Here is a 67,257-nt window from a genome sequence, read left to right on the forward strand (position 1 = left end):
TATAATAAAACTTTCGATTTTCCGAAATGGACATTGTTATTATTTTTTAAAAAAGTTTTTTCAAGGTCAACCACTCCGCATCTTTGCTACTGTAGTTTTGTATGTAGTTACATACACAATTATAGTCCATTTAAGCCAAGACTACAAGCCAAAATGACAAAGAGATATCTATGAGATTCAATTAAGACATTTAATCGGCCAATTGTTAGGGGTCAATATTTTAACGAAAAAGGGGTTGATATGTTCTGATAAGTTCTAACAAAAAAGTATCAAATTTTAACACTTTTACTTAATGTATTCCAAACAAATTGGAAATTAGGCAGCACAAAACAACATTAATTTTTTAATAAACCAAAAAATTTATCCGTATTTCTTACACCTAACAAGTATTATTATTATGGCACTACTGATAATGCCTTGAATGAACCTTTTGCAGTATTTTGCCTTATTGATAAGTAACTTTGACTATAATAAGCATTTCAAATGTACAAATATTAAAGAAGCTTCATGTTTCAGATAATGTTGGTACAATGCTTTACATATCCGAAAACCGAATATTATTGGTGACCGAATTTTTCCGTTTTTTTTTATACCTTTGCAAAAAGGGTATATTAATTTTGGTCAGAAGTGTGCAACGCATAGAACGAAGCATCTCCGACCATACAAAGTATATATATTCTTGATCAGCACGACGAGACGAGTTCAAATAACCATGTCCGCCCATCCGTCTGGATCAACGCAAACTCCTCCTAGACCGTAAGAGCTACAGAGCTGAAATTTTGCACGTAGGCTTGTATATACTGCAGGGGTTGTATATCTCGGATTCAGCCGGATCGGACCACTATATCATATAGCTCCCATACAAACCCCAAAGTCACGAACAGTGACTTTTCTCAATAACTTCGTTATTTTCTATGTTATTATCGTGAAACTTAATATTAGAGAGTTTATTACGCTTATAAACGACTGTGCCAAATTTGATCAAGATCGGATGACTATATCATATAGCACCCATAGGAACGATCGGTGGAAAACAGTGACTTTGATCAATACCTTCGTTATTTCCTATGATTGTAGGCCATTCTTTCGCAAACATAAGCCTTTTTATGTATAATTTACCATATTTAGTTTTTTTATTTTATTTAATTTTTATAAAGTTACGTGGGTTAGATGTTGAAAAAAGAAAAACCGAATATTAATGTGATCCACTGTAGATCAAATACATACAAATGTAAAAGTAAAAGAACTAATAAAGATCACATCTTATTAATCTTATTTCTTCATCAACTTAAAATTGTTAACCTTTAAAATGAAAATAAATTAAGCATTATTAATTACAATATATATTGAAGTGTTTTTCTTGCAATTTACTTAATTGATTTCCACTTTGGCACTAAGTACGAGATTTTCCACCTGACAACTTACCAGGGCCAGGGCTGTCATGGCTCTCCCAGCATCTCACACAATCCCAAATCACTTTTTTCGCCAACGCTGATTCAAACCCCGAAAAAAATTGTCATGACCAAATGCATACATATATGTATGTACATATAGAGTAAATGCAACAAATCCATGGCATAATATGGATGTGAAAGCTATGGAGCTTTTACATTTCGGCCAATGGGGATTATGTGCTCAACAATTGCTGGGACACTGAATACATTGTGGATTCGGGTGTGGGGTGAGGATGGGGGGATGGGGTATCACATGGGCAAACATCACCGCTGTCTACTGTTGATTAAATAAAAGGAAAATGCGAACTAGAGGGAGAGAAATTCGAAATAAAAACTAAACAAGGAAAAAGCAAAAAAAAAACCGTTAACAATTTTCACATTGATGCCCAGGAGAATGTAAAAAACGGAAAAAACTGGATGGTAAAAAATCCACAACAAAACAAAATAAAAAAAGGAAACGAAAACAAGTCCAGAAAAAAATGTATATATATATTCAGATAGCTAGCAAAAGGACGAGGAAGTGCAGCGTATAAATAATTCAGGCCGAAATGTCAAACAACATCGTCTCAGGATGATTTCTGCGGAAGTCCTCTGCCAGCCAGCCTTCCACCGCCAAGTTGTCCTGCCCGTTCTTATTCCCGATCCCGATCCCATTGTCGCATTCGTCCTCGATGTCTGGCACTTCGATGCGATGTGCACAACTTTGCAGCATGAATAAGTAGTAAGCCATTGTCTGGTGCTAGAGGAGCGCATTGGATGTCGTCTTTGTTAAAAAGTTGTTGACGTTGATGCTCCACTCCACTCTACTCTACTCCACTCACAACGTGTTAAAAAAGGTGAACAACATTTGTAGACTCTCTACTACTCCCCAGCATCAGATCTAACTCTGACAATTCCGACTCCATCTCCGGTCTCAGGCAATTGAAGTGTCATCTGTCTTTGTGACTTTTGCAGTTTGCTCACGTCACAATTATTTGCAGCCAAGTGAAATTTATACACCGCACACACACACACACACACAGTAAAACACATGTATCTACATACTGTGTGCGAAAAACTTTGCACAAACAAAAATTAATACCCCAAATCGAATTTGCTGAACCTGCCTGTGGCCACAAGCAACCTACCACCAAACCAAGGTAGTACACAAACTGAGTCACCCACCCAACCCACTCTCTCATCATAAGCAAGGGCAAAACATGTAATTGTAATTGCAAAAGGACAACCAACCCCTCACTTTGGGGAAGTTTCATTGTGTTTCATTACTTGATGGCAGTTTATTAAAAAATTTGTGAACTTAATGCCCAAGCGGAGGCCCAAGCCCAGTCCCAGCTGCTGGGGATTTTCAGAATTTAATAAAAACGTCAGCCAGAACAGGACCTGGCCCCTGTAGAGAAGAAATCACAACACTTGACGCACAGACCAACCACCTCCCAGGGATTAGAGATGGCAGCGATTGGGGAGAAAAGTTCTCATAGGAAATACTAGTGAATGTCATTAAGCAAATTTATGCAAGGTAAGTTTAACTCATTTTATTTGATCAGATTCCTCTCCTGCAGAAATATAAGTTATTAAACAAAGTGAACATTTTTAAATACAAATGGGCTCATAGTCAAAAATATTTCATATTTAAGTTCTTATATGGAACATACAAAAATAACCCACACACATTGGCAGAAATTTCTCATTCTAGCTTTAAACTGCTTTCATCCCTAGTCTATGATTTTTTTTGTTGGGCTTTAATTTTCCTAAGACAATCTACCATCTCTACGCTTGTAATTGCAGTCACAATGAATGGACTGTTGTTGGCAGGGGTTGGATTACCCCCCCTTCGTGACCGGAACGCCTGGCGCCAGGACGCAATGGAAGTAGGTTTTTTGTTTCTTTCGCCAACACTACGTCACTCGCATTCCCCCTGGCCCTTCACCTTGCCCATTGCCAATTGCCGTTGTGCAACACAGGGGTGACTTCCGTTTGCCACTTGCTATCCTCTCCCCTTGAATATTGTATATTGGCTTTTCTTGCGCCGAGTTTTTCTCGTTCTTTTCAGTTTTGTGGCTCTGTTGTCTCGTTTTCCCTTCCATTTCCAATTGCAACTGTTGCTTCTGTGTTGGCTTGTTTGCCTCTGTATCTTCTTCTTCTCTCTCTCGAAGGACTTTTGTCTCTTATTCTGGGTTTTTTTGTTTTTCAAATGTGCCGCATCATTAATTTTGTTGTACTGTTATTTGCTTGCATGCCACTTCTATCCCTGCCACATTGAATGTAACTCATATCACGCCTTATGGAGAACAATAAATTTTGATAATGTGTCAATTTATGAATGGCGACCGCTTGTCCATTTGACCCAAATGAAATGAGATGAGAGGAGGCAACGTATATGTGTGCAGGATAGAATTCCTTGTTCTTCTCATTGTGAAGGATTTTGAAGCTGTCAGCATCTATTGATTGTTTTATTGATGGTCATGGGGATTGACTTGGCGAATAATCGCCCCAGTCTTTATGGTTTGACAACTGTGGGCAGGGGCAGGAAATCCATATTAGGATGAAAAGATAAATAGTTTCTGATAGATGAAATTATTCAATCAATTCAATATGCAAATTTTTGATTTTTGTCACAGTCGTAGTCAAAGAATCAAACAAAACCAAGATTGTTATTTAATTAGGCAAATTATTTATTATGATTATTATTATAATTATTATTGTTGTTGTTGTTGTTTGGCATTAATTTATTATTCAGCCGGCAAATGTTTGTCCAATTAAACCAAAGCCTGGTTCATCTGGCTAATTAATGAGAATCGAGAGAGCAATGTGGTAAATCTTGCCATATGTAAATATGTTCGTATATATGTACATATATACTTGGTATATAGAACTAATTAGTAAATGATTTTGGTTACCATTCCATAGGCAAACGCAAATCATGTCTAATCCAAATTGAAATGTAACCAATTGAACCTAAAGTAAGGGAAAATTTGCACACTCCATGGCAGTTTTTCCTTCATTTAAGTGAGAATGGAGGAAAAACTATGTAACTATGTATACATAGGTACATGTACATGTACATGTATATGTATTGCAGATAATACGATGGGAATCTTGTCTGTGGTAAATAATTTATGTATGATGTTTATTTTATATATTTTGTGACGCCTCACCTCCCTCTCTGTCAATATCGTGTATTTCCCTCATCGGGCTTCTCTCTTCTTTCCTCATCACATATTGTATGTATAGGCATTTCGCATTGTATTCATTTATTTGTAATTAGGGATTAAGTAAGATTACAACCATCAATATCAATTATTTGAGCACCCCTCCTCCACTGCCACACCCACCTCCTCCTTGACACCCACGAGTCATTTCCATGTATTAGTTAGCTGTACATTTGTTCATTAGAATTTATATGCCTAAAAGAAACACACGCAAAAACCAAACAACAATAACAGATAGAGAGCGAGAGCGTGAGATAGAAAAAAAGTACTGAAACAATACATTAAATAAATTAATGTTGATTTAATGGAATGCATATTCATTAGGCCAGGCCACTAACAGTATTTCTGTGTGGGGTATTTAGTTAATTGCAATTAAACTCATACTCACACCAATACAAATGGCCATGGAGAGAGCAAGTTATTATTGTTTCGAAGCCTTTAAATGATGATTGGCAAAATACATAGCTATGGAAACACATAAACATTACACACAAATATACATATGTATTTAATACATAATTGTTTTTAGGCAAAAATCGTAAATTAAGTAAATTTGTATATATAAATCCGCTTATGGCCTATGTAGATATGTAAGTACTTGAAAGGTTTTTTTCGCCAGGTAACTTCTACTTATAATTCGTTTCACTCTGAATTGATAAATAAAATAATGTTTAATTAAATAATAATTACATAAGGTACAACTAGAAACATTAACTATAACTGAGGGCCACAATCGATCTAATTAAAAAAAATATTACTATTAAATTAAGAGCAATCGAAAGGATGTTCTGTTCTTACATCACATTTTATGCATATTTGTTTATCAATGGGTCTTAAAATGGTGTAAATGATTCGCATTGCCTTAAAATAGATAAAAGTTGTTCATTTTTGTTTAAAGAAACTGAAAATTATGACCCACACGAAATTGTTCTTCTTTTCGTTTCGAAAGTTGTATTTCAAACATTAGTTTGTAAATATATGGCCAAATTGTTTTTTAAGTCAAATTAATTTGTGGTTCAAATCTATTTCAATTATAGTTAAGGTTTGCGGAAATATCTAATCGATTAACTTACACGCTTAAGATACCTTAGGGTATTACCAAGTCAGCATTTTATACATTCTTTGATCATATATTACTTTTTTCAGAACCTCTTTCTGATTGAAACAGTCACAAGTATTTTCGTTTTTTGCTCATAATTAAATCATTTCTATGAAGAAAATGCAACTCTTCTTAATGACTTGACCATAATCCCATTTTTAAACAATTTCGATACCTTTTTGAGTTATCATGTTCGATTTATTAGCCCTTATATTTACTTTTTAAAGAGTTTTCTATTAAAGGACTTATAATCAAGAAGGTTTCGTGTTCAAATCACGTCGGGGTCACCAAAATGAAAGACGTTAGTAATTCTTGAATTAAGTTAATCTTTTTTTGTTTATACATATATGTATGTATAAATAGGCACTAGCACATAAACCAGTGACTCAAAGTTGTCGCAACCAACACATAAATTGGGTGGACTTCGGAGTGAGACTACAAAGGTAGAGATGGCGGCCAATGACACAGTGATGCACACCCGATGTAACTACAATTGGTATCTGATATCTGATCTTACTAAGAATAAAGCATTTCTTTTATAGTAAAAATAGAGAGTTCGACATAGTGTTAGGTCAGCAAAAAACGTCTTTATTGATAATCGCTAACCATAGCAGCTTAATTACTAGGTCTTACTTGTTAACTGCTGACCATATCAGATCTACTTATGTATGACTGATGAGCCATCGGTATCTATAATCGGGTTACATATTGATCTTGACATACATTTCCATTTGTTCTATGATTGTCTTAATAGTATCTTATTTTATATAATTTAAACACCAACATGTGGTTCAAAAAACTTTGATCAATCCAAGACTTTAGTTAGGAAAAAAAAATAATTTCTTCTTCAAACACACGGTCATAGACACAAACCAAATTTTCAATAAATTGTTTCAAAATCAAGAAAACAAAAAAAATTAAATTTAAAGTAAAATAATGACATCTAAAGACCATTTTTTGAGAGTGTTTGAAAGTCGCCATTTAAAAATGAAATAATGATGACTGCTTTTCTTTCTCGATTACAATTTATAATATGTTACTATAACAAAATGATTAATCAAATTCAATTTGGCTTTGCCAAAGTCTTTTCACAAAATCCAATTATTTTCATTCTATTCAAGTTTGCTATTTCAATTTGGCAAGTGCACGGACTTACTCAGTCGTCTGTGTTTCCCTCGTTTCTCCTCCACCTCCAGCACATGCCATATGACATTGAAATATTACAATAACACATACATGTCTGTGAGTACATACATACAAATGTGTGTACATTGTATCGATTTTTTTTCTGCGCTTTCCTTCCAACAATAACCCAGGCAAAAAGTCAAATTTTCTGTGAATGCTTTTGTCACAAATGACTTTGCCGTTTTAATTGATTGCCGGCAATAAACCGAATGGGCGCCTATACAGACGAATATGCGAATGTGTTGCGTGTGTGTGTGTGAGTGAGTGAGAGTATGCGTATGACTTTTCCATCTCCATGTCCTCCTCATATCCTTTTGCAATCCGCAGCTGTCGCAAAAAGTTTAAATGGCAAGCGTCAAACGGGGATGAGTTGAAGGAAATTGGTGGAACGCCCTTTTCCGTCTGTTAGAAACAAAGCAACACACAAAAAAAGAAAGCCGAGAAAATTCTTTGTTTTATTCTTAGAATTTTCTACGACAATTTCAACTTTTATATTTGCCTATGTGGGGCATTGGTGTTGGTGGTGCTTCGGTGGGGTGAGGATAAGATGGGATGGGATGGGATGGCTACGGTTTGTTCCCCATAAAATTCTCAATTACATTTATGATTTCTTGCCAAGATTTGCCTGAGCATACAATACCATAATATGTATATCGCATACATATGCATACATACAAATATCTATCTTTGTATATGTATGTATATAAATATCTTTGTGTGTTTGTGTGTGCGCACTTATATGTATTCATTTTTATGCCGCTTTTATTGCATTATTTTCAGCATCGTTCCGTGCATGGTGTTTATTTTGGAATGCTAGAAATGTTGGAAATGGAGCCATTTTTTTTTTTTTTTTGTTCTGTGTTTTTGTGAACTGAACGTGACTGAAACGCAATTTCCGTAGCTTAGTTTAATTTGCTCAATATTGGTCTAGAAATGTGGGGGGGGGTGGGTTGAAGAAAAGATTGGGGGATTGAGTAACATAAAGAAATTCGATTTCTCGATACGATTTTTGTTTTGTGTATGGGAAAAGTTTTCAATATTCTTATTTGATTTTGAATGTCATTGGACATTTGGACCACTCTATACATGTATGTATAGTGACATGACCATGTCCTGTTCGATGTTCTTCTATTTGGATCCCATCTCTCTCTCTCTCTGTCTCTCTTATTTTGTTCTTTTTTTTCTCTCCCTGTTGTGTCTTAATCCCTTTAATGGACTATTAAGCGTTTTTACGGCCAGAACAGGCCTCTGCTGTCTGCTTTATGGTGCTTGGAGTTTATGGTAATCTCATCATTTGATGTTGCAGCACGTTCCTCAAAGTCCTTCAGTTCTGCCAGTTTTATGCTTTCGCATATTTGCATTGTGTGTGTGTGAGAGGACAGTGAGAGACAGCTGTGCCTTCCTGAGTGTGTTATAGCTTGTGAAAGTACAGATAGATGTAAAAGTTGTCTATTTTTCTATTGGAGATGGAACATGCAAAAGTTCATTCTCAAAATTCATCAAAATTGCTGAAATTACGATTGTTAATTTGATCCTGCAAGCATTTCATTCTCCGTTTTCATTTTTTTATTAACTTTTTTTGTTTAATTTTGATGACTAAATCTATTTGAGTCGAAGTTGATGTCGTTGTGCTTAATATGCTTGGCTAGACACAGTTTTCAGTGTATGACTTTGTCTATAAATTCTATAACTTCTTAGCTTTGACTTAACTTACCGTATCTTACCACTGTTTCAACTAATTCTAAATTAATAGTACCAACTTTTAAAGGAATATGTTCCTCAGTAATTGTACCACAACTTGACCTTGCAATCGGTACAACTTTAAATCGATTATTATTTGAGAATTGTCAACAGTTTTCTGCTATTCCGACTCACATCTCTAGTTTGTGATTGACATTTCTGTGAAGTTGTTGGCAGCGGTGTGTAATAAATTGATTGTGCCAGCATGGGGGCATATTCCTTCTACGATCTAAAACTTGCCACACTCTTTTGCCTTTTGAAATTGATACCCCTAATGGCTAGGCCCAATCCAATGCTCGTTCCCTTCTCTGCTCGCTGCCCCCAAACCTATCGTGCCTTCTGTGTGTATGTGTCTCGTTTTGATTGACATGTGAATAGGGAAAGCCGCAGCCACTTTCAGTTAGCCGCCCAATTAGGAAAGCTTTTTGCCTTTTGTGGCATACACAGGCCAAATACAAAGCCCAAGTACAAAGCCCCAGACACTACCGGCACTAGAAGGTAGCAGGTGGACATGGACATGCACATGGACATGGTCGTGGTCGTGGTCTTGGACATGGACTATAGATGTGGCGTGTCAGTCACGCAGTTTTTTCTTCTCTTTTTTTTTTTTTTTCGTTTTTAGAACGCTCATCGAGTCTCTTTAATTTTTTTCCTTTTTTTTTTGGCTGGGCGTGGTGGGCGTTTGTGACTTTGTTGCGTGATTACCTTAATTGATGGGCATTTCCGTTGAACAAATGAAGCCACTCAATTAACACCCTTCAGGGACGAGATGAGGCCAGACCATGCCAGGCGAATAAAAGCCACACCACGACATCATGTCAGAGAGTCAGAAGCACAAATTGCACACCTCCAAACTCATCCACACACTCATTCATTACGGAAAACGTTACTGAAATCCGAGATCTAAGTGTTTTTTCCCCCATTATTTTTCACAGTCGTTTTGTCTTTAAAAGCGCTGAAATGTAGGCAACACAATTTGAAACTTTTCATTTGGGTTGATTAGCGAGGGGGAGAAGGGATGGGAGCGGGCTATGTTTCTTGTATAGAGTATATATGTATGTATGGCAATATAAAAACTTACCTTTTGAACTCACTAGGCTTTGTCGAAAACTTGTAGAGGACTTTTTAAATTGGTTAATAATAAGCAAGCACAGGCAGAGGGCAACAAAATAATGAAAAAGTGTAAAACTTTCTATAAGAAAAAACCAAAATATGAAGAACTTTTCGACAAACTGCTTTCAATTTCTCTCTTACTTTATTGTTTGATGTTAACAAAATGATTAAAAGTTTTTAACAATTTCTTTGAGCCATCACCTTTCAGGTGTAAAAAGTTGTAAGTTTTTCCTTTAATAATTTTTATAATGAATTTCAGATTGTGAGCAAAAAGTACAAAATCACCACGTCAAAAGGCCTACAAACGGATTACACAAAATCCAATAAAGTAGAAAATGAAGATAACTGCAGATGTCGCCAGGCAAGAAGACAAAATCGTAATTCGAGTCAAGAAGTTGAGAAATCACAACAGAGTGAAATTGTTTTGGATGCCAGCCAATCGCATTTCCCCCTGACCATAACTACAAACAGACCGAGCCAGACCCAGACGAAGGCAGACCATATTCTGTGAGATAATTTCCTGTCATTATTTTGTGGTCTTCCGCAGTTGAACTCGTAACTCGAACTCGCCTCAAAGGTTTATATCTGGCGCACACAGAGATTGTGAGAACTGAACTTCGGCAATGTGTAGTAGCCAGAGATTCATTCAGTCAGTCAGGCAGTCATTCAGTCAGTTGGCAAAAGGAAAAATTGACTGCATTGCCCACGGGTCAACAAATAAATTGGTTGGCGAGCGCCGGCCTCGCAATGTCCTGTGTCCTGTATGTCCTGCCAGCCTGCCTGCCATGTTGATTTTGAGGTCATCGCTGATATTGCGGATGCGAATCGTTTTTGATTGCATTGGTTGCAAGTTGAAACTGAAATTGCAATGCAGTTGTTCTGACATATGAAGGTAGGCACCATCCCTTTGCCCCAAACACCTCTTCTGCCACCAAACAACATACTCTTCGGCGTATTAATTGTGGTTTTGGTTGGCGAAAATTGCCATTTTAAGTGCGGCTTGGCATCATTTCCATTGGCAGATTGAGGGCCGCATACAAAACTGAAAAAAGACTCTGCGTCAAATATTTATTACAAATGCCCATACACACTCTCAAACACACACACACACACACACATTTGCAAGCCTACAATCGTGTATGTATATATTTCTGTATATGTATGTATGTATGTCGCTTCGAAGACAGACAGAACAGACAGCGGCGATTTGTGCTTTTTTTTTGCCCAATGCACCTGCAGAATGCTAAATAAATCAACCAGAAATCCAGATATGAGAAAGTCGTTACTGAGGATACTCTAGGATCATATGCTGATAGTTTGAAGAGGATAAAAATTGAAAACTTTGTGTTAACTTAAAGTTGTGCCCTTGTGCAACAGGTCCTACTAAGAAACATTCTATCCTCTTTTATGGCTTTATTTGTAGTTTGGCCTTATGTGATGAACATGCCAAATAAAAATATTACATTAGATCCTCAATTTATATTAAAACAAAAAATGCCTAGCATTCAGTCAATTTCTTTGTCTTAATAGATTAAAATACTAAAACTTTAAGTCCAAAACTATTTGTACGGAAGAATAATCCATTTTCTAAGTGTTGATATTTCTCAAATCCGGGCAATACAGTACAAAATGAAGAATATGAAGCGGAATATAATCCCACATGTCATACTTAGAATTTCATTTCGTGTTTTTTCATATCTGCAACTTTTATTTACCAAACAAATTTATACAAATTTGGTAGGTCATAAAATACATGTACCCCAAGGAGCAATTTGAAGCCAAAAACAGTTGCAATATAAAAGTGGGAATACTGTTATTTTTTGTTTGTATTCACTACTAACTCACTAACATACACTTACACACACCCACACACATCTACACACATGGAGCACACACACTGACATCCTGAAAATATTTCACGAATTGAGCTGTCATGCAAATGTGGCGTTTCTGTTTTTGAAGTTGACAGCCCTCGAAAATTGTGCTGCAAACATCACATCGAGATTGAGGCATTGACATGGGGTTTGGCTTGACTTGGCTCCGCTTTGCTCGGCCCGACTCGGATTGGGGTTTTTGTGTATTTGTGGGAAGTTGCATTGTCAGTTCCATCAATCATAGGCCTTGCTGCACAGACACGCATAGGTCCTTAAACGTGAAATAGATCACAAAGCAGAGGAGGAAGAGAAACTTTTTTTTGGTCTAACTTATGGTGTGACGAAAATTTCTGCGTCCTTGCACAAATTGCTTTTCGATCGATCATTTTAATTAGACCTAGGCGATTTGTTTCCCATTTTGGAAACAATTTGCATAAATGCCTAGCAACTTCACTCTCCTAATGTCACTTATGAGTGGACTTTTTATATTTTGTAACCATATGCTATGTTGCCGACACAATTAATCGATCTGAATTGTCCAGCCACTTTGGACAAGTATCGAAACTGAAGCGAAAGTGAAACAGCTATTCTTTAAGGATGACACACCCATATATTCAGACACACACACACCAGCACGGCAAATTTTCACACTTAATACGCTAATAACTCAAATGCCCAAGTCAAACAACAACAACAAAAACACTTGGAAAAAAAAAACTTCAAAAGAAATGGCAAAAGTTTTATTGAAAGTGCCACACAATTTGTTTGTATATTTAAATTATCATACAATTTTCCAAAGTTTTTCACTGAAAATGAACGCGGCTGGCCTCTCACCCCACCCCAGACGCCCGCTCTGCCATTACGGAGAGGCCACTCGGGCTTTTGACTTTTGGCATTTTGATAGTGGTTTGAGGCATGGCAAAGATGGTGGAGAAATGACTCGGCTCCTGCCTCCTGGCATTTGAATTACATTTGTGTAATTTTGCGGAAAAAACTTTTTTTATTTGCTAATTTTGTTAAAATTAGAAAAGAAAATGAAAGAGAATTGTAAATGGCATTATAATATGGCAAAGCTCTAAAAGAAGATTTCTCGAGAGTCACGTTCAAAATGTGTTCTTGTGTGGCCACAAAAAATAATTACCTACACATGTAATTTGCAATTCTTTTTCAAGTTTTTAGTTATGCAAAATCCGGCGAAATGGCAGAAATGTGAAATGGAAATAAAAGTTTAATTGGTAAAATGAGTAAGTACTTAGCCAGATCCTTATAGCACAGCAAATACGACGTTTCCAACCCCGTAAAGTATATAAATGTACATATATATATTCTTGATCAGCACGAGTAGCTTAGTCGATGAATTTATTTAGTTAATTTAAATGCTATTCGAATGCTTAAGACGAAGTATGAAAATCATTCGGATCGGACCTCTCTATTACTAAGTAATAAACGAAAACATTTTAATCCATTTTTGAAACAAAAACATTACTAACATTGACCAATTCAAAAAATTTTGCTAATTTCTTATTAATGATACTGTAAAAGCTAAAGCCAACAAATGTTATACGTTTTATGATTCAATTAGGTAAAAAATCTATATTTAACAGTATTATCACTCTCATTACATAGCGTTAATTAACAATAACTTTTTACAATTGCTTTTCGACAAATTAGGAGTGCAATCTCGGCTGCACGAACCAAAAAAAGGATGCTACATAATCCGTTAATAAAATATATAGTTATACAATATTCAAACGCATCTCAGTTCTTATGCACCACTCGAGTGATGGCCAATTCAACATTCGTTCATATTAATGTTTAATACATAGACATTTTAGTAAGTCTAATAGTAAAGTATTTCATTTTTTATTTACATACTCACACTGACTCTCATTGGAGCTACACAAATACTGTAAATGCGTAATGGCATTAAGCAACATAATAATTATAAATGTAAAAAACTGATCGCGATCACATATTATATTCGAATTCCAAATATAATTTCGAATGGGTTGCGTCTTCTGTTGCAACAAAAGACAAGCATACTGAAAGTAAATCACCAGACATAATATATGTAAAAAAGATTCATGTTTTGCCATTTACCTTCATGCTTATATATCGATCGAATGTCTGCATTATAACTTCGTCTCGGAACATGTGCTTCAACTCAATTAGAAAAAATTGATCTACCAATTCAATTTCAATCTGCTTACCTCGATCATTCCAAATGGAAATGAGAAATGTGGCCACAAAGCCAAATAGACAGGTGCACAATTTATGGCCTAATAAAAACCACAAACGAAATTCTACACTCAATTCTGATCGATATAAGCAGTGTGCTATAGAGGCGCTCTCAGAAGAGGGCGGCAGAACTCTTTAGCCATATCTCAGACACTTTTCCATGAAGCTGAACCATTTGATTGTGGAGATTAAAGCAAGCCAACAATTTGATAGCTCTCTTACTGGTTGGTACACCTTCTGGAGAGATGCTCATCACATACGACTGTAGAAACATCAGCAAAGAGCGTTGCCAACTCAACACGTGTAACAGATATAAAAAGTACGAAATGAATATCAATTCAAATAGTACAATATTCATGGTGGGAAATTGAACGTAAATATAGATTTCAGGATTTGTCAAATCTGCGTACTGAGTCCAAATATGAATAGAAATAATAACTGATTTGATGAAGAAAATTATAACTAAATCCATATCCAAAGTAAAATGCTTTGATCCAAATATTCGTTTCATTCGACTTTGGATTCGGAGTACTTCGTTCACTCTCGAAATACAAAGCAAACTGTATGGTCGACTATGTGCTAGATGGAGCAGACGGAGTGTGACCACAGCAGCCATAGCTAGACTGACTATGGCATTCATAATATTATAGACGTTACTTTCCAATTCAGAAGAAACATCACCAATAAGTATAAAGAGACTTAACTGACTGAACATTGTTACATAGTAAGGGCACTCAATTGCGAGCCATAAAAGTTTAAAAACTGTTGTACAAAATGCCCAAGACAAGGATATGTGATGTCTTTTTATCAATCCAAGTTCTTCAACGTAGTGGAATGCACCCAAATCCAGAAGGACACAGAACTTATATACCACTTGAGATGTCAATTTGATAAACAGTTCTGAAAACTATTTTTTAAAGCGTTTAATACATTGACGACCACTCGACATTGTTATGAAGAACTGAAACATAAAGTTATTCCAACTTTCGAAGAAGCAATGAAGAATCAATGAATATGTGTACATTGTATATGTACCAATTATATTATAAATTGATATGTTATGAAAATGAATTAGTAGACAAATTCTTTCTATAACGTGCCGAACGGCAATCCTTTCACTTTTAGGAGTTTGTTATTGGTATCAATAATTTAGTGCGATTAAACTAAGTGCAAATATATTCCTAATGGAATTGAATTCGTGAATGAATATTGTATTTTCCATACTTAATGTCACGACGATGATGTCAGAGTATATACATAACTCAATAATCTATTGTTTCATATGAAAACATAATGTTAACAAGAATACAAAAACCAAAAAAAAATTGTGAATTGTTTAATATATTTATGGCAAATACTCGTATTCATGGAGATCTAAACGATGCCAATATAGTAACTATCTCTGACTCTTCTTTTAATATTTCAAAATCGGTATTTATAACAGATACAGAATAGCAACACATAATTAAAGAATGCTGAGTGCATTGCACCCCCATCAAAGCGACTCATTAACCAAAGTTGTTGGCAAATAAAACCCGAAAACTTCAATCTGGTCATGGCAAATACAAATACAAGTTTTATTTGCTCAATAAATTGAACATACACATGCAACGAAAAGAGGTATGTATGTATGTACATATATGTATGTCCATCCATGTATGTATATGCACATAGTAATTTCTAAATCTAAAATAAACATCATTCCATCTGTTCCATGGCCATCGACATCTACTCACATCTCATCTGGAAAAAGCCAAAATCAAATGTGCAGCTGCCTAATATTAAATGTACACAAACGGAAGAGTTAATCCTTATCGACAATTTGACATCAGCAATTTTCGATGCTTTTGCTTTCAAATAACGGAAACCATTAAGTTGTCACATGCAAGCGACATGAAAAAAAATATAAATGTATGTACATATGTATGTATGTATGTCTATGCTATATGCTGTATGTGTGAATTTGTTAGTGAAAAAAGGAGAGAGATGGACATGTCAGTGGCACATCATTGAATGGGTGGGTCGCCGTTCAGTTGGTTGGCTTGCTGAATTGGTGGATTGGTGGGTGAATCGACAGCTGAAGCTGAAGCAAGCCACAAGTGGTCATTCAGACAAATGGGCAAAATGGCGCGGGGCCTCATGAATAATTCAGATTTTAAATTGCATTTATGCAAATGCCAGGCGGATGCTTTTGCAGATTTTCGCCACGAGGAGTTTTGTTTTGACCCACTTCTACACCTCCATCTTGCTCTTGTCATCTACCCTCCCACCATTGCTATTATTCCCATAGCCCTGAGTTATCCCCAAAATCCCCCGCCGTTGCAACGTAATTCTCCGAAAGCTGCAAAGTTTCTGTTATTTTTTTCCCCCTCGTTGCTAATGCACAATTTGTATGCGTCAACACTTTTGTCCCAGAAATGATTTTTTATCACACAGTAAAAAAAAAGAAGGAAAATGAAAGGAAAATGGTAGGAAAGTCTATTGATAAGCGAGCCAACGTTTAAATGGAGGCCAAGTGAATCAGTGACCTGCAAGACATAAAATCTTTATCTATCCTATCCTATGCCTGGCATTCCTGGGCCACCTGTTTTGTCTCCCGACTCCCCATCTTTCTATCCCTCTCTCTCAGTATCCTCTTACTCAACTCTTTGGCAATTTGTGTGCATCGCCAAACTGCAGATGTTTTTTGCCCTCCTCACCTCAGTCCACATTTTCTCGAGTCTCGCTCCAGAAACTTGCAGATTTATTGCCCAGAAACTTTTATTGCCTGAAGGAATCCATGTATACTATACACTTATATATATATGTATATATATTTATATATGTATATGTGTATGTGCACACCCATTGGTTAGGCCAGGCCCAGATAAAGATGCAATCTGGAACTTGTTTGGCGAGAAAACACTTTGCCATCTGTGCAAAAGTCTATCCTTCTCCCTCTTTCTCTCTCTCTCTATCTGTCTATTCTTGCCCTTAAACTATGTCTTCGTAATTGATGCCATCTGTTTAGGCTTAATTTTTGAATTGTAACTATTTGTCATGGTGCAAATGGTTCCCTAATGGCAAAATTACATAGCATGAACGCAAAAAAAGAGTCAGAATAGATGCTTAAAATGATTATGATTGGGCAAGAAACTACTATAACTGAAGCCATATACGCACATAGGTCTCATTCTCAGGATATTTTTTATTCAAAAGACTTCAATATAAAACAAACTTGATAATAGTCCAAGTTTAAAGTTTTAGCTCGTACAAGTCTCAAAACTTAAAAAGAGCTTAAGTTTGAGTTTACGAAAAGGTGGAAATGGCCTTGAGAGTCCCACTTGAATACATTTCCACTACATATGTATGTGTATGTGCTTGAATTCTTTTTTTGTGGTCTCCTAAAAGGGAAATCAATCAAGTGGAAATAATAGACCCTTCGACAACAACTTGGTCCTAACTAAATGATGCTAATCGGATTTGAAAATGAGTCAGTCGGAGAGCATCATCGAGTAGTATCAGAAGCCACAACAACTGTATCCTTGAATTCCCCCATCGCCACAATCGAGTCTTTACATTTTCCGTCAATGGGTGCAAAGAAAAGGCGGAGTTGGCCGACAGACCAAAAGTGGGTTTGGCCAACACACACCCACACACATTCATATACACACATTCAAAAGAGGGTTCTGGTATTGGTATTGGTTTTGGTGGCTTCATCATTAAATACAAAATAAATTCAATGTGATGCGACTCGATTTGATATTCATTTATGCGCCTCAAAGATAAGCACTAAATAAATAAATCCGCAACCCAAAAAAAAAAAAAAGAAATGTGATGAGAAGAAAGAAAAGCAGTCTGGCAGTTGGGGTTTCCCTCCCTTCTCTGTGCCGAGAAAATGTAAATAAATGACTGGGAAAATATGGTCCGAGATATCGGTCGAAGGCGCCGATTCGTATGGAAATGAAATGACAGCGGACAAAAACTGTAAATCGCTCACAGGCTGCTTTAAATTACAACTGTCAATCGAATTGTATTTGAAGAGGCTACAAGCAGCGTTTCCGGCCAAAACCAGTCAGCTAGAGATGAAAGCGTGAGTCACGTGCAACAGTTATTAAAAAGAAGCATTTAACATTAGGAAAACGAGATTCATATGAAACCAAACTGGCCACCGTGAAGACATTCAAAGCGTTATTGACAAGACTAAAAACCCATTTCAGTAAATAAAACCATTTTGTATCTATCATTAATGGAAGCTTTAAAAATAGTAAATTTGGCCACATACCCTAAAATATTTAGCTAAACGTATTTAGATTTAAAACACACAGAAATAGTTTTTAAATAAAATCATAACCTGTTATTAACTCTTCGGCCAAACTCTTAAAATACGATTCTTTGATTCTCAATTGTGACAACAGAGCTAAAATATTGACTGATAAATAAATTATGAATGGTTAATTGTAACAAGTTAATATCTAAAACTTGGATTAAAATTCGTTCTGAGATTTTGTGTACCGTCATTGAGGCATTAAACATGAGTTGATTGGTTTTGTTAAACATATGTATTAACCAAACATTTTTCGTTGTGATTGAATTTAGGCCTTTTCGACCATTGATAAACATTCGTTAACGGCATTGTTCATTTTGTCGATACGAAGGACCGAACCCTTGATCCAATCGAGTCCTTAGGATAAGGTACTGAAATTCTTTACTTATTCAAGTATTCCAAGAGTATTTCTTATATCTTTTGAAATACACCGATTCATTATAAAGATTTGAGGAAAGAATGGCCTACTTATTCAAATTATATAAATGTGGAGAAATTTGTAAAGCTAGAACCTTAGGAGATTCAACATCCCTGCAAAGCACCAGGCGAAAATATCAACCACAACTCGTCATGGCTGAACTTTTGCATATTTTTGATAAAGATCAAAGTTCAATTCTTTAAAGTAGCCTAATAATCATGCAAATTCTAATTTATGTTCAAAAGATCCACGCGTATTCCCCAGTTCTCAGTTTGAAGTAAATCAAGTTGTTTCATGGTTTCATCATTGGGTATTGCCAGTTAATAGCCGCTTCCCTTCTCAATAACTGGTTTTCTGTTTGTTTACGCACATATGTTGCCCAAATGAAAATCAAAACATCATGAAATTGTTTTTCCAACATCATTTTGGTAGGAAAAATTTCCATTTTTCTGCAAACCTGATGTGTACACACTTCCACACACACACACACACACACAAAATACGTACATATACACAAATATTTCCTGACGTTTACAGAAGGGATATGAACAACATCCGGCGCTTTTTTGTGGGGGTTACAAAAGAGAATGGAGAGGCTACCATAATTTCTAACAACATTTTACTACTCATTGCATTTGACCAAACAAGCCAACCGACCTTCTTTACTCCGCAGCTCCCACTCAACCCCGACCCCAAACCAACATCTGCAGGCCAACCTCAGTCCAGTCAACCGATTTGGTTATTACAAACTCATATCTTGTGTTCTTGATGTTGTTGTTGCTGTTGGAGCATAACCAAACTGACCGCAGGCCAGGACAGATGTAGTAGCTCGGGGGGCAGGTTGGGTTTTTTGGTCTTCCAACCAATTTCGGACGCTGTTCTAAAAATGTTGAAAAATTTGCATTTTATATTAACGGAAACAGTTGTTGCCTTTGAGCACACATGTGCCTCACTTAGTTGCCCTTCACCTTCATCCCTGGATCTGAATCCCGAATCCAGGGGGCACCTTCATCCGTTTCTAGTCAGTTGGTTTCCTGGCACAATTCTAAAACAAATTTGACGCGTTTATGCATGTAAATTAAACAAATTTGATTTTAAATATCTTCTGGCCAAAAAGGCAAAAGCATCCAAGCAGCAAACAAATTGGAACATGATGACCATTCCTCCTCCAACCATATAAGCTCGTAACCCGGGAACACCAACAACAACAACAACGAATTATGGCCGAGATGGAGCAGAGAAAGATGGAAAGATGAATTTATAAGAGCTCATTTGAACATATTTTATGCGGTTTTTGAACTTGATGTTTATAAATGTTAAGCATATTGAAATACTGGCAAGAGGGTCACATACTAGTCCGCCAATCTTCATTCATTTCGTTTTAAACTCGCAACTGATTATCCCTTTTGACTATTTTTAAAAATTAAAGACATATTTAAGCAAGTCATATTATCTAAAACTTTAATCAGTTTTGTCACTAATAATAAGTAAATTGTTAACTTTAAGCCAAAATATATACATGATGTGAAAAACTTTTACCAGCCGCACGTGTTTCAACATTGAGGCAAAGGATTATGGCTAGTGGGTTGAATATTTCGGTTAGGGGGCTGCAAAAGTACGTTCAATTTCAACAAAATCCAAAGAACATTTCAATTTTTTTTTTTTTTTTTTTTTCATTTAACACTAAAGTCAAACACACTCGAACTCGACACTTTTGTTGGGCCAACTTTGGGCCACTTAAAAGTCCATTAATGGCATTAAATGGACAACATTGTGCCAAGAGTTTTTAAGCACATTGTGTGTCCTCACATAGTTATTTTTATACCCTCGATCGGGGTAGACATGAAAGGGAATAAAAATGCACTAAATTAAACTAAAAAGCAAAAGCTGGAAGAAAGCAGCTTTGAGTATGATTATAGAGTATCTAGAAATCGATTCCAATCTCGCACATATGTGTATGAAATATTGTTGACTAAAGGAAAAGCCTTTTTCAGATTGGTAGATTAAATTTTCTTTGGTTTTGCTAAATCGAATTTAAGTCTCAAATTCGGCTAGACTACACATATAGTGCAATTTTGACAGGGCTCTCTCTTCGTCCTGATGTCAAGGGACTTTTGCATGACAGGCAACACCAAAACCTGACAATAGCCGGCGCATTTCAATAGCTACAAAAAGAGGCTGGTTCTGGCTCTGGCTCTGGCTCTGGCCTGTACCCCACCATTGTATGTATGTACATAGTTGTCGCCGTTCCAAGTCTCGGTTGTTCAATTTCGCTCGGTTAGCTTTGAATTTACCAGGTTTGGCTGAATATCGGGGGGATAAAACGCACGAATGCCCCGCGAAAACAAAAATGACAATGGCAGGCAACAAATTTTTTGGATTCCCAGCAGCACTCCAGTTTCCGGTTACCATTTTTTTTTTTTTTTTTTTTTAGTTTGTTGGTTGTTTTCCTTGGCCTTTTTTTGTTCGGTTGCTCTCTTGTTGACAGAAGTTTTGCACATGCAGCGCCATTGTAAATGTGACTTCATTTAAGATTAAAGCAAACAATAAAATGAAAACTAACCAGCTAACGGGATAACGTGTATTCCGATAACCTTTAATTTATGGTTAACAACGAATAATCAAAGTGTTTTTAAGTTAAACCGATATATTAAATTCGCAAAGTGTATGAACCATGCCCAAGAAAGTGTTTCCGATCGCCGACACTGCATATACACTAATACAAATAAGTAAATCAATTTCTTATTGACTCATTAATTTTTATGTTATCAACAGATTGCACCACATTTTGTGTAACAATTTTTCTATATATTTTGTTTACTTTTACTTTTCTATATTTTCAAAATGAGTGTCATTAGAACTACATAAATATTGTAAATATGTAATGGCATCAAACAGCAAAAGAATAAAAAACGAAAAAAACTGATGGCGACATATTATATTCGAATTCCAAATAAAAATTCGAATGGGTTGTGCCTTCTGTTGGAACAAAAGACAAGCATACTGTAAATAGATCACAATATATAGAATATATGTAGAAAAGATTTATAATTTGCCACTTACTTTCACGTTTACAAATCGAGTGAAGCGTTGTCCTATAACTTTGTCGCGTCATAAGTGGTTCAGTTCGAAAAGAAAAAAACTATCAACCAAATCATCCTCCATCTGTTTAAACCGACCATTACAAATGGAAATAAGTAATGTGGCTACAAAACCATATAGGCAGGAACTCAATTCTTTGCTTAAGACGATCCAGAAGCGCCATTCTGCATTAAATTCCGAGTGATAATATATGCAGTATGCCAAATGGGCGCACATATGGGCAGTTGTATACATGTAGGTGAAGAGCCATGTTTTAGACACTTTACCATGAAGTTGGCCATTTTGATTGTAGATATCAAAACTAGCTATCAATTGTCTAGCTCTTGTACTGGTTGGTACACCTTTTTGGGAAACGCATTTCCCATGTAACAGATATAAAAAGTATGAGATAAAAATCATCTCAAATATCACAACATTCATGGTTGGAAATCTTACAAATATTACTTTCATTTTTCTAGGGGTATACTGACCCTAAATATAAAGCAGAGTGAACACTAATTTAAAAACGAAAATGACGACTAAGTCGATGTCATATGTGGTATGCTTAGACCCAAGTATTCTCCTTATTCTACGTTGGATTCGTAGCACTCCGTTTACACTCAAAATGCACAGTGAATTGTATGATTGACTATGTGCCAACTGGAGTAGTCGCAGTATGACCACGAAGGAAAACAACAGGTTGGTAAATAGATAAAACACATAATAGGCTTTATCTCCGAGTTCAATCGCTCTACCGAGATCGGTTATAAACAAGTTGAGCATTGCAAAAAATAGCCAAAAATAAGGACAGTCCAGGGCGAACAAATATAACTTGATAATTGTTGGAACGACTTCCCATTTCCAGAATGTTCGATGACTTCTCAGTAGTCCAAGTTTTCGATTGTACCGAAACGATGCCAAACACAGAAGACAACAAAAATTATACACGATTTGAGACATCAACTGAATAAATAGTCCAAGAATCTTTTGCCTGCAATGTTTTGTAGGTAGACGACCGAACAGCATGTCGATTATCGCTGAACAGAGTGATTGTTGTGTATACGCAGTGGTGACCCTTCGCATAACCAATTAGTTAAATGCGAATTGATATTAATGAATGTAAGTTATGCGATCATATACAGCACTTTACGATATAATGGACATACCTAAAAAACTATTTCAGCATTTATCATATTTTTATTTTCTTATATTGGTGAAAATATGTCGTCACACTGAGTGCCATTAGAACCACCCAGAAATTGTATGTACGAGTATGAAATGGCATCAATCAATAAAAGACTAAGAAAGTTAAGGAACTGACCGCGATCACATATTATATTCGAATTCCATATATAATTTCGAATGGGTTGTGCCTTCTGTTGCAACAAAAAACAAGCATACTGTAAATAAATGGAAAAATATATTAATTTCCTGAATCATAAGTGTAGTAACTCACCTTTCCGCTTATAAATCGGGCGAATCTTTGCATTATAGCTTCGTCTCGATACATGTGCTTCAACTCAATTAGAAAGAACTGATCAAGTATATCAATTTCAATCTGTTTAAATCGATCATTACAAATGGAAATGACAAATATGGCCACAAAACCATTTAGGCAGGCACTCAATTTATGGATTAATAAAAACAAGAAGCGATATTTTACACCCACTTTGGGGCTATTATATAAGCAGTATGCTGTATGGGCGCTCATGTGTGCAGATGAATACATGTAGGTAAAAAGTATGGTAGAACTCTTGAGCCATGTTTTAGAGACTTTACCATGAAGCTGGCCAATTTGATTGTAGAAATTGAAGCATGATCCCAATTTTTTAGCTTTCTTTACGGTTGGCGCTCCTCTTATCGAAACATGTTCTCTATAGGACTCCAGATATATGAACAAACACCGTTGCCAGCTTAACGTGTGCAACTGATATAAAAAGTACGATATGAAAATCGTTTCGAAGACCACAATATTCATGGTTGGAAATTCGACAAATAATATTAGCGTTTCAGGGGTATACCGAGCCCATATATAAAGCAAAGTGAACAATAATTTAAAAACGAAAATTACGACTAAATCCATGTCATATGTCAAATGCTTAGAACCAAATATTGTCCTCATGCGTCGTTGGATTCGTAGCAAACCGTTCACACTCGAAATGCACAGCAAATTGTATGATCGACTATGTGCCAACTGAAGTAGTCGGAGTGTCACCACTAAGGAAATCCATAGGTAGCTATGCGAACAAAACATATAGTAAGCTTGATTTCTAAATACATTTTTTCTATCAGTCAAAAGCAACTTGAGCACTACAAAAAAACACCAAAAGAGGACCTTTTGACAGTCCACTGCGAAAATAAATAGTTTAGTAATGACTGAACAGAATTCCCATAGCCAAGATGTGTAATCACTTAGTATTCCAAGTTCTCGGTTGTACCGAAACGATCCCAAATGTGAAATACAACAAAAATAGTACACGATTTTGGACACCAACTGAATAAATAGTCTAAGAAACTTTCGCCTGCAATGTTTTAGGTCTAGACGAACGAACGACATGTCGATATGTGTGGATTCGAATGAATATTGTGTATACGCAGTGGTGAACCTACATTTTAATAAATTAGCCAAATGCGAAGTGACATCAGTGAAAGTAATTTTTTGCTTGTGAACAGTATGATCCAAATTAATAGGCACACTCCCTCTTTCTACTGCATCAATTGGCGTACCTACAATATATGTACATATATATGTACACAAACAATATACATCCATATATTCAAATGGGAATAGTTCTTAAATTTGAAAAGTATGTTCTTTGTGTCCTCTATCCAAACACTTAAGTGGAAAAGTAGGAAATTTATAAAATTAAACAAAATGGAGGTAATAACTGAAACGGAAAATTGAAAAACATCAACATTTTATGATTTTTTTGTCAGCTATTATGAAAAGTTCGTGGTATGAAATTATTCATTAAATTTGTTAAACTTTGGATGACTGCATTACATAAAAATAATAATAAAATGAGGATCATTTCAAATTAAAGGACCCCTTTTTTAAATCCTTATTACTCTAAAAATAGTAGTTCAGATGTTTTTTCGATGTATCGTTTAAAAATGGTTACTAACAGTTTTGGCTACAGAATAACGTGGAGAAATTGCAGATTTCCAGTAAATTCGAGCCTGTTTAAAGCGCAGTAAACTTGGCCTTAATAGATGAACGGAATGAATGAGCTGCAGATGTAAAAGCAGACCCAGAGCCTTCATCGAACAGAATCTGATGTAGGTACACTCTGATGTGAATCTCAATTTTAGTGGAAAGGGCATAAAAGGCATTTGAATGGATCTGGATGACTGGGTGGTTTTTGGTACTGGAATGACATCCGCATTGCATTTGCATTTCGCAGAGCTCTCAATCAAAATGTCGGGAACAAAGTGCTGGATACTGTGTGATGGCACTGCTGGGAAAAGTTGAGTTTGCCTTGTTGGCCATGTGCAAACTGGCATGGAGTAGGAGTGCTTGAGCACTGGTTTGGGAGTAGCTTTAGATGGACACAATTAGTAGCAAGAGCACGTCTATCAATCAAATCTTGATAAGGAGCAAATTCAATTTTGACAAATCACAAATAGGCTTTTGTAAACTGAAATTAATGACGATTCGCCCTCTGCCCTGCCATTTGGGGCGAAAGTTGGCCTCCGACCAAGCGAACCCTTGATGTAATTAAAACATACATACTATATTCTGGTCGTAAAGGGGCAAATGGATGATGTCCCCTGGCCCCCTAAGAGAATTTCAGTTTCTATTTAAACTTGGCCATTTAATTACATTGGAAATGTCATGTTTGCTTACGGCAGCTTCAAAGCTGCATCAAAAGCCAAAATTTAACTATATATTTGGCATCACAGGGTAAATACTATAACACATATACTTGCATATAAACATGCATCTAATCTATAGCCGAAATCTGCAACTAAAGCTTTAAATTTGCAATAAATTCAATGTTGAAAATACATACAACGAAAACCATTGTGGCTTATGCAAAAATCATCAGCCATATAAATTACATATACACCCACAAGTGTGCGTGTGTGTGTCTGCATATTACGAATGAAAATATTTACAAAAATTTCTTTTTGATTTATTTAAGTGGAACTAATTGTGGGCGTTGAACTGCAAAAAAAAAAAACCGAGAAAAATCCATAAAGAAAAAACCTATAAAAATTCCACCGAACAAATTCAAATTTATGCATATTGTCAAATTGAATTCTTCTACTGTAACACGACAATAAGCGAAAATTATTTAATTAAACTATCATCAGCACATAAAGGAGATGACTATTGTGGCCACTAAAGTGGAGCAGGTCCAACCCACATAATATTGTGGTCGTATACCTAAAAGTTAATATTAGATAGATGCTTAAACAGGGCCAATATAATGAAAGGAAGACAAGCAAACCTTAAAATTTAATTCGCCATTCGCAAATTCAGACAACTTGCAAAAAGTATTGAACTTTAAATATTTTGTATATCACTTTTTACCAAGTATTTTCTTTTAACTTTAGTAATGTCTATGACATGAACATTTTCTACTATTGTTTAAATTTGAGAGTGCTGATCGCAAAACTGAAAAAATAGATGATTACTCTTCAAATGAGATATATGTACAGTAGAATCCGGCTATAACGAAGCTCTAGGGACCGACGAACTTCGTCGTTGTATCCGAAATACGTACTATCCGGAGGCCCTTTCATATACATATGTATGTATTGGGACCAATTAGTCATTGAACTTTAGTCGCCATAACCGGACGGAAGTTATAAGGGGAGTCGTTATAACCGGATTCTACTGTACTATGTAAATATAAGAACATATATACCAGACTAATTCTGATAAATAATACCAATATTCATCTTTTTGTTCATAGAAAAACATTTAATTATCAATTTAAGTGATAAGCATTTACATTGACTTATTCTTTTAATTATTGAGGATATAGCTTACAACATAAATTTACTGCTCATATCCTATTTTTCGAGTCGACGGCAGAATGACTAACTGGCGGACTGCCTAACTGGCCAAAGAAAAAAAAGAGAAAAGCAAACGTATCGTGTCCATGAAGAATTTATTTCACTTGCCCAGTCAACATTTACTTGCAAAAAGTCACATGGGGATCCAAGCACGAACAGTAAACCAACAGCCAACCAACCATTCAACCCACAATGAACACTGAACAACGAACAATAGACATTCGCGTGTTTGCGTGCAATTTGTTGTCGTAAAACAAAGAAAACGTAGCAAATTTAACACCTACCACGGAAAGAGTCACATGGAAAGTTAAACCAGCGAAGGGAAATTGGAATAGGATATGAGAATGAAATTAAAAGGTTGAATCTTAATGAATTAAGAGAGCAGGATAAAGATACATGTAATAAATACGTATACTGGTAAAATGCCAATGAGCAAATACATTCATGATTTATGTTTAGTTCCCATAAGTCATAAAGACCTTTAGTCTTTGAGATTCAATTAAATAAAAATTAGTCCGGAATGTGCAAGATTTGTTCAATTTTTAAAGAAAAATTAAGAAACTCAAAGTATGTAATTTTTACATCTTTTTACGTTTGACTTTTACATTTTTTATTAACCCAATAATTGTTGAAATTGTTTTTTGAAAGAAGAAATTGATTAGTCGTTGTAAGCTCTCCATATTTTTCATCTTTCTTTTTTGTAAATACTTGTGTTAGTTAAAGAATATTTTTTGTAGAATTGGAAGTGTGATTTGTACCTACAGCAGTCCTCCGTAAATGAGTTGTCATTTGGGCAACTGAACAACGAGTATCCGGGTTCGAATCCCACGGTAGTGTATATATGTAATTTTCGTCTAACAAAAAGCCGAAGGCCCTAGTTGCCACAAACTAGTTTACAACTACATATATCAATATACTTATAATAATAATTGTACTTACAGACCCATTTAGCAATTTTCTTTTGTTAAATTCATCTAACTCACTTTACTATGGAATTTGGGAGAATTTAATCAAGGATTCGAATTTTGTTATATGTCTTCCTTATAGCATTAATCAAACAAATCAGGAAGCAATTGAATTACTTATATCTATCAAACTTAAACTTTTTAAATTTAAGGCCTAAATTCTTAAATACCTCACAGAAGACAACTTATTTACCGATTTGTAACATTTTTAAGATTCGTTGAACGTGATTTGACTTAAAACTTTTGAAACAATCTTTTAAAATATATGTATGATCATTTTTAATTCTGCTTTTTGTTAGTGTACATCAATCAACAAACGATGAAAAGTTATCATCTCTATATAAAACACGATTGGTCGAAATAAGAGTTTTAGTTCAATCAGTTTATTATTTTTCAAGCGATTGTCATAATGTGTAATTTATATTAGTTAAATTAATCGGAATCATACAACTAGCTTTCAATTTATTAAATCTATAAATGATTGCCAAAATAGTTCTTAAAATCCAAAGGCATTAATCGAATTTTGTTGGCCATGCCTTCTCATAGAGTTTCTTTCAATTCATTTGCTTTAATTTTGCACCTGACATTTAAATCGTTTCGGTCATGCCTCCAAGGATAAAAGGAAAATAGAAACCGTTTCGCACGCCTTTATTCAACAACTTTTTGTGTGTTTTTATGAGTACGCCAAAAAATCTAATTAACACATGCTGCCATATTTCTGGGCTAATCCTTTCCTCAAGGCAAAGCAAAATTACAATTTAAAAAATAATTACGAAAATGTCTGCCATGGAAATACATATTTCGCTGCCTGGCAGTATAAAGAGAGAGAGAGAAGGAGAGATAGAGAAACTGAGAGACATAGAGCGATTCTCGCATCTCATTTCGCTGCAATTTCTAAAGGCGCTAAATGTTAATGAACATTATAAAAACAATTGCAAGTAATTATAATTTGAATGATAATAGGGAAACTTCTTAATCCCCGCAACGGTAATTTTTATTCTCCCCTTTTTTCGCATTCTCTTCGCACACCCCCTTCCTTACGAGCACAGCCTCTTTCTTTTTCACCAAGAGTTTTCCCAATTACAAAAACAGCTAGCAGAGACAAAGCAATGGAAAACGTGAAAATGCATAATAAAAGTGGCAGTGAATGAGGGAATTGTGGCAAAAGTGGAAATGATGGGGCAGAAGGAACCGACCGACTTCTTCTTGTGGTAATTACATTTTTAAAATGAAACCTCAACAAGAAGCGAAAGAGAAAGAGAGAAAGCAATCCTTATAAGCATTCACCAGATGATTTCCTTATACTCTTTTCCAAGGAGTATTTCACTTCAAAGCGATAACTCGTAACAACAAAAAATTTACTCACAAGTTTGGAGAACAAAACATTATTTCCATAGCACACTGTATCTAAATACTGAGGAAAAAACTTCTCTTCGACAACGTCAGGAAGGGTATAGAATAGGAGGCATTGGCAAAGTTATTTGACCTTTTGTAGTCTAAAGCAACAAAGCCAAACGAATAAAAACATATTAAAACAAATTAGAATAAATGTTGGGAATTTCTAAAATATAAACCTATACACAGAAATAAATATGTTTGTTGTATTGTACTTTTAATTTTCTAATCGAATGCTAATCATAATTGCTGTGCAAATACAATTAACGCCTGTTAAAATGTTTTTGTTTTCCCGTTCGTGTCCTCATCATCCGTCATCCTTGACTGTTTGTTGGCCAATTGAAAATTTGTTTTCCCTTTTACCCATCCTCCCTGTTACCTTTCGTGTAAACATCGCGTGCAATTATTTTTACTAGTTTATAGTTAAACTCATTTTTCTCCCTTCCGAAAAAAAAACATTTCCCATTCAATTGAACAAAACGAAACGCTTATCAAAACATTAACAAAAAAAACAAAAACAATTAAGATTGTCTGACAAGAGTGAGGGGCTCATGGAGCAAGGGAGCAGGAAAATGTTTTTAAGTACACAAGTTGTTAGGATACGTCATGGTGTACAATTTGGGTAACTTTGTTGAAGAGCATATGAAGGATTTCGTGACATGTCAGCCATGCGAGTGACACATGAGCACAAATAAGCCCTTGGCCCCCAAAAAGTATACTAAGGATTTTAACTCAATGTTCAAACAAATGCAAATCCCTTTAAACAGAAGCTAAAGTCGACTTTTGGTATCAAAAACGATTATTTTAAACTTAAAAATTACATTTTCTCTTTGGAAAATTTACAAAAAATAAAACACCTGATGTAATAAAACTTGTTTAATGACTAAGGCGCATATACTTATACTCCCAAATTAAATACATATATAAATTTGATTCCAAATTAAATTTATTTTGTTTATACCCGTTCGGGAGTCGTCTAAGCAGTCTATTTTTGAATCGATGAAATAATAATTGAACTTTTGGTATCCTCTATTTAAACACAGCCACCATGGAGCTCGATAATCGTTAACAAGCGGTGTTATTTGGAAGTATTTTTAAACTATTATGTTAAGTTAAAAACAATCTTTAGTTTAGTTTTAATAAACTGACTACCAAGATTTCTCATCTTTATGCACTCCAAATGAAATAAGTAGGTACTGTAAACCGTCATATTGTAAAATTTGGAAAATTAAACCCTTCTGTATATAAAATATAATGTATAAAAAGTTTAAGTTTTCGCTCATTTAACATTTAAAGACACAAATGGTTTCAAATAGCATATTTAACTATAAAAACCGCAGGTGAAACTAGCTTAAAGTCATATCAAAGAGAACCATAAAGGTCCCACATGTCATGTGGGCCAAACAAAAACCCTTTGATTTCAATCTCAGAAAATGGATCACCCTATCAATTAGAAAAGAAAATGGGTCTCACTGTCTCGTTCACTATCTATCTCTGTTTGTGCTCAAAAATATGTGACGGCAATTTAATTAAAAACTTATGAATGAGTGAACAAAACAAAAAAAAAAAAAAAAAAAAGGAAGGCAAAAGTTTGCTCATCCTTTAGACTTCAAGATGTTTTTATCGTTGTTGTTTGCACAAATGAAACCTGCAAACACACAAAGAGAAAAGAAAAGGGTCGTTGGGCGGAACGGGGTGAAAGGGGAAAGTTTATATATGTTTGGGGGGTCCTGTACAGATCAGCATACGAGTAGAACTCGGTTTGAGTACAAAACTTTTTACAGCGTAAAAATATAATTGGAGAAATTTGCGAACAAATGCACCAAAAAAAAAAAAAAAAAAAAAAAACTGGGAATAAAGTTTGTTGTTTCTAGTTCCTTTATATACAAGAAAATTTATACATGTGCAGAATAGATATATTATATACAAGAGACGGGAATTGGATTTAAGAAAGAAATTGGTATTTCTGTTCAGTGAGAAATCGATTTCCCTCAAGAATGCAGGTTGTGTAAATGTATTTACACACAAATTTGTTCGTCCTGGCACATTGACAAACATTTCTCATCGTTTGTCCGAAATGTTTATTGTGTGTGCACTCAACACAAAAGTGAATAAGAAAATTTGTTTGCCAACTTTTCTAGTTCTTCCCCTACCACTTCTTCCATCTTTTCCCGTATTTGTTGGGTTTTGTAATTTGTAAACATCAAAGAGAAAATGGCCGTGGGAAAGACAGAGAGATGAAGATACAGAGAGAAAAAGAGAAAGAGAGGTGGAACTAGAGGCCAAAAGGCAGAGGGAGAAAACATGTCGCCGGAGTCAAAGGGATCAAGAGTTGCTTTGCGAATTCGTGCGGAAATCTTCTACGTGTGTGGCATGACAAAATCCGCCTAAAAAAAAAGACAGAAAAGCAAATCCAAGACAAGTTGAAAATGATACGGGAAAATGCGACCAGAAGAGGGGAAAATGGTGTAAAGGATGTAAGGTTTATCATCTTAACTTGGGTTTTGGAAATCTTAAAAAATAATATAGATCAATTCGCGATGCATACATACACATCGATATCTTTTTTATGGGCTTCTAATGACTTTCCTGATGAAGCCTCAGACTTTGTGTGACCATTGAGGGCTGGTGGGTGGGTGGTTCTATGCTTTGCTTGGCAATGGCCAAAAGTTATGATAACAAAGAACTAATTAAGAAACATGACGTCCTTATGACAGCCTTCTCCTACCACATCAGGCTCAGTTTTAGTCTCGGCCTGCAGCCTGATGGCCTGATGTACTAATTAAGTTTCGCACGTGACAAGAAATCGTTAGTAGCAATTTCGCTGTTTGATTTTTCGCAGTGAAATTTTCCTCCTTTCAGTGGTTTTTCTTCTTCGCTTCTCTTTTTTAACCATTCTCCTCAGTATTTTCATTTTGTTTCGTTTGGTTTTCTTGCTCCTCCGGGTCTTTTCATCTGAATAATTAGCTGCAAAGTGGGCAAAAGTCTCTGGCGGCTGAGATGGCGTTGGCGTTGGCGATGGCGATGACGATGACGTCGTCGACAAGACTTGATGAGCTTCACGTTCAGTTGTGGGTAGTTTACTTTAGGGTAAACTATGCTAGTAGTACAAATTAGAATTAATTTTCATGCGGCCATAGATACCCAGTAGAATTTCAAATGCCACGGTTTGAATATCAAATGAATTTCTTTTGAAAAGATAAAGTCGCTTAGCATATGCTCTACATAAGCCAAAGATGTACAATTTTCAAAAGCATAATTTAGAGTTGGAAATACTTAAACATCTGCTTAAACTACAAAATCATTTTTAATTCAAGAAATATTTGCTTTTTTCTGGTTGTGAAATGCTTAAGCTTTTACTAACAAATTAAACATTTGTATTATATTTTTGAAGTACACTTACTTACCATTCTAATTGAGGGCAACATTTTTGTGCTGCTATCACAAAACTCTAAAATATCTCTAGAGATAAAAGTTAGCATGAAATCGAAGGTTCGATTAAGATAAATTAATCTGCATTTATAAGTACATGGTATATTTGAAGATACTTATTTTACAGGAAAATCCGTTTGCTTCTTTTCTTCAATATTCCATTTCTCTTATCGCTTACTCTAATCGCCTCTTTTTAAGAAGTTGGATTAAGCAAACTTGACTTTTTAAGAAAGAAAAGATATTCAACCATTACATTTACATTTCTATCAATGAAATTTGCATTCATTTCTATATACCTAAAAAAGAGTTGGTCTACAACGTGTATATTAAGTGGTTTTTAGCTAATTTGTATGTAATCTACTTATATAAATAAGAAGAACGTGCATCATTATTAAACCTTATATCGATCATAAAGAAAGTCGTTAAGACTTGCAAGGAATATTTTGCAAACAATTAGTTAAGGTTTTTTTTCGGACTCATCTGTAAAACCATTATTCAAATATATTATGCAAACTGAACTGAACAATTCGACCAGCTGTATCAATTTGTTTACAAAATCAGAGGCCAAGATAGGCAAATTTTAGAGAGAAGCGAAAGCCTACTATAAAATGCGGTTCAGACATATTGCTCAATTGTCAGTTCATTGGATGGGTTTTCTTCATTTTTATTTTTGGAGGGACAGGGACCCAAAACGTGTCCGGCATTGATAAATTTAAGGGCGTGAAGACTACATGGCCAACCGGATGTGAAGAAGAAGGTGGAAAATGTAGAAGGATGAGCAGAATTGGGGGTAACGGAAATGGAATGACTTCAAGCTTGGTGGTGGTCATGCCATTAAGAATGCTAATGTGTCTATTCAATGCGAGTTTTATGCAAATGGGAAGGTTAAAAGCAAAATAAGAGCCAGTCGCTTTTGGTAATGCGATAAAAAATTTGACACATCATCACTTTTCAATAAAATCAACAAATTTTATTTAAGTCAGCTCCCCCCAGACAGAGTCCCATCCCGAAAGCCAGAGAAGGATGCGCCTCGCTGGCCAGATGAAACTTTTTTACATCCAACTTACTCCTCCTTATTCTGTATCGGATGTGGGATGACAGGATGTGGAGGGGACAAGAGCAAAAAGTAATGCCATTTTCTATGGGCCGCTTTTTATTCTCCCATGGGAAGCTTATCCATTTTGGCCATACGGTTTTACTTGCTTCCCATTTTTTTGTTCTGTTATTTTTTACTTTTTTTTTTTTTTTTTTGTTTTCCTTTGTCAGTTCTTTCTTTCATTCTTTCTTTTGGCTTTTCGCCTTTTGTCGAATGCCTTTTGTTGATGATTCCACGGAAGTGAGCAGGCTTTTTCAGTTCGTTGTGCTATGAAAATACTTTGCATTTGGAAAAATTTGGAAAATCCAAATCCGGTTATGTTACTAATTTTTCTCTCTTGTGCCATACCAAAGATGGCAGGGTAGGAGGAATACGTTCAGCAGGAGTAAAAGGATGTAAAGGATTACTGAAGCATTCAACATCAATTACAGTATCGAGCATAAAATTCATTTTTATGCCATGTTCTCTCCCCAATGTCAAACTCTAGTGATTGATGGAATTGACAATTGTGCCGGCAATACTAAACCGAGTGGGTTGGGTGATTCGTTGCTTGGTTAGTTGGTTTATTGGCTGGTTCTTTGGGTGTGTGATTGCTTTAGAGAGACAACTTCTAGTGCATTCGTTCCGTTTCATGCTACTGCTCTGATGTTCCATCTCCCGTTGGCCATGTCATGTCAAATGCTGCGTTTTTGCGCTGTCAACTCAAGCCACATTTGTCTGGCAGCTCAATTAGGGCCAAGTGAAATCCCTCTGGTGTCTATATAAAATGTACATACCTATGCAAGTAGATAGGGAATGTACATATGTTCTGGGCCAGGAAATGACGTCACATTTTTTTATACCCTTGCAGAGGGTATTATAAAATTGGTCAGATGTTTGTAACGCACAGAAGGAGACGTTTCCGACCCCATAAAGTATATATATTCTTGATCAGCATGAGAAGCTAAGTCGATATAGCCATGTCCGTCTGTCCGTCTGACCGTCTGTCCGTCGGTGCGTACGCGTTTTACTCAGCCATCTTAAGAGCTATCGGGATGAAATTTTTTTTGGGAGCTTTTTTTTACCCGGGTGAGATAAAGTATGAAAATCTTTGGGATCGGACTACTATATCATATAACTCTGGAACAAAAATTTTTGCAAAAATTGGAGTATCCCCATGAAATTTACCAATATAATAGAATTTGATATAAAATCTCAGATCCCAAAATTTGACCCTGATCGGATAAATAGAACACAAGTTACAGTCTATATAAATCGGTTCAATCGCTGCCGGCAGCTCTGCTTGCTGCCTACTACGTCATCATCAAATCAACAGAGCACATGCATACACACACAGACGCAACGCTACATAAACTGTATGTGTATGCGTGCGTTGCTTTGCTTAGGGAATGAGGGAAGAAGAAGAACAAATTGTACATAGTATGAAGAGTAAAATTGTTTTGTTTGTATATTAATGAATTGAGTTGCAGAAAACAAATTTTGAACATGTGAAATTATTATTGTCAAGGACTGCAAGGGTATATAAACTTCGGCATAGCCGAATTTAACTTCTTTGATATTTTTATTTAAATTTTATTATTTATTTATCGTTCAACCAATTCATACATATATACATATACATATATATGTGTTTACATTGTTTGTGAAATGTTATTAAATGACGGCATTTAATTGTTGATTAGGTTGTTATTTTTTTTGTGGTGGAGTGGGAAACAAAAATAATGTTAGATCTTGGAAACAAAAAAAATTTGGCGTGTGTGAGAAAAAAATTATAATTGTGCTGCGATAAGAAATGTGTGTGTGTGTGTGTGCAAGCGAAAGATCTGGGGGTTTATCCAAAAATTTGTTTGGAGAACAATCTACTTATACTACTTATAGAAGTGTGACAAGAACGAATGGAAAAACCAGAAGGCCGGGGCTAACTTCGACCGCGTCAAAGTTTGTATACCCTTGCAACTTTTTTGGCAACTCTTTTCTTACCTATTAGCCATCACTGTGGAAGAACGTTTTATCTAAAAAGGCTTATATTTGCGAAAGAACATAAGCCTTTTCCTATGGGAGCTATATGATGTAGTCACCCAATCTTGATCAAGCTTTTACGGTCTAGGCTTTTTTCTGTAGCTTTTACGGTCTAGGAGGAGTTTGCGTTGATCCAGACGTACGGACGGACGGACATGGCTATTTGAACTCGTCTCGTCGTGCTGATCAAGAATATATATACTTTGTATGGTCGGAGATGTTTCGTTCTATGCGTTGTACACTTCTAACCAAAATTAATATACCCTTTTTGCAAGGGTATAATAGCCCAATGGAAAATTGAAAACTAGAGCATATTGCAACTATTGTTCAGTTCTGTATACTCGGAATAATCTCAAACTGTTTACAATTATCTGATTAGCAGGAGTTAATCACTTTTATACTTTGTGTATCTATGTAGTTTAATCATTTGATTTTCATGAAAATGTACATTTTCAGCATTGCCCTTCATGTATTCCGATTGTCTTTCACCACATTTGTTCGACAATTATTTGATCATTTTATTTTTTACTTCGATTGATAGCCTAAATCACTTGATTCGATATTTTGTTCTCTCATCCATTTTGTTCTTCCTGGGATTTTAAGAAAAGGTAAACATCTGATTTAACATATTTAATAAATTAAATACGCAATATTTTTAAATAATTGTTTTTCGTCTTTCCTTCAATCAAATCATGCAATCATTTCTTCACCTAATAATTGCAAATTCCAATTCAGAAAACGGTATTTTTTAAAATACGAACCTCTTGTAGAACCTATTAAATAAAGTAAATATAAATAAGTCAAATAACTACACATATTAAATTTATAACACCGAATATATAATCGACTTTAGGCACTGCACTATAAGTCGAAGAAATATACTTCTTCTAAAGTTTATATCTATTTAAATGACCGTTTCACCTATTGGCTGCATTGTATAAAAACTCAATGAAATGTATAACAAAAAAAGTTGATTTTGTTGAGTCTAAGGTTTACAATTAAATCAAACAACAAAACTAGTTACCTTAATAGCTAATATTAAAGCTGAATAAAAGATATGTACCTACTTATGCTAACGTACATCTACGGACGTCACATGGATTTACCTTCAAAATTTAGAATGGCAAACTGTTCATTAATGTGAATTTATATAAATTAATTTATGATTTTGTCTTTATTACAGTTTCCCTATCTTAATTCTTAATTGTAATTAAGTCATCCGCAGACTCTAGACTTGGTAAAATCCAAGAAGTCCTGGAGAGGACTTAAATAGTGACCTGTTCACCTGGGCATATCTTCTATTTTTCTTTTATTTTTATACTTTATCTATTTCATAAACTTTAAGCAAATTGCAAATGAAAGTTTCTGGGATTTTACATGACATTTTATGGCATTGAAATGGGAAATGTTGGAGGTATACGAATAAGTACAGTACATACACTCTAACATGGTACATATACTTATTTATGAAAGTTTTTCTGTTTTTTTTTTCTTTATTTTTATGTGTCTGGTGCCCTCGAGGGGGGCATCACATCTTTGTTGCACATATGTACATCTGTGTGGCTTGAAGTTTTTATTGCCCAAGGGTGTGGTGACTGACAGGATCCGGAGGGTGGGAAGTACTGGAGTATGAGAGTTTGAGGGGGCACGTGCACTCCCACAGGTGACGATGGCCTCGTTTATGAACAAACAGCAAAATGTTGTCAACATTTCAAATTTATTTGTTCAATATACAAACGCATACATGTGTATGGTTGGCCATGTAGATACATATGTATATTTGTCTGTCTTTCTCGCTCTGTATGTGTGTGTGTAAGTGTGTGTGTGTGTAGGTGTCCCGTTGGTTGTGTGCGTGTTATTAAATTAAACACAGAGCTGCCATCAGCGCTGGGCCAAAAGCATTCATTAGCCACGTTTACTGCACCCGTGGCGACCTCCATTTTGGTTGATGAGTTTTTTTCTGTTTTTTTTTCTCTTGTTGTTTTTGTTATTTCTGTTGTTGCTGCTACTGCTGCTGCTCATCCTGCAAAAAGTAAAACTTTCTGTTTGTGTTTGCTTTTTGATATACCTAGGGTAATTTTGTGAGCAGTAAAACAAAGAGTATATAAGACTAAATAGAGAGCATTTCAAATCAAGTTTTCATTCCATTTCAAAGAGTTGCCTTTTATCAATATCGCTGAAACCTTTTGACTCAGGTTATAAAAATAAAACAGACACACATTAAGTTCCATTTTCATCAGTTTGAATCGGTTAAGTAACTTTCAAAAAATATATAACATACTTCTTTGGGCCACTATAAAAATGTATAGCATAATTACTACAGGGTATTCCATAAGTTGTTTTAGCTTAAACAAAAGGTTTTTTATGATATTTTCTGTGTGTTGTGTTCGAGTATTTTTTTCATTACTTTGTCTATTTGTTTGTTTGGTGCTGTGTTGTGGCTGTTGTTGTTGCGGCTGCTGTCATTTCGTGACTTTCTGTGTATGAGTGTATGTACGTGTACGTATACATATGTATGTACATGTGTGTGTGTATGTGTTTGTGAATGGTGTGATGTTACATTTTGATATTTCTGAGCATTATTTTTTCGTATGTTTTGCCTTTATTTTGTTTCTCTAAAGCGTCACAGTAAACGACAACTACGTGAGCCTGTTTTTCGCATATAGAAATGATTATTGCTAGCCATTATGGGGACTAAAATGGTGTCGCCCTCTTTCATTTATATATATATATATGTATGTATGTATGTCTGTCTCTTTCTTTACAAAAAGCCATCACCATTTAAATATTTGGATAAACATATATAGTGGGTATATATGTACATTTATAGGTATATAGAGAAATAACTACAGATGCTGCACAGGGGCAACACAAATGCGTTTTCCGTGCCATGGCAACAGCCACAAATGAAACGCATTAATTCTAATTAACTTTTTGTGGTTTTAGCTAACCCAAAAACGGCCAAAAAGGAGGCCGAAGTCACCGCAGTCGGTTTATGAGTACGAATTTGCGCAACAAATGAAGTGCAGGCAATAAAAAAGAGCGACAAAAGGCAAAATGGCAAACCGTTGTGCTCATCCCGCACCAGTCCCCATTTCTCAGTCCTCTAGTCCGGGTCCGGTGTCAGCGTCGACGTTCTCGTCCATTGTCCTTTACTGCGTTTTGTGCGTTGAGCCATGAAAATGGAAATGAAAATTTATACGTTTGGGGCGGCCACAACGCCCATAGCTGCCGCCGCGTCCGTGTGATTAAAACACCTGCGCCGACAGCTGCTGCTGGCAACATTAGCAGTTAGAGTCCGGGCAGGAGTTTGGTGTTGGAGATGCCTGTGATTGTCTCTGGCAGCTGCCTTGGTGATCATAGCTTTTCATTTCTAGTCACCTCGAGGGCTAATGAAACGTCATGTTATTTATGTCCTAGGTTGCTTTCTAATGCAAAAGACATTGCTTCTCATCTGGCAGATAGGAATCCTCAGAGATTCATATTTGTAGCCACTGTCTCTTAGTATTACCTACAATCAAATAGGAGCAAAATAAGTACTGCAGTCACCCAGTTGGCAAACAGAACCTTTCATGGCAGAAAACCCATCAGACCCTCAATTGATCCATCGAATATATTTATAACTAGAATAAGTCCAGATTTAAATTATAATACTTTAATTCTAGTCTTAGCGTAGGGGGCTTGTTCCCTTTTTGATTCTTCTAAATTTTTGTCTATCAATTTGAGGTATTTCGTACCTACGAAATATATTGGCACTTTAAAAGCTAACAATCTTAATAAAAGTTGTTCCGTATATCTGCAAAAAATGTCGCTCGAATGCTGTCAGTAAAACGCGTATGTTGATATACGACTATGTTCCTATATAATAAAATCCGAAACGAATGCCCAACGTACTTCAAATGAGGCTCATAAAACGAAACAAAGACCAAGGCCTGGCCAAAGGGATGGCAAAAGGTGGGAAGAGGCATCCAGACGACGCTCAGCAATTGCTGCAGAAAGTCAAAGTCATTAAAAAGTAATGTCATCGTCAACGAACCCAACCACCTCTACCTCCACCTCCACCACTTCCAGCTTGATCCTGTCTCCACCCTATAACATCGCCCTTTAGTAGCCTGTGGCGCTTAGTTGGCATTTCAACTCCTTCAGCTCCACCTCTCATGCGCTCCATTAATGATGGATGAGGACTCGAGTGAAACTGGAGGGCTGATGGTGCTGCTCCTTCTGCTGCTGCTCACCAAAAATGATTTGATGAAAACATTTGAAATTTTTATCGGGTGCAAATTTATGCAGAACTGTTGATGTCATCGCCATTGCGTTTTCTTTTTCTTGGCCGCAGAAAAATGATGACGATGCCAGTGACGTTGAAATATTAAAGAACATTACCGTTTCCCACTCCACCCCGTATCTGTGCCATTTCCGAAGTGAAACTGAATCTGAAACCGAAACTGGAACTGGAGCTGCGTGATTGGCGGTTTTATACTCTCAAGGCTCAACGGAGCGCGTCCTGTAACTCTCTCTCCCTTTTCGATGTGTGAGTGTGCATGGCAGTAACCGATAAGAAGATTTGTGTTTTTTCTTTCTCCTTCTATTGTTGTTTTTATAGGATTTAATTTTTATTAACTTTAGGAGTGGGCGCATCTTAAAAATTTGTAATAAATGGCTTCCAAATTGATTGGAAGCTCGCAAAATGCTTTAACTTGCAAAGCCAAAGACAACAGAAATGTTTGTGGAAAATTTAGTAGAAAATTTGTTTCAAATTAAATTGCCTGGAGCAAATTGTCAAATTTCAAATTCAAATTTCAAATAGAAGTATTGTGTGAATCGATCTTATATTTTTTATAAATTTGGTCATAATAATTTTTATTTCTTAGAACTAACCACATTAAATTTAATAAGCTGTTAATTTTTGGCAAAAAAAAATTGCTGAAATATTGGAAAAATATATAAGTTTTAGGAAATAATCATATAGATTCGATAAACACAACACAAGAAGATATATATATCGTATATTCATGTATGTGGGTATTTAGTTTTGTTTTAGATATTTAGATATTTTCATTTTTTATCACAATCGAACCCTTTTCACAATCGTTTTCCTTTGCTTTTGTTCTTTGTAGTCAGTCTTATTCTTGAGAACTGACTGAGCGCTGATGCCAAGCAAATAAATTTTAGTTAACTTGTATGAAAAGATTAGAACAAATATCACAAATTCCTTCAGAAATTACAAAACAAAATCAGCAGAAATCTGCCGACCTTGTTAGGGCATTAAGTTTCTTTGAAATGGAGCTGGAACTTATTCTCATTGATTAAAGGTGTAAATAATTAACATTCGTAACAATCTCCTGAAAAATATAAAATTCTTGATTTTATGGAATGTCAAATTTTGTGTTGCTTGGAAAACCGACGGACGTGTATACTTTAATGATTGAAGTGATATAGACTAAAAAATATCAAAGAAGTTAAATTCGGCTATGCCGAAGTTTATATACCCTTGCAGTCCTTGACAATAATAATTTCACATGTTCAAAATTTGTTTTCTGCAACTCAATTCATTAATATACAAACAAAACAATTTTACTCTTCATACTATGTACAATTTTTTCTTCTTCTTCCCTCATTCCCTAAGCAAAGCAACGCACGCATACACATACAGTTTATGTAGCGTTGCGTCTGTGTGTGTATGCATGTGCTCTGTTGATTTGATGATGACGTAGTAGGCAGCAAGCAGAGCTGCCGGCAGCGATTGAACCGATTTATATAGACTGTAACTTGTGTTCTATTTATCCGATCAGGGTCAAATTTTGGGATCTGAGATTTTATATCAAATTCTATTATATTGGTAAATTTCATGGGGATACTCCAATTTTTGCAAAAATTTTTGTTCCAGAGTTATATGATATAGTAGTCCGATCCCAAAGATTTTCATACTTTATCTCACCCGGGTAAAAAAAGCTCCTAAAAAAAATTTCATCCCGATAGCTCTTAAGATGGCTGAGTAAAACGCGTACGCACCGACGGACAGACGGACAGACGGACATGGCTATATCGACTTAGCTTCTCATGCTGATCAAGAATATATATACTTTATGGGGTCGGAAACGTCTCCTTCTGTGCGTTACAAACATCTGACCAATTTTATAATACCCTCTGCAAGGGTATAAAAATAATACATAATAACAGTGGTTATACAGCTGTGGTCATGATTTTATAACCTTTTCAGACTTTAGTTTAGGAGCCGCCAGATTTGACATTCCCTAGCTGATATTCCTAAGATTTCTGTCTAGGTTAAATCCACAAATTGAATTCTAACAATAAGTTACGAGTTATGTATGTATGTAGGAAATGAAATAAAACACACGCAACTCACTAAGGCCTTTATAATATTATAAATATATTCTTAACACTAAGAAACATTCTTAATAAATAAGACTAAATAAGGAAATCAAAATTAAATAATTTTAAATATAATAATAAGAGAAAGTATAACATGTTTTAAGACGAACTTCCAAACTGTAATGGCCAGTTCAAAGTTTGCACACTAAAACTGGTTGCGAATTGCAACTAAACAAGATGAAAAATGAAATTGGGCAAGGCTGTAATAACAGAATTCACTTGTTGTTCATACCCTCGAGCGACATCATAAAACCAAATAGCCAGCTGAAAAATTGACTTTATTATTTGGTTAAAACTTTTTTTGTTGGTTTGTTTATTTCAATGTTTTTATTTTTATTTTTTGTACTAAAAAAAGCCGTCAACCCTATATGGCCTATGCCTAAAACTGTTATTTTTAAATGCAACATTTTGCAGCCTGGTAAAATCGTTAAGCTTCTATATATTGCTCACTTTTTGAAAGCCTTCTTTTTTTTTTATTAGGTTAAAAAAGAAACTGAATATTCTGTTTTTTTTTTTTTTTTTGGCCCTCCACAAACGGCATACATTCGAGGCCGCAGCCGCTTTTTGGGGCCAGACAAGCCGTGGCTGTTGGGGTTAAAGGATGGGTACGAGGGGGATACTGTGACGCGACGGCTGCCAATATTCATATAATATTTTCACAGTGAAATATTTTTTGCTCATAAAAGAAAATTGACTGCGAAAATTGTTTTACTGACGCACCCAAAAACCAGGCAAACTATCCGAACTTCCTCTTTATGCATTCTTCAATATTTCGCAACTCGTTTCACTCTCGTGTTTTCTCCGCAATTTCTCCTGTTTTTTTCTCTCTCTCTCTCTCTCTCTTTCTCTATGTTGTTATTTCGTTTTGTTGCTTTAATTTTTGTTGATGTTGTTTTGTTTACTGAGTTTCTCTTTCCTTTTTTTTTCGTGTGCAGTTTTTATGATTTTTTATGCGTTTATTTTGCATGCATCAGCGCGTTATTAAATTCCACGGTCTGTTCCTCAACACACATACACACCCACACACGCACACCAGCACGCACACACGAGCATCCGCAACGGCATCCGCACCAGCATCCACACCACATCCGCCTTGTGGAAAATGCGTCTCATTTAACCGCAAGCTTCTTTTCTCATAAAAGTCAAAAACATTTTTATACATACCACGCCCACTTAAGCCCACCCATCCCAAGCCATTAAAAAATTCTTCAATGCAAATCACAGATTTTGTCTTTCACCCATGGCTCTCTAGATAATAAACTTAGATTACATCTAGCTTTTTCCTATAATGATGGGAAATCCAGTAGTAATAACTCAATGAAAAGCCCAAAAACTTTTTTATTACTAAAGTGTTTGCTACCTTTTTTGCCCTTTGGCCTAAGCAAAAGGCTTATCCATATTAAATTGCCATTAAAATTTTAACTCATCTGGGGCTCACTTGGACTTAAGTAGCTAATTTAAGGCTTAAACTTCGTAGACCTTCTTCTTTGAAACTCAAAATCCCTGCGCCACTGTTAAAGGATACATAATAACATTCTCTGCTATGTAAAGCCTATGTTAACAGCTTATCCTGAACACCGTGCTGCCCCGTTTGTTAACAAAATGTTAACCGTTAGCACAGTTTCTACAGATGGCCAGGGGTTGTCCTTAATAGACTGTTACGTACATTTGCTGTTAATTCTAGAATGTTTACATATCAAGAAAGACAACAAAAACTTTGATAAAACCATTGCAGGTAAAGGACAACAGGTGCTAAGGATATTTGAAAATGCCCATACATGAAAATGCTATATAAAAACTATTTTATACATACTGACTTAAGCTACTTCTCTTGCGGAAAATACCAAATAATCAGGTCTAGGCAATATTAATCTACTGAAAATACATCCAGAGGGCCGGGGCTAACATGGGCGGCGCGTTCGTATATCCTTGCAAGTTTTTTTCTTACTCTTCCCTCACCTTAACCCGTACTTGACACAGATGAGATAATATAATGTATTAAGTGTAATTGAAGCACAAGATCATCAACATCCGGTAATCGAATCTATACCAACAAATACCAACAGAACGACATCAAATTTGAATAAAATAAACTTATTAAAAAAAGCTTTTTGAAAGGAAATCAGTTGTTTTGCCTTTTTTACTTTAATAACCAAAGTGAACTTTTTTCTGTGAGATAATGTAGTAGATAACTTGATCCAGTCGTTTTTCTCGACTTCACGATGAATAATATTTAAGAAACAATTACAAAGAGTTTGCAAAACCAATTTATTTGCCATTTGCACATTTCGCAATTAATCTATCAATTGAAATCAAATCGAAAAAATCCTCTATAAATGATTATATGTATATAAATGTATATGTACATATGTACATACATATGTAAATTAAGTTAAGAACTAGAGCAAAATGCTAAATTTGATTTTACTTTGAAGTTGCATGGCAGGCAAAGGGTCTCACTGTCAGGACCTGTCGGAAGGACCAAGAGCTTGTGCTGAAGCTGATGGATAGCTAGATTGTGTATGATGAGATTATTTGAATTACCTGTGCAATCAAATTGACACCACATAGACATGACATACTGTCATCTAGCGTCTGTGAATTGGCATGGAGTGGCAGCTAGTAACAGGAACAGAACCAGACAGGTGGACATGAAAACTTATATTGCAGGTGGGAGGTACCTTTGCCTGATTTGTGTAGCCAAGCTCAAACATTGAGTAGCTGCCAAAGTAGGCTAGAAATCAAACGCAACAACTTTACCTGATTATTCTCTCATTCGATACAGAAATCCCCCTTCAGAGCGTTGCTAAAAAATAAAATGGATTGTAATAATAGAAATATTCTATTGATATTGGATGATAGTATGGATTTCCTCTTCACAACAGCGCTTTCTTGCCAAGGGTCAACCATGAGTGAAACGAATAACGCTGATATGTTAACTTCAAAGACAACCAAGAAGAACGTTGAAATGGAGAAACAGAAACTTTCAACACCAAAGGCCTACAAGTTTATGGAAATATATGATCAGAGGAAGAAAATGATGCTCAATCAACAACAAGAAAATGAACGCAAATTACGAGAATTTCGCGCAAATCCAATGCCCAATTTTGGTTTGGCTCATCAGCTAATAAATAATCGTAAGGTAATGCATCGTATAACGGTGCCGATCACACCAAATGTCCTTAAGACGTCCTTGTTAGCTCAGCCGAAACGTCAACAACAAATTCAAGCACAGATTAAACTGAAGGAGGAGAATCTACTGAAAACACTAAAACCGAATTTTAAAGCACTCCCTATGCCTCCATTTAAAATGGAGCCTTTCAAGCCAGCTAATCGACAGTCGTTGATTGATATGAAACCATTTAACTTAAAGTCCGAGGAGCGCGGACTTCAACGGAAACTGTTCAATGGGCAGAACATGAAAATTATGGAGAACAAAAATCGTCGCATGGAAGAGGAGCGCAAAAATCGTGAATTGCAGCTGAAGCAGAAGCTTCGTCAGTTGACGAATTTCAAGGCCAATCGTAATCCATTTGGTTACCTACACAAGTAACACCACATACATACCATACACATTTCGTTATTTTTGGGTTCTTGTTTTAACTTTCTTTGAGTTATAATTTTATTAAATCTAATGTTGGCAGTAATTGAATTGAAATGCTTTAATCTGTATCTTTTTGTGTCCCTATATTCAATTTGTTCATTTAAAATGGCTTAACTGAGGAGGGGAATGTGAAGGAAGACTTCATCAATCAAATGGGGATGAACCCAACTCCCACACACACACACACGCACGCAAGGACACCCACGTCGCCAGTGCAAACAATTTGTTGTAAGTGTATCAATTGATGCGTCCTCCATTTCTGCATATGTATGTATGTTTGTGTGCGACAAGAGAATGGGCGACGTTTCTGGATGGGGCTCTGTGTGTGTATGTGTATGTGTACATCACATAATCAAAAGCACAAATACTAAAACAAGCACTCAAACTGTCAAAGCTATGATTGATAGTGTTGACATTCGCTTTTTGACTTTCAGTCTTGTTAGTTGGCGCGAGGAATGATGAAGAAGAAAAACCAATGTCCATACACCCACGGCCCATAACCCACAACTCACATCCCAAGCTAACCTGACTTTTTGTGCATTGAATTTCTGTTAATGGAACGTTTGGCGGATTCTCACCTCACAAACAGAGTTCCTTCAATAAAAGTGTGGGAGTGGGTTTCAAAGTATATGTTCGTATGTGTGTGTGTGTGCGGGTATGTGGCTGTGTGTCTGTGTGAATGATGAATTGCATTGCCTTTGTTTATCGATAGGGCTACAGCGTTTGAAATTTGTATTTATTGCAAATTCCTTTACAAAGTTTAAAGGTGAAAATCAATCATCAATTCACTGACATGTGCAAAGTATTTTGAAATGAAAAACTAATTTCACTTTAATTACAATTGATCTGAAATTCGTGTGGCTTATTCATCAAGATTTTAAGCGATTTGGAGTGATTTGAATTATTTTATTTTAATTTTAACTTTGAACTGTCCATTAATAAGCAAAACTTTTAAATCCTGTTTATAGATTAGCCAATTGTTTACAACCAACCATAACAGATTTCGATGAAGCATTTTCATTAAAATTTAACCTAAAGGATGCAATTTCATCATATGATATAGCTACTGTACTTTGATTGAATGAAACGTAAAATTGTTGAACTACTAATCCATAATCTTAGCTAATAATCTTTAAATGCTAAACATACCTTTCGCACTTACTCACAAATATGTATGTATCTCTAATGAGATTCTTTTATTTATAAACATATGAATGATTTGTATTTATTAGGTGGAAGTCGCTTACTTTATTTTACAATATTGTTTGCTGTTGCTAGATTCTTGGTAGTTGGGATATTATAAAAAGAAAAGGAGTACCCAAATATTAGGTCGACTGAAAACAGAATACAAAAGTGTTAGATTCAAATCTTCTTATTAAATAACCCATTTTCAAGCGGGCTTAATAAAACGACATTTCATGGTAATTAGCATTTAACCAAATACAAATCTGTGGTCACCAAAATTTTAAATGGTTTAGTTTGGACAGAACCAATTGGTAAAACGAATTAAACTGACTGTATACTTAGCATCAATTTGAACATAATTATATATGTACAAAATTGGATAAAAATGTACAAAACTTCTAAAAGTCGAACAGTGGGCGAAAATAGGTCAAATAAAGGCAGAAAAGAAAACGCAAGCACAAAAAGAGCCTTCTTATCATTATCATTAGTTGTTATGTGAGAAAAGTTAAAGTCCTTTTGAAAAGGAAGTATGCGACAATGAACTGGAAACTAGGCAAAATTTCACATAGTCTTAAATCCCATTTCAGATGGCATTATCTTAACATTCTATATATGTAGATACCTAAAACAATTCAGATACATATAACGACTGGGTACACATAATAATTTGCTTTTTCTCACCAAATTACGATTATGATGATGATAATTAATTTCCAACTCCTCCATAAACATCTTTACACTTGCTGATTAAGCCAAATGTGTGGTTGGCCTCATCAAGAAGAATGTATGTATGTACAGGAAATCCACTTGACTTGAAGTTATCAGCATTATAAATACACACCCCAACAGAAAGTTTTCTTTGAAAACTCCTCTTAATTAGAACTATGTAAATATGATTCTCTCCCTAAATCCCAACTCTATAGCTGAGTAACTTTTTAAAAGCCCTCCTGCCCTTAGATTAACAACATTGCTTACAAAATAAAACTTTTCGCCTTGATAAGTATCTCTGATAGACATTAGTTGAGAGGCAAAAAAAGTTAACATAGACGAAAGTAAGTAAGTATAAATCGACTAAGACACAAGCAGAATCAGAATCACAACCAGATAAACGTGCTTCACAAACAGAGAAAACAGAAAGCAAAAGTTAGACCAAAAACTTGAACAACAAAAAGGAAAACTCTTTCCTTTTTTTCTCCCATCTTTGCGATAATTGCTAGAGAGGGTTTTTTTTTTTTTTTGTTTTTGCCACTCTCTTTCTCTCTTATCGCATTCACCAACCCCCCAAGAATGCCTGCTGATTAGTTGTTGGATAAATAAGGGTAAGGGGAGCGAGGGTCGACTACTGGTATTATCTTACAGTTTTGCAATTAGTGGCTCATTTAAGAGAGATTTGCAGCTGAGACTTTTGCTGATTAGATTTTCTGTTACGAATCCTTTCAAAATGATTGAAAAGTTCAGAGGCCACTGCCTAGTAAATTTTCCATTGCTAAAAATTTTCCTACTCAATGTGTTTTTGCCTCTATGTGTGTGTGTGTGTGAGTGTGTGAGTTGGCCTTTAACTGCTGTGTGAGGAGATGAGAAAAAGGGAGGTGAGTGAGCTACGCCAGGTTCAAACATTAAATGCTATGAGTTTTTGTCTACCCTTACACATTCTTCTCGAATCATTTAACCCAAACGCAATTTTCATAAAACGAAATTATTAAAATTGTTGATTCGGGCTCATATGTTGTGTGTGTGTGTGTGTGCATGTGTGATTTCAAAAATTTCACCCTTTCTGGCTTTATTATGGCATAAAAAGAAACTTTAAAATTAAATAATAAAGCTTGGAAAATTGTTTACAAGCATACTATATATTTATATACCAATACATAAAATGTATATATAATTAAATATTCGATTTTCTCGATAAGGAAAAAAAAGATATTTTTCGTGAGTTAAGTAACGTACTTTATTATTTGAAAGGAAACTTAGAACTGATTACAAAAATGTCTTATGGTTATATTTATAGCTAAATTTGGGAGCCCTTTGGTGGCGTGGTTGATACTTCGACGATTTGATTGGTCCGACTTTAAATGCTGAGTTAGCGTTCTCACGCCTTTGGTTGTTAGGGGGACAATTATTATTTCAAGTGTTCGATTGTTTATGTTAATTTTTATGGATTAGCGTTCATACGCTTTGGTTTTGAGGGGGGACAATTGTTTACGTTATGATTTTTAGGGGCCGAAATATTTATATGTTATTGGGTATTGGAGTCGGATATATGACTCCCCCATCCTAAAGAAAATAGCCTGTCCTCAGGCGGATACATTGGGATATAGCGAGGGATTTTTCTCAGCTGTAAATATTGGAGTGTCAATTTTGTTTATAATTTGGGACTCGATTTTTTCAACAATTGGGGTTTCGATTATGTCTGTGGGACCACGATTGTTATTTGATCGGAAATGCTTAATAATTAATTTTTGTGGCATTGCTTTAAACTTATAGATTAAGTATGTAATCAAACTTATTATAGTAAGTATAAAAGTGGTTAATGTAATAGTTTGAAATGCAGTATAATATTTCGTATGTTCGTTAATTATCTCTTTTGTTTGGATAAAGGAAATAGGTTCTAGCCTGGTGATATTGTTTGTTACATAAATGCTTTGGCTATAGTCAAGTAATGAATTTATTATTGATATTTCGTTTAGTTGTAAGGCACAATCGTAAATTTTTATTATGTTATTGCCTTCTATTATTAATTCGTTGTTTACGCAATTTTGATTAAGTTTAGTTTTTTGGTAGATTCCATGTTACAATTATGTTTGGTTCAATGTAATTAGTTTGAAAATTCTTATATGTCTTAGTGTATTTACAAGTGGTTGGGATTTGATTTAAAATGCCTATTATACATTCGTTAGTTTCTATTTGTTTTGTGTTTTTATTGAACAAAGTGTTGTTATTAAAATAGTATTTATCGTATGAATTTTCTGTCAAAATATTTTTATTCTCGTCTGGATAAGGAAGTATCTCAAAGATAGGGGTTTTTATTACTTCTTGAGGAATGTTTGAAATGATAAATATCTCGTTTGAACTTGGTTTAAGCCAGGTGGAAGTTTTTGTATTCAATAGTTTTTCCGAATTAACATGACTTAAGTGATTATGTTTTAAAAGTTTTGGGTTGAAAATTCCTAATCTAGTGAGCTGCATGCCCATTTCTATGTCTTCAATGTATTCTGTGAAATGCTCAAAATTAAAGATTAGAACTTCTAATCTTACTTCTTTTTCTTTTTCTTCCCTGAGGCTGTTTATTACTTCTAAACCTTTATTAACAGTGTCTATTACGTAATTTAGTTCGTTTGCTTGTACGCTATTGCTTTCAAGATTATTTATTTTTTCTTCTAATTCATCTTTATCTTCCTGATCAAGAGTACCAAAAAGATATTTGTATATTGAACCAATTCCGTTAATTAGTCCTCGTTTGTTACGTTTTACAATGTGTATTCCATTAATTTCCCTACTTAGTTTTTCTGTTAAGTATTGAATATGGATTATGTTTTTAAATTCTTGTGCTTGTTGCATTAAATTATTATATGTAATGTCTATTAGAGTTAAGTTCACTTTTAAATAATGATATTCAAAGTTTGTCGGTAAGTCCATGGTTCCTGTTTTAAATATTAAGTAACCTTTTGGTGCTTTTACTGGGTTTATGTCAATGGATTGACTGCATGTTGATTTTAATGTTAAGAATAGCATGATGTAATAAAAAGTCATCTTGAGTTGTTGACCTGTAATTAATTAATTGTCGTATTTGCTTTTATTAACTTTCTTTTTCTTCTTGAATTTTGATTTGTAGTGTGTAACTTTTTGTCCTCTATTTCTTTCTTCAAAATGTTTCTCGTCTAACTGATTTATTTCTCCTGTCTTTTTGAATGGGTTTGTCGTTTTTGACTTTACTAGTGGTGCTTGTTTAAATCTAGTGTCGATTTCGAAGTCGTGTCTATCTTCGTTTAAATTGTTTATTTGATGTATTTTTCTTGTTTGGGTATTATAGTCGGGGGATCCTGCATAGATAAAAATGTCCGCTGGTGTTCGGTTAGTTGTTTTATGTCTCGTCTTATGGTTGTATACGTAGAGAATTTTTTCAAATTTGAGTAATTTATCTTCGATGTCATTTTCACTATTAATAAGTCTGAGTTTTTCATTTATTGTTTTATGGAATCTTTCTACATCTGAGATGCCGTTTTTACTTGATGTGATTTCTAACTTTACATTTTCTTCTTGTAGCCAATTTTTTAGTGCTATACACAGAAATGCTGAATCTTTGTCTGATTTTATTTCTATCGGTTTGCCCATTTCAGTGAATACTTTCATAATTGCTCTCTTGGCTTCTAACCAATCTCTAGACTTTACTTCTACAAGTGTTGCAAATTTCGAGTAAATGTCAATGCATGAGAGGAATTGTAAATTGTCGATCATGTAAAAGTCCATGACGTATTTTTCTCTGATATTAAAAAGTTCTGGTGTTATTTCAAAAGTTAGTTTTGTATTTCTATTTTCTGTCTTTGCGATATTGCATACTGAGCATTCATTAATAATGTTTTGAATTAGGTTTTGGAAATCGGGAAAATAATATTTTTCTTTAAACAAATTAATCGTTTTTTCAATTCCTGGATGTAATAATTCTTTATGTTGTTTTAGGATTATTTCTTTAAATTGTGCAAACGTTTGAAGGTCCTCTAACTTAATGCTAGATTTCGAGGTTTTTGTATTTGCGTTTGGTTGTATTATTTCGATAAAAGCTTGTTGGAATATGGGAAAATCTTGTTCATTATGAAAATATAGTACAGTGTTCTTACTGCAGAGATATCTTATGATTATATCCCTTGCGTAAGCATTGGTCATTTCTTTGTATGTTATTTTTATGTTTGTTTTGTAAAAGTAAGTTGTTGTTTCTGTTTTGTCTTCTGAACCTCTAATGAATTCTATTTGTCTGTTATAATAATTAATGGGTCTTTCTACTATTGGAATGTAGTTTTCATTATCCTCGTGAGCACTATGTATTGTAGCTGCTGTGCTTTCTGTTGATCCTAAAAAGTTTTCATCTATTTTAACTCTGGAAAGGGCATCTGCTACATGATTTTCTTTGCCAGGTAAATATTTAATTTTGTAATCAAACTCATTTAGTCTTACTTTCCATCTTTGAAGTTTCATATTTGGTTCTTTTATATTGTTGAGCCATACTAAAGGCTTATGGTCGCTTAGAATCTCGAACTTTCTACCGAAAAGGTATGGCCTAAAATATTTAGTTGCCCATACAATAGATAGTAATTCCTTTTCTATGGTTGAATAATTAAGTTCGTGTTCGTTAAGTGTTCTACTACCATAGGAAATAGGTCTATGGTCCTGTGAAAGGAACGCACCTAAAGCTATGTTGCTGGCATCTGTGGTTAAGAAAAATGGTTTTTTGAAATCGGGATATGCAAGTATAGGATCATTCATAAGGAGATATTTTAATTTCTCAAAGGATGAAATATAATTTGGGTCGTTTATATTTATTTCAGCTCCTTTCTTTAATCCTAGAGTTAATGGTTTTGCAATATGTGCAAAGTTGGGTATAAATTTCCTGAAGAATCCGCATAATCCTAAGAATGATTTAATTTCTTTTGGAGTTTTGGGTATCGGAAAATTTTGAATTGCTTTGACTTTGTCTGGGTTAGGTTTTATACCTTCTGTTGTTATTATATGACCAAGGAATGCAGTTTCCTTTTTCATAAATTCGCATTTGTCAAGTTGGAGTTTAAGATTTGCTTCTCTTAGTTTGTTAAATACCTTTCTGAGTGATAGTATGTGTTCCTCCAATGAAGTGGAGTACACAATGATGTCATCCAGATAAACAAGGCAATCCTTATAAATAAGGTCTTCCAAAAGATTATTCATGCATCTTTGGAATGTTGCTGGGGCATTTTTAAGACCAAATGGCATACGTGTGTATTCGTAATGGCCATGTTTAGTTGAGAAAGCTGTTTTTGCAATAGATTCAGGATCCATTTGAATTTGATGAAATCCCTTAGCTAAATCAATGGTGGTAAAGTATTGGCATTTTCCTAGTTTGTCGAGAATTTCGTCCATGACTGGAATTGGAAATTTGTCGTCTATTGTGACTTCATTTAGATTTCGATAGTCAATGACTAATCTGAATTTTTGTTTCTTGGAAGCATCTCCTTTTTTTGGGACGATCCAAATGGGTGAACAGTAGGGGGAGTTCGATTTTCGAATGATACCCTGTTCAATCATTTCATTTATTTGTTTGTTGACTTCCATATCAAATGTTTGGGGATATTTGTATGGTCGTTTATAGATTGGGTCCTCATGTTTTGTATGAATAGAGTGCTTTATTGTACTCGTGAAAGTCAAATTTTCACCTTCGCGATACTGAATGTCACTGAATTCGTACAAGACCTTTTTTAATTTTTGAGTTTCTTCGTTGTTTAAATGGTCGAGTCTATACTCATTGCTTTCTATTATTTCGTTTTCAATCGCAAAATTTGTTTCCGGGTCTCTTTCTGTGGGTGGGTCCAAAACTTCTATGTTTTGTTCTTCTTCTATTTCTTCAACATCTCTAAAGTAAAATGTATAGTTTCCTAATTTTGCGTATTCTTCTTCATAATTTATTTGTGCTTTGCAGGCTTTTAGGAAGGTTCTGCCTATCAACATGTCGTATTTATTTGAAAATTTATGGATATAAAATTTTTGTTCTGTCGGACAAAGTTTGCTGGGTGCAAGGAAAATAATTTCTTTTAGTTCTACTGCTCCTTCAATCATGTGAATTTTGGAATCTCCTAAATAGGTTTTGAAATTAAAAAAGTTTTCGGACATTATATTGATTGAAGAGCCTGAATCGACTACACATCTCAAAGGTTTATTGTTCATTATTATTCTGATGAAGGACTTGTCTTTATCTCTTCTTCCGATTGATCCGAGGCATTCTGATGAAAATTTTCGGATGTATCCATTTTGCTAATTCCACTATTACTTTCTCTTTGCCTTTTTGTAGGCTGGTTTGCTACATTATTCTTTGAATAGTTGTTTTGCTGTTGATTATTCATTGGATTTTGAGCCCTGTCAATATTTAGTTTCTGTTGAAATTCTTGGAATAGTTTTTGGTTTGGTATTGTATCTGATTGCTTTGTTTGAGACGGAATTGTACTATTGGGTACAAAAGTTTTTCCACTTTTTTGATTCTGATTTTGGCTTTGATTTGACTTTCTTATTTCCGTTATACTATTTTCGTATAACCCTTCTCTTTGAGCTACTTGTTTCAATTTACTGATTGTGGTTATATCGTATCTAGCTAATGTCATGAATAGTCTATCGGGTAATTTTTTATTTATTACGTCTTTGATGGTGTTATTTAACGCGTTTGTATAGAGCGCGGTGTTATTCGCGTCGTTTTCTAGACTTAATTTGTTTGTTATAATGTAAGACTTATCTTCTAATTCGGTGACGAACTTACGAAGATTTCCTGTGTAGCTGGTGTTGTAGAGGCGTCGCAAAAGTTCCTCACAGGGGGTCTGCGTTTTTAATTCGTTGATAAGGAGTGTCCTTAGTTCCGGCCAGGTGTTAGATTGTCCGATTTGTGAGAGTCGTTGTGCTTCTCCGGTAAGCTGCATCTCGATAGCACTGAACAGTATGTTATGCTGCCTTATATCGTGGGTTGGATATAGGTGCATAATAAAATCGATCCTCCTTATAAACGACGTCAGATTTTCTGGAGCTCCATCGTAATTTGCCACTTGTCTTAATGAAGACAGTGCTTGGTTGAGGTGGGCTTCTGTGAGTTCTACAGCCATTGTATATCTTTTAAATTTTTTGATTTTTCTGGATTTTAGTGATGGTTTGTTTTGGTTTTTTTTTTTTCTGTGTTTTAGTGATGGTTGTTTTGTTGATCTTCTGGGTTTTTTTGTGGTGTTTTGTTTTGTTAATTTTCTGGGTTTTGGTTATGTTTTATTTTCTGGATTTTGGTTTTTTGTTCGCACACAAGTTGGCGGTTTTTGTTCCTCAATTGGATTTAATAGTTGTAACACACAGTTAATATTTTCGCGCACAGTTGGCGTAAATATTTTTTCTTTGGTTGCAACGCACAGTTGATACTTCCGCGCACAGTTGGCAGAAAGTATTTTTCACTGTTGTAGACTTTTGAGCACTACCCGTAAATTCTTGATGTCGGATCGGAAATTTATTTTGTAGTGATTATTCACTAATTCTATGTAACGCACAGATAACAGTTCTACACGTCGCACGGATAGAATAACAGTTCACTACAATAGTTATTCACCAGTTCTATGTAACACACGGATAACGATTCTATATGTAACACGGATAGAATAACTTTTTTTTTTTTCCAATCCTACCGACTGCGCCAATTAAATATTCGATTTTCTCGATAAGGAAAAAAAAGATATTTTTCGTGAGTTAAGTAACGTACTTTATTATTTGAAAGGAAACTTAGAACTGATTACAAAAATGTCTTATGGTTATATTTATAGCTAAATTTGGGAGCCCTTTGGTGGCGTGGTTGATACTTCGACGATTTGATTGGTCCGACTTTAAATGCTGAGTTAGCGTTCTCACGCCTTTGGTTGTTAGGGGGACAATTATTATTTCAAGTGTTCGATTGTTTATGTTAATTTTTATGGATTAGCGTTCATACGCTTTGGTTTTGAGGGGGACAATTGTTTACGTTATGATTTTTAGGGGCCGAAATATTTATATGTTATTGGGTATTGGAGTCGGATATATGTACCTATAATTTGGTCATACACACATACATAGATCAAAAAATCTTTAATTAAGTTACTAGAATTCATTGGAAAAGTTTTTGTCAATTGAATTAAATTGAACAATTGACCAATTTAACTTTTTGACTATCAAAAGCAAATTAGAAATTGATTTATTATGGATTTTTTTTTGTCCTGCATTAAGCAATATTAAATACAAATGGTAAGCGAGGGGCATTTAAGTAGTAATTGACTCTTTGCCATCCATTTCTTGTCTTGTCTATACCTAAACAGAAAAGACTATCTATTATAGTCATCAGGAAAGTATGTACATAAAACTTAAAACTAAATACAACTTTATACACACATCAATAAGCTTGAAAAACTTGGGCAACTATGACTAGATTTGTAAGTTTATTCTTCATTTAAAAAAGTAAATAATGTAAAAGTATGTAACCTAAAACTTAATTTTTAGTCCCTTTGAAACCCAAACCAACTAATTTGATTTCTTTCATCCTTTATCTCTCTCTCTCTCTCTTATTTATTTCTTGAATTCTTTCTCTGTATGTTAAATTAGTCTTTCATATTTGATTTAACAGATTTTTCTCACATTACAAAGATTTAAAAACAATTTAAAATGCAATATGATAAGATATTCATTTATTATTTTATATATATATGTACCTTGCTTCCAACGACATGAATTCAGAGACAAATATTTATTAAATACACCTCGTTCATATTCGTGTATGCGTCTGCAATTCATATTGTCAATCATCATTATAGTTATTGATTAATAATTAAGCTATCTGTTTTTTTTTTTTTTTTTTGTGTTTTTGTCTTTATTTTTTTTAATTTATTTATATTTCTGTCTGTCGTGTTGAAAGGCGATAAAGAATCGATTATTGAAATGTTTTGTCAACCGACATAAATTCTCTAAAAATATTTCCAATTCTCGTGACGATTGGACATTAGTCTGTCATATTAAAAGGATATTTATGGCATTTGCTTTGCTTTCCTTATTGAACAATTAATAATATAGAATGTATGTATATGCATATGTATTAGCTCTCAGTCAGTGAAATGTTTGGCGAACTGGACAAGAGAATACGAAATTTAATTTGTTAACCGTGTCAACTGTCTGGGGTCAAAACGGTGCGCAGTTTTCTTATCGCATGTCAACAGCAGCAGTAGTTCGCCCTTTGCTTTTCCTTTTTCCTCTTTATCACCATAGACATCCCTTACTTTACACACCCTTGTGGCAGGCCAGAGGCGTCAGTCCTTTAGACTATTTATCTTGCAATTTAAGACTAAGTTGAAGGCATCGAAATATATTTAGTATAGTTTTAGTGATTTAATTGTTTGGCTTTTCGTCTTATGACCCTTGCTGCCTGTAGGTCAACCCCTGCTATGCCTACGCCCCAATAACATACATACATATATCTATATCCAGGGTTGATCCCCACATGTCTTGGCCTGAACGCAACAGCAGACCAATAAACAAAAGCATTAAACCCATAAAACAGGGAACATGGCACTCTCGAGAATTAACACTACATTATTCACAATGCAATTTCAGAAACAACAGAAATTTTGATAGCTCAAAAGAAAGAAACGACCAAGTTAATACCTCTTAATGTAATACTTAAATTTAAGTCGTAGTAAAAATAGTATTTGAATAGGGATCTACTGAGAATTTGTTACTTACTTTCACTACGGTTTGTCAAATAAATATTGGAATAATATTTTTAAAATTCATTTCAAAAAGGAAACTATTTAAATTTGAGGTATATCTTTGCATTGGTTTATGGGAGCCTTTATTAACTCCACTTTATTGCCGATATCTGTCGATAAAAAGTAAACTTTGATACCTACTAAAATGTGTGAACTTTGATAAATACCTATATTATCACAATTTACGATAAAAAAGAACTTTTAAATAAACAACTACAAGAAATGGTGCACCACTAATCGATCGCAATTTATCTTTAAATCAAAAGACTGCATCTGACTTTAGTTTAGTTTAATACAAATAGTTTTTACATTACTTATAAATAATAATACAATATTTTAGTTCCTACGATCTATCTGCGCCAAAGGTACACAATTAATCCAAAATAATGTAAGTTCGAAATCAAAAGTCACTTGAGTTCCATTATACCTCAGAGATTTGGTATCCCTTGGGTAAATAGTGTAGAGCAGAAAGTAGAAAAAAAAATAAGAAATTGTTTCAACTGGCAAACGGCAACATCGGATGCGACTGTGAATGTGAATGCATATGGATATAGGTATGTATAAATGTGTTTGTGTGTGCGTAGGTGTGTATGTGGGGGTGATGCTCACATGTGGGTGCCGCTGCCTCCGGGTGGTCTTCGCGCTCCATAGGTATGCATTGTGGAAACAGAATGGAGCAGAGGCTTGGGCACCTTTTGCTGTGCGCTATACATTGGGTTTGTTTTTTGTTTGTTTCCTTATTTTTCATTTATTTATTGTGCGGGCTTAAAAAAAAATGTGAAAAATTAAAAATATTGTGTGCGTGCAATATATTTTTTCCTTCTCTCTCTGTCTCTCTCTTTCTTTCTTTCATTTTGTCCCACTATCTGTCTCATCTCTCTTTCTCTTTATGCTTTTATGCATATTTCCCACAACACACTTTGGAGTCTCGCAGTGGCAGCAGCGTTTAAATCATCCAACCAGTGATGGTGGTGGCATGGTGGCCATGGGCGTGCACTGTGGGGCTAAAGGAGTCAGGAGATGATGTTACCGTTTGTAGTTAGTTTGCCACTGAAGTTGGGCTTAACCCATCAGCGACAGCACATCAGAGGTGCAGTAGTCCTCCCAGTACTCACCCCTTGTTCCACGTGTTGATTTATGTTCAGAGTTTGCGTTCATTTATCATTACAGTTGAAAGCATTTCCCGCTTTGTTCGGCTTCTTCCTTTTATTATTATTGCAATATAAAAAAAAGAATAAGAAATAACTACGAAAATATAAACAAAACAAAGAAAAAACCCAACGTCAACAAATGGGTAATACTTTTAATACAAGTTGCTTTTTTATATACATATCTACATTTATATTTCAAAAAGTTATTTTGCAGATCTGGCAGGTGCCCGAAATGTGGTGCTTATCATCAAAAAATGCTTTTAGCATTGGCAATGTTTTTTTTTGATACAATATCTTTATTTTAGCATTGCAAATAAAAAAACAATAACAAAATCACGGAAAATATTTATAAAACAATAAATGTGACAATTGCTTTAAACGAATTGAAATAACCAGATTTTTTAAAACATGTATTCCCTTCCCTTTCCTTTTCATACACCAGCCAAAAGAATATGTTAATTTTGGCAGCATCTTTGACATTTTTTGATTCATTAACTCATTTGAAATTTGTTTGACTTTCGATGGCATAACTATGACTTATTCATAGAATCTTTTCTAACACAAAAAATAACCATGCAATGCAAATTTTGTCACTACAAAACATCAAAATATAGTAAGATGCAAGTACCCTGATAAGTAGGCTATATAAAATTTTATCGAATTGCTTGCAGGAGTTAGACGAAATTACTCCTTTTCAAAACTCATCTGTGTTCAAACTTTGACAAGGACGAAAACAGGAGAGTTTTAGTTTTGTGTGTACAACGAGAAGGAAAATTTTTCCTCCGGTTCCGTGTCAAATTCGAAATAATAAATTTAGTTGGTGTCTATTTTATTTTGAAAAGAAACACAACATAAATTAGCTCAGTTGAAAGGCTAGCAGAAAAAAAAAACTAATCTTAAAATAAATATATCTTAAAAGTTTTAGGTTAAAAGCTATAATTTTTTAATGATTGACTTTGCTGCTAAATTTGAAATTTCCAATATATATGTAAGCATTTTGCAATCAATTAAATTCATTAAATTACCACCTATTCAAATCCAATTTAAGCTTGCAAGCTTTCATTTTAAATTTATCACTGCAAAAGGACTAAGTATGTCCAAGCAACTAACTTCCACACGGACCCTAAGCGCCCCTTCTTTCATTTACCCCACTTCATGGCTTGTCATAACTTTGCTCATGGCACTTTTCATTTGATATTCTTGCTTACCTTTCTGGACCAGGTGCAAAATTAATATTCGTTATCTTTTCCCAATGTGTAGGTGTCTCTATGTGTATGTGTGTGTGTGGGACAAATAATGCCAACTGATTTACGGTCTACAACCAGGGTATCCAATTTCACCCCACTCTTAAAAAAGCTAACTAAATGCCTCTAGCAAATAGCTCGTCCAGTCCTGTCCTCTATTGCCCTAACCCTATCTTGGCCAAAGTGCAAGCTGAATGCGATTACCAAAAATATACAAAATTCAATTTATGAAGGACGATTTCATGCATTTTGTGCTCTCTGATTAGTTAATTAAAATGTCAGCTTGCATTCGAAATGAACTCAAAGTTCTCGGCTTTCTCGCTCGTGTCTGAGTGTTCAATGAATGCATTTGACATTTATTAATTTCGAATAACATGTGATAATGACAGGTAACAACTACAACACACACACACACAGACACACTCACACAAACTCCCTTATGCGATAACTTTGTCCATGGTTTTCATTTGCTGACACAGAATTTAATTGCTTAATTGAACCCAAGGCCTAAAGATAATTTTGACATTGAGATGCATTCGTGATTCTATAGGTTCTAGTGATGGGTTAATAGGACAAGTATTATTGAAATCATTTATTGTAGAAACTCATATTGTACACAAATTAAAGCTAAGGACCAAGGAGAAAATTGCGTCTTGCACCGACGAAACTAAAAAATAAGATTATTCAATAGCTCAGTTTTCGAGGATTTATTCGGATAAATCAGTTCGGACTGATCGATCACTTCAAAGACTTACTACTTATTATTCGAAATACTGACTTATTGGGAGACTGCCCGAACTCCATTTGGGATCAAACATATTTATGGCATAACATCACTAATATATCATTTTATGTAGGATAAAAAGCGCTGCGAATGGGGGCATAATTTTCCTTCTGTATACTTGCTTGCTTCCAATGCTTTTTCACGCTTGAAACTCCCTTACTTTGTAGACAAATTGCTTTCGAATGTATTCTTAATTCTGTTATTTACTGTGGAATACAATTTTAATCAGTTTGGTGACATTTCTCGTATATCATCTTCTTTTTTCCATCTCTATGGAAATCATATCTTTTTGCATTTGCTTACATTGAAGTAACAAAAATTTTCTCATTTCCATTTACATGATACTTAAGTCTCTAATCTAAATTAAAATCAACGAATGGCCGTTACTTTGGCTGCCATTTGCATTAATTAAGTCCAGGAGAATGTTTTTGGATATGCCAGAAGCCAGAATGTATTGATTAGGATCATTTCTTTTTCATTTTCTAAGAGATGCCTTCTGACCACCAGAAACAACAACAGATATTTTGCTCTCAACAAGTTCATTTTGGTGGTGTCTGTGCCCTCAGGAGGAGCACTGTCAGCGCGGCGTTTTCCCCCCTGCCCCACTTTTACGTTCACTCCTGCTTCTGCTTGGGTAAATGGTTCAGGTAATAAACATAAAAACTAATTTCCCCCTAAAAAAAGCCAAAAGAATGTTAATCAAAAGATTGTCCTGCTAGATTGCAACCAACAGCAACAACAGCATCGGCATCTGGAGCAGGAACAACAAAACGTATATGTATGTATGTGTACTCTGGAGAGGTTGGAAATTGAAGATTGGGGTAGATGTGAAGAGAGCAGAGGGCAGATGGGGTAGCTATACGAGCTCTGCGGTTTCTATTTTGTGGTAATTTCCGTTTATGTTTTTGAATTTTTTACTCACGACTGCGCAAACACAACTGACTTCTGACGATGATGATGGTTTGGGCTGGGTTTTTGGCTCGGCAATGTTGTCTGCTGTAGACGCCTCATTCCCTTTCTCCCCCTTTTTTACTATTACTCGTATTTGTTTTTATGGAATTAAAAATATTATTTTTACGGAAATCGACTTTAATTAACTACAATGTCAGGCAGAATAACAATTATGAGCATAATAGAAAGGAAAGGCAATTCTGGTTGTATAGCTATTATATAAATTTTCCCTATGAAGTCAACACAAGGGCTCCCAAAGACCATGCAACAGCCCTCTAAAAATTATAAGTAGAAAAAGACAGTAACGAAACTAAAGAAATGAAAGCAACAGCAATCTTCAAAGGACCAAGCAAATCATTCATTCCACTTACAGTGTTTATCCCTTAGGCGCTTGACATATACATATATATACAGATCGGTTAAAAACAGCCAAATTTTGGGTCTGAACATTGGACATATGTACATATATTTACGATAGAGTCACCAAAGTGCTCAAAAGCCCAGGTCAGACACCTGTCTGAAACCGGTACCTGGAGCCATTTTCATCTACGCAAGATACATTAGGGATGGCAAGATGATTCGTCTTTTCTTGGTCAATCCTACAACCATCTAGTTTGTTAAAACATTTTGAAGTGTTTTTATGTTATATTTTTGGCTGAGGTAGAGCTGCAAATTTATGGCTTTTGTCCCAAATTGTCTCAACGAAGTCACATTGTAGTGACTTTTTATTAATTTGGATGCATTGCTTTATAATCAGATACACAAATTTTCAAACTTTTTTGCATTTTCCGATCAGCTTAAAAATTCAAGTGATCGTGATAGAAAAGCTATCATCATTTCGAGACTTACTTATAACTAATTTCGTCCTACTTTGGCATTCATTTTGAAATAATTGCCAGACTATATTTAATAGAAAATAAATACACAAATTTATTTTGTTACGAGCCCCAACCACTATTAATTTGTACGGCAAGCTTTTTTTACCCAAATGCAATGTTTAACAGACGATATTTTCAATACCATACAAGGTAACACATGCAAACCAATTTTTTCTGAATGATCATTTTATTCTCTCTTTTATAACATAAAATGTTTGTTGTACTTCAATAACAAAACAACGACAACAATAATTTCATTAAATGCTCTGCTGAACTGATAAACAAAATTTGACCAGTATTGATTCGTACGGTGCTTGAAATATGTATATACAATATGATTTTTTAAGAATTAATATTGGGTAACATCGCCTTTTGCCTTTACAACACATTTACAACGCATTAGCATAGATTTCAATAAGTTCTGGCATTGTTCGGTTGAGATAGAGTCCCACATCTCCTGCAATTTTGTTTTTTAAATCAGAGAGTGTTCCTTGCGGCTCATTTTTTAGATTTCTTTTCATTATTAACCTTATATTTTCGATTGGGCCTAAGACCTAAGTCTGGACTATTTGATGGCCAATCTAAAACCCCAATTTCCTTATTCTGCAACCATGCTTTAGTTTTTTTTTTTGGCAGTATGAGATGACGCTCCATCCATTTGAAAGGTGTATTCACCACAGTCACCCAGTTTTGGTATTAATGGCAGCAGACTTTCTTCTAATATGGTGATGTATTTTTCTGCGTTGAACATCCCATCAATAAAGTGCAATTGGCCTACGCCTTTGGCAGACATATGTACAACCCCAGACCAAAACGCTCGCTGGGAGCTTAACTGTCATTTTAAGGCAGTCTTTATGGTTTGCTTCACTTTTGTTTCGAATGACTCTCCTTCGCGCATTACCGACACTCACATCAATTTTAGCTTCATCGCTAAATATGATGGAATTCCATTTGCCTTTGAGTCCAACTCATCCGTTCCCGACACCATTGTAAATACACGGTTATATCAAAAGGTTTGGTTTTCTTTAGTTTTAGTTTTCCAACTGCCTCTTTGCCAAAAATCCACTGTGCAACGATTAAGGCTTACAAATATTTCGTTGCAATTTATTTATCAATCGTATGAAATGACCTTAGTTTGAGGGAACTTCTTTTTAAATTGTAAGTATTCTAAAAATGTTTGTTAATTAACTATTTCTAACCGCAAATGAAAGTGTTGGAATGGACACATTCATTTATATAGTTTGCGGTTAGGTTGGCAATTTTGTAAATTTTATCAATTTATTTTGCTATTTCTATGTTTTCTTGTGTAGAACAATTGAAATTAAATTTTATCGAAAATAAATTTTGTGCCACCACCAAAAAGAAGAATTTGCGAAGAAGTTTTCAACATTTTTAACGACTCTGTTTGGAGGTTTTTTTTGGTTTTGGGCAACTTGGGCTTGTATTTCATTTTTGTTGCATTTAGTGCATTATATTGTACGAGATGCTTCCTGGTGCCACACCCTTGCCATCTGCATCCATCCTGGGGCCATGGATATGGCAGTGGTGATGGTGGTAATGGTGGTGCCTGCCAACAGAAGTTAGTGTTACCTTGTTTGCCACCAGAAGTTTTCCAAGTTCGCTCTGGTGTTGCCTAAACAGATTAAACTCTGAACACATGTGCGCAGCAATTTTACGCGTTGCCGCCGACGTTCCCAGCTCTGCTGGTTCTGCACCTCCGCCACGAAGGCTTCCGCATCCGGAGCCCAACCATCCAACCAGCCCAACAGTTCCAACACTTCGTCTCGTAGTGCCGGAGGCTTCACATAACCGCCGCATTAATTCCTAGTGCCAGACACCTTTCTCGTTAGCGGTTTGCCCTAACTTATTTAATTTCACAGAGCTTCGACCGCGTTGCCGCCACCTCAACTTTGCTTGCGAAGGCTTTTGCTAAGGTCCTGGCTGCAAATGAAAGGAAGGAGATGACAGCATAATGCCAAGTATATTGTCGTGTGTCGAATATATACCATAGTAAATCCGATGTTGTTAAATATTTTGTTTAATGCACAAACTGATTGTCGATACTTCTAAGCTAATATACTCTTAAGTTCAAATAAACTTAAAATAAAATAACGAATGAAGTCAGTAAGTCGTTGCTCTAACTTGGGAATTCTCTTTACTTATTGTTAGTCCCATTAAGTCAGAGACTCTTTAAGTGCCCAGCAGACACATTAATTCTATTTGGAGTTTTGTGAAATTATTTGGATCGATGTAGATTAAAAACATAGATAAGTATGCCAAATCCAACTATGTACCTTAAATGCTTTAAGAACAATAAATATCGAATAGGGTACAAATTTGATCTCTAAGTAAGTTTTCTGTATATTTTATAAGCTTAGCCAAAAATCGTGATGAAATTTAGCAATATAATAGGTTCAATATTGAAGTACTGGGATAAGAATCTTGTACAACTTCAAAACCGCAGTGGGAGATCTAGGCATAATTTCGGGGGGTAAACTCGGCCAGGTGTATCCTCCACAGTTATACCAGCAAAATACCCTGATTTAGGGTAAATATTCAATAAGTTTAAATTAGGGAACCAAATAATCAACACAATAAGTAGAAGAATTTTCGTCTAATTGTACATATCTTACAGAAAGGCAGTTTTTCAGATGTTGATGTAAGACTATTTCTCTGACTTAAGTCTAAAAACAAAGCTACACTTTAATTAAGTTCTGGCTGGCTTCGTTAATACACCAAAATGGGAACCACAAAGACTTGTTCAGATATGAAAAATCTAGAGCTAAAAGTACTTTTGTTTCTAACACAGATATTTATGTTTATATTCCCTGCCAAGGACTGTCCATGAAGAATTAAGCTTGAACAGGCAAAGGCATGTAAACCTTTAAAATGTCATGTTTTGGTCTCGTCTCATTAGTTAATTTGAGAAAAAGGTTTGATTAGAATTCGTGTGTTTTTTTTAAATTTGAAAATTGTCAACAATTTAGTAGATAAAATTTAATTATTGAAATGCAACCCAAAGCAACAGTTGATTTGGACGACCACAGGACATTTGCTAGAAAACTTCTCACGTCCGAAACCCTTCAAATGACCCCTCCCATTTTCTTACAGTCTCCCTACCTCTCCACCGCTTTTTTTACCTCTGGGGCTTTGCGGGCGTTTTGGACAATTTTTTTCTTTTATATTTTTTCGAAAATTTTTTCTTGTATAATTTATGGTTAGAAAGGGGATTTGCACGCAGCCTTAGTTAAGGCTAACGAATGCGCATACGTGAGCTCACGTAAAAGGTAGATAAGTACAGGTAGAGGAAGGCATTCAAGGGGGCTTGGGAAGGCGGCCAAGGAACTACATACATACTACTTCTGGGATGTATGTATATCTGGGCAGATACCGAATCGCCTGAAAGCAAGTGGAGAGAAGAGCATTTAAGGCTAACATCATGTTTACATGGGAATTTATTTAGTTGAACAAAAAACTTGAGCAAAATGGAAACTTAAACTGTTGACTTCCTTAAGGACAATTTCATTTTCATCCATAATTGAATTTCGGTGCTCATTTACGGTATTTTATAATTGTATTTAAGCAAATTTCATGCTTAATTTAATTGCATATCATTTTCTTTCCTACTATAAGTTCAAATTCCATTGTCGTTGGATAAATGCAAAATTCTCTTCCTATATTTCTATCTATCTCTGATGACTGAAATAAATGCCTCAAGCATAATTAAACGCTTTGGAATTTCATTATAAAATTCGCAGACATGCAAAAAATGTTCGGTTGCCATTTCCATCAAAAACTCTTTTTAGCCTGCCTTCTTCCCCCCCTTCTCAATCGGCCCCTCTCTCGCACTTTCCGAGCACTTAAAAGCTTTTCAATTTCAAATTATTTTCGTTCAATTTCGAATATTTGCCTTAAGTTTATATTGAACATTTTTGCTCGTTAAGCGGGTAATTCTCCTTATGAAAGTCAATTTGCCGCACATGAAAAGCAGCCAAGAATGAAGGGAAAAACTAAGGGAGTTGAATACATACATATATACTATCGAGTATGTATGTACATATGTATGTATGAATGTTTATGTTTTTGTTTGATGATGGCCCTTTTTGGGCGAGTTGATTTTTCACAATTTCCGGTCAGCGCCGAAGCCCAAAAGTGGCGGAAACGTAATTTGGCTCTTGGCCATTAATTTCGGAGCTGACCGCAATGTTCCTCCTCACCGCTTCTCTCTGTCTTTCTTGTTCAATCCCCCCGCTTCCCGCCTTATCATAATCGAAACCACGAAATTGAAGTACACTGCGCCGCACAATACGCTGATTGGCTTCCGTTTCCGGTAATTTTTGAAAGTCGCCATCATCGTTGGTTCGTTGCGTTTTGTTTTTGGTCGGATCTTAGCTTCTGTTGCCGTTGCTGATGAACAATCATCAAAGGGACTGGCATTACCCAAGTTGATTACCGGCCTGCTACAGCCTCATTTTGTTTCATTTCAGTTCAAACTACAAAAACATAGTGTGAAAGAGCAAGAGGTCAAATTGCACCACAAACGGTCTGATTGAACTCTTCTCTTTGTTTTAATCCAATCGCATTATCAAGTTTGCCTTAACTTTTTTCTTTTTACTAGCCTATTGATTGCAATCAATTCGGGCAATCAGCGTCTGATCAGAAGGCTGTAATCCAATCTACTGCTGTTTATTGTTTGCCTTTTAAGTATATTATAAAATGGGTTAAATAAATGTAATGGAAAAGCACACAAGTATTTCCGTAAAAGAATTATTTTTAATACTTTGAATTCAAATGTTCAGTTGCTAATTTCTTGTACTTGCAATAGATACCAAACTGGATTTACAATTGGGGCTGTTTAAGAATAAACATAGTGTTCATCTGAAGCGGCTTCACCAAATCAGATGCACTAAAGAAAATATAATACAACT

General features: G+C 35.1%; 1 protein-coding gene across 1 annotated transcript; it reads left to right on the forward strand.

Annotated features, from left to right (window-relative positions):
- The first annotated feature begins 44,950 nt into the window (after nucleotides 1-44,950).
- Nucleotides 44,951-45,595, forward strand: LOC137573674 (targeting protein for Xklp2). The gene has a single exon (XM_068285675.1). It carries the CDS (start codon nucleotides 44,951-44,953, stop codon nucleotides 45,593-45,595), a length of 645 nt encoding a protein of 214 aa, XP_068141776.1.
- Nucleotides 45,596-67,257: the final 21,662 nt, after the last annotated feature.

Source organism: Drosophila tropicalis, unplaced genomic scaffold (assembly GCF_018151085.1).
Source record: "Drosophila tropicalis isolate 14030-0801.00 unplaced genomic scaffold, ASM1815108v1 contig_413, whole genome shotgun sequence".
Taxonomy (NCBI): Eukaryota; Metazoa; Arthropoda; class Insecta; order Diptera; family Drosophilidae; genus Drosophila; species Drosophila tropicalis.

Bases quoted from the DNA above. Each gene is read 5' to 3' on its own strand.
- LOC137573674 (XM_068285675.1), top strand. From the start codon at position 44,951: ATGAGTGAAACGAATAACGCTGATATGTTAACTTCAAAGACAACCAAG.